Source organism: Vicugna pacos, unplaced genomic scaffold, assembly GCF_048564905.1.
Source record: "Vicugna pacos unplaced genomic scaffold, VicPac4 scaffold_16, whole genome shotgun sequence".
NCBI lineage: Eukaryota > Metazoa > Chordata > Mammalia > Artiodactyla > Camelidae > Vicugna > Vicugna pacos.
In genome coordinates, this window is record NW_027328737.1 from 4,002,565 (window position 1) to 4,074,653 (window position 72,089).

Sequence of the window (72,089 nt, forward strand, 5' to 3'; positions counted from 1 at the left end):
TGTACAGCAGTGGTTTTTCCTACAACAGAATCATCAAGCTTTTAAATTTGTCAGCACATCTCTGACTGTGGCTATGTTGTTGCTTACATTAGACGGCTGGGGTTCAGATGGACTGTTTCAGCAGCTATTTTCCACCTCTCTTATCAGACAGTGGGTCTTACAATGATCATCTTAACAAGGTTCTATACTGATAAGTCAAAAGCTACAGTTTACTTTTAAAATTAGATCCTAAAGAAGAATATTGTTGTTTTCTCCATCTATAGTTTTCTACCTTGGAAAAGCTAGACTATTGGCAAAAGTAGAAATGTTGTCTGGTCTTTGAAATCTATCCTCTGAGCTTTGCCCACAGAATTCTTACCTCTAAATACTACAAATCTGTCTGCCACTGTGTGTGTGTGTGAAGATGGATTGTTAAGCAGTAACTAAGTTTGTCTTAGATAGGTCATCAGTAAATTATTATTCTGCAGCTTGCAGAATTTCTGTGAAGTAATAGTTTCATTGAGCCACCAGATTTTCTTCTGATCAGTGAGAGGTAGATGATAATTCACTCAATATACTAATTGTTACCTGTTTATTGAATCCCGAGCTAATGCTAGGGCCAAGCCACTGAACCCTTGAATGGGACTGAGGCAAATATATTCTCCAGTCCCCAGAGCCCAGCACAGGACTGTGTCTCCTTTTTAATTTATGCTTATGTCTAATTTCTTTGTTCTTCTAATTCTCATAGTTGACACAACTTATTTTGGCTTTGATCACCCCTTGAATAATTTATAGAGACTGAACCACTGACTTATACCCGTTCACCTAGAATTTGTAATAACCTTTCTTTCCTTGGACTACCTGGAATAAAGTGAGCATAGTCATCATTTTGAAAGCAGTCCTCAGTCCTAATAATGCAGAACCTTTACACTTCTTTGCCCAGAACTTGAGCAAGAATCTTTGTTGTGGATGGCAGGGATTATCCTCACATCCCCTAATGCAACCATGAGAAAACACCACATTGTTATCCAAAATCAAGGCTTTGTCAGTATTGCATTCCAATTGCAAAACAGTTAAGAATTGTAGGAGTTCTGAGATTTTACCATGCTGAGATTTTTAGCAACCTAGCATGTTCATTTCTTACAGGTGCTGTCGGGAGATGAGACCATCGGTCAGAGGCAGTGAACTATATCACTCACAGCAAGAGCAGCCAGTTTTAAATTTGTATCCATTCCCTAATCTCAGATGAATACACTGAGTGAAATTTTGATACCTGCAGAAGCAGTGGGCTGTTAACATGAAGAAAGTTTAAGGCATGGTAAAACACAAATTTTATTAGTATCTTTATGTATTATTTATTAGAATCACTTATTTATTAGTATCTGTACCTACGATAAGTATATCATGACTCAGGTTTACTTGCTGCAGAAACAATTATATGAAATAACATGAGAATAATTGAATATTGACTTTCCATTTTTCTTTACACTTCAATTGAGATATAATTGGTGAGGAATATTGTGTAAGTTTAGGTGCACATGATAGTGATTTGATTTACAAGTATCATGAAATAAATATCATAGGAACTTTAGGGAGAATTCATTATCTCATTTAGATACAATATTAAAGAGATACAATTTGCCTTTTGTTGTGATGAGAAAACTAAGGGTCTACTCCCTTAACAACATTCATATATAACATAAAGCATTATTAATTTTAGTTTTCATGTTCTTATGGGGCATCCCGAAGACACATTTATTTTACGGCTGGAGATTTGTAGCTTTTGAGTTCATTAATGAAATCCTCCTTTCCCAACCCCTGCCTCTGTTAACTACAAGTCTAATTTTTTTTCTATAAGTATGCTTGTCTTTGAAGTGTACTTTTATCTATAAACTGTGTTAGTTCCTCTTACATAACGTACTGTTTGCTATTTTTAGTACATTTCAAACTGATCACCAGAATATATCTAGTTATGATATGTTGCTATTTAAAGATATTTCACAGTTATTTACTATTCCCCATACAGCACATTTCTTGCCCCTGACTCATTTAATTTGCAACTGGAAAAGTTTCTCTTAATTTTCGTCAAATGTTTCTTTTTCCTCACACCTTTTCCCTCCTTCTTGTGAACAACCTGTTTCTTTGTATATCTATATCTCCTTTTCTGTTGTGGTATGTTCATTTCTTTTAAATTCCAAATATGAATAAAATCATACAGCTTTTGTCATTCTCTTTCTGACTTATATCACTTAGCATATTACCCTCTTGGTCTATACCCAATTATTGCAAATGAAGAACTTATTCTTTTTATTGCTGTTTAATAACTCATTTTATTTTTATCTGTGTGTGTGTACATATATATAATGCTGCAGTGAATATATGTTTGAATTTATCCTTTCTCACTTGTGTTTTTATTTTCTTGGAATAAGTATCCAGATATGGAAATGTTGGATTATTTATCATTTTTAATTTTTAGATAAAACTGCATAATGTTTTCCACAGTGGCAGCACAAATTTACATTCACTCCAGCAGTGCATCAGGTTTGTTTTTCTTACATCCTCACCAACAGTTATATTAGATATCTTTTTGGTAATATTCATTCTGACAGGACTGACAGAAACTCTTATTGTGTTTTGGACTTGCATTTTTCTGATGGTTAGTGATGTTGACTAATTTCATATGCCTGATGATTACTTTTCCCCGCTGTATATTCATTTTTTGTAATGGGCTAAATGTCCATAACTGTCTGATTTCATTTTCAGGCTTTCTTTGTGTTCCATTATTTTCTTTGTTCTCTGCCACTACCATATTATTTTTATTACTGTAGCTTTGTATTATAGTTTTAAATCAGGGAAAGTGATACATCCTCTTTGTTCTTTGTCAGATATATTTGTGTTTATTGTTTGTTTTGTTTTCTTTTCTTTTTTTTGTGATTTCAACACTTTTGTGTATACATGTAAATTTTTTTATTATTTAGTGTAAATTCTGAAAATGCCCTTGGTATTTTGATATGCACTGAATATAATTAATGTATTTTCTTGGCTAGTACTGTCATTTAAACAATATTATTTTCCTCATCAATGAACACAGTATATCCTTTCATCTGTTTGCATTATCTTCAATTTCTGTTATAAATATTTTATAGTTTTCTGTGTACAGTTCTTTTACCTCCTTGTTTGGATATATTTGAAGATATTTGTTTTGCAATGTAACTGTAAATGAGACAGTTCCTTCACTTTCTCTATCTGTTAGCTTGTTGTTAGTGTGCAGAAATGCAAGATTTGTGTATGTTAATATTACATTCTGAAATTTTAACATATGCACTGATAAGTCCTAGCAGTTTTGAGGTGCCATCTATAGGATTTCTGTTTAAAGTATGTCATCTGCAAACAGATACTTTTACTCCTATTCTTAATTAGCTGTATTATATTTCCATTAATTTTGGATAGCTATGGCTAGAATTTCCAATACTATACTGAATATCAGTGGTAAGAGTTAGCATTCTCGCCTTCTTCCTGCTCTTACAGGAGATGCTTTCAGCTCTTAATCAGTGAGTGTCATGTTAGTTGAGTTCTTGTCATATATGACCTTAACTGTGTTGAGGTATGTTTCCTCATGCTCAATTTGAGGAGAAATATAATCTTTAATAGTTAATGATTTTTCAAAACATTTTATGACTCTTTTGATGTGACTATATTATTTTTATTCTTTAATTTGTTAGTGTGGTGTATCATATTGATTAATTTGTAGGTAATGAATTACTTTTATATCCCTGGATTAAAATGGACTTAATCATAATATATAATACTGTTAATGTATTTTTTGCTTTGCTAACATTTCAGTGATGATTTTCACATCAATGCTTATCAGTAGTATTTAACCTGCAATTTTTTGTGGTATTTGTTCCACTTTTACTAGTAGTGTGATAAAGAAAGGTGGGGTAGGAAGCCTTCCATCCTCTTGAAATTTTTGGAAATCTCTGAGAATTATAGGTAATAGCTCTTCTCTAAATATTTGGCAGAATTCACATGTGAAGCTGTCTAGGCCTGGAACTGTGTTTCTTGGGAAATTTTGTTTAATGACTTATTCAAATTCATTAGTGGTTATCTGTTCATATTTTCTATTTCTCATTCCATCATGGAGATTATGTCTTTCTCAGACATTGTATATTTCTTCTAGGGTTTCCATTTTATTTACATGTAATTTGTTGCATCTTCTTATGATGCTTTGTATTTCTTTGATATAAACTGTAACTTCTCATTTATTTCTGAGCTTATTAATCTGTACTCTTTTTTCTCATGAGTCTGGTTAAATTTTATCAACTTTATTTATCTTTCAAAAACCATTATTTAGTTTGATTGAATGTTTCTATTTTTAATCATTATTTTATTTATTTATGTTCTGAACTTTCAGCTGTCTTTCTTTCTACTAACAATTTTTTTCTTATTTTGCTATAACTGTTGTTTGTAAGATTATGTTATGAGAGAGAGATGTTTCTTATTTGTATAAGTGGGATTATTTTTTATAAGCATCCCTATTAATACTGCTTTTGCTATACCCCATAGACTTTGTATTTGTTGTCATTTTCTCTATCTATATTTCCTTTGATTTTTATAGCAATCCATTGTTTGTTTAATATTGTATGATTTATCCTCTGCATTTTACTATTTTTCTTATGGATTTACATTTAATAAATTTCTATTCTCACAGAATCCATATGTTTCTTCCCAAACAGGGAAAAAGTAATAAAATTTATACAAAAATAGGAAAGAACCAAATTTTCTAAAATTATCTTTGAAAAATAAAAACTGTGGATATTATCCTCCCTGAATTTATAAAGTACTAGAAAGTGACAGTAATCAAAGCATCATAATTTATCACTAAATGAGACACATAGATCAATGGAACAAAATAAAGAGTCCGAAAATAAACCCACAAACATATGGTCAATTAGTCTACAATGAAGGAGGCAAAAATATACAATGGAAATAAGGCAGTCTCTTCAACAATAGTTCTGGGAAAACTGGACAGTACATGTAAAAGTAAGACGTATGATCACTTCCTTCCATAGAATACAAAATAAGATAAAAATTGATTAATTTCCTAAATGTAAAACCTGAAAATGTACAATTTCTGACCAAAAACATGAGGAGAACTTTCTTTGAGATAAATTGTAGCAATATTTATTGGTGATCTGTCTCCTAACTAAAAAAAAAGGAAAATTATCAACAATAGTTTTAAGTTTATGTAGAAAAATTTAGATGTACTACATGATACAGGGATTCCACTTCTTGTATAAGTGTGAAGTGCAAAACCTTTTGCATAGCAAAGGAAACATTCAGCAATACTTATGACAACACACAGAATAGAAGGAAGAGTTTCAGACAATGAAACCAACAAGTTATTAATATCCATAATGTATATATAGCATATTAGAATCAATATTTAAAAAACAAAGACCCCCAACATAAAAACAGTTGAATGATCTTCATTGAAACTTTTCAAAAACAGACATGTGGATGATTTTCATGCACATAAAAAGAAACATAACTTTGCTATTAATTAGGAAATCATAAATCAAAACCAGAATGAAATATAATCTCACAGCAATCAAAATGGCTATTAACAAAAAGTCTGCAAATGACCAACATTGATAAGAATGTCGATCAAAGGGAACCCAGGTACACTGTTGGTGAAAATATAAATTGGTGAATCCACTATTATAAAAGTTTGGACAGTGCTCAGAAAACTAGAAATAGAAGCATTATATGCTGCAGGAATTCCAGTTTTATCTATAAACCTCAAAAAAAATGAAAACATTAACTTTAAAGGATACATTACCCCCAATATACTTAACATCATCATTTATAGTACCCAAGGATATATGAACATCTCAACTGCCATCAACAGATGATTTGCTAAAGTAGATGTGAGATATAGATAAAATAATAAATACTTCATCATTGTCAAATTAAAAAATAAACTTCTGCCATTTGGAACAATGTGACTGGACCAAGAGAGCATTGCACATAGGAAAATAAGTCATACAGAGGAAAACACTCTATGTTGTCACTTAAATGGGGAAAATAAAGATATAAGAGAAATAATCATAAAAAAATGAAAAGAATCACATAGATATGTGTACTGTTCCAAGCAGTGGTTTCCTGTGGGGAAAGAGAAGAAGGATGGAGAAGACAGAAATGTGTAAGCTACTAGTAGTAAATTAGAGAATCAACAGGGCTATATTTACAGCACAGAGAAATATTTAAATAATTTAATTGATATTAAAGAGATTATAGGGATATATAATAGTAAAATGTGCATGTAGGTGGGAAAAACATTGAAGAAGAGAACCCAGGAAAATCAAAATATTTTGTAGTACTATGATATTAGGGGAGGTGATTTGTTCACTTTCTTTACTGTTCTTATATTGTACTTTGTAGAATTTAAGCTTTTAATTGAAAAAGTATATACGTTAAAAGTGACATAAGTTTAAACTATTTTTGTCTCTCCCCTTAAATCTACAGTCAGTAGAGCGTTCACATCTCAACAAAAATAACAACACAAAACAATACTCCAGAATACATGTGAACAGGTGAAGTTTGGTGGGCTAAAACACACAAAGGTGGCTGGAGTGAGGGAAGAGCAGATTTGGTATCTGCAACCGTGGCCCCCTGACTAGGATAACTGAGTCCACAAGTTCAGAGAACCCAGTAGAATCAGGGTCTCAGTAGTTCACACAGCTTCCGCCCCCAACTGCACTAGTACTCATGGTCACATGTTACTGGGAGGGAGCCACAATGGAGACAGAAATTCCATCTTTCAGACACTCAGACATTCATGACACTGTCCCTACTCCCCATTCATAGTGGTGGAGACAAGATACCTTGCAACACTGGACATAGCAAAGGCACTTGCCTGATTCCAAATACCCACCTGTCTTTACACCTTTCTTCAATGTGTAAACTGAGTCTCAAGGGATATCAAATAAAAGGAAGGGTTTGCCATCCCAGTGAGAACAGTGGCATTAACTACCAGAGAAGTCTAAGAAGTGACAATGAAAGCACATATTTTATGCAGACAGTAGCGACTGGAAAGTGCCATTTTGAAATATTATCAGAGGTAACTCAGGTAAATAAAACCAAAAATTGTGCAGTATTGCAAACTACCAGAACACAAAAGCAAGGACTCCAACTCCCAATCTGTTATTTAGTGTCATCAGAGCAATAAATTTTCAAGATCATGACCAATTACAGTAAAATTATAGGGCACGCACACACACAGATACACAGACACAGACACTGACACAAACACAGTCACACACGCACATGCACCTGTGCACACACACACACACACACACAATGTCAACCTTGCAGCAAACAAACTTAAAGTCATAGTATATTGCCATATAACTAATAGAGAATCCGAATAGGTGTCGTACAGAAAGTCAATACAAAAAAAAATACTAAGAAAGTAGTTTAGTGAGCTCAAGAATAAATGAAATGATGATAAGGAATATATTACCAAAGAGACTGAAACTATAAAATAACCAATTATTGTTTGAGGACCAGTAGAACTTAATAAATGAGTTGAAAAATGCAACAGAAAGCAGTGGAAGTAGACTGTCTTTGTGGAATAGAGATTAGCAAACTCACCAATACAAAACTATAAATGATAGGAGAGGGCTGAGATACAAGATATTAAAAAGTGAGGAAATTCAACAATAGCCATCAGACTTCCCCAGAAAGTGCACATTAGAATGGAATCCTGGAGGGAGAAGAAAGTTAGAAGGCAGCTGATGGTTTATTTAAAGAAGTAATGGTTGATAAATTCCTGAACCTGTGTAAGGAACTGATACACAATTCCGTGAGCCAACAAAACACCAGTAACTTTAAGAGAAAGGGACCTCCTTCAAGATATGTCATATGAAAATTGGAAAGTCAATGACAGAGAAAAAATTTTAAACACAGCCAAATATAGTTTGATAATCTACAAAGGAACCCCATTAGGCTATCAGCAGATTTCTGAGAAGGAAACATTGGCAAATGTTAAATAAAATTACATTTTTTATTACTGAAATAAGAAATAACTAACCCAATAATACTTACACCATTATCACTTAGATATAAAGTGAAAATAATGACTTTACCAGACAAACAAAATCTGAATGTGATGAAAAAAACAAAACCAAGACACCAAATAAAAGGTGTAGAAAAGAAATCTTCTAAGAAATATAAAATGGCAAATATATGCAAAACATTGAACAAAATGCTAAGGAGAAACCACGAGAAATTTGCAACTGTTTCTTTGGGTATGTTTTTAAATGCTACTGTACTATATGGATAAAAAGAGAGAAAAATAGGAAAACAGGGGCAATAAATATAGATACTTCAAACTGGTAACTTGTTTACAACAGTAAAAGAAATAATTTGAGTCAGTAATCATAAAAAGAATAGAGTAAAAATGAAACAATATTAAAGGAAGCTTTTATCAGCTGAAAAAGGACTTAATTATACATGAGATGTTTTATTTTAATTGAAGTACAGTAGATGTACTATATTGTGTTGTTTCAGATGTACAGCATAGTTATTCTAACCACTTGGTAGATCATATTGCATTATGTATTATTACAATTATTGTAACTTACAAGTATTTTAAGCTATTGTGTTTAATTTCATGATCTATACAGATTATCAATGTTTCTTCTCTGTTTATTTATACTACTTTCTATCTGTCAATTTTCTACCATTAAATTCTCTTTCCCTTCACTTTGTTAAACATAAATTTTTTCCCATATCTTTGAGTCTGCTTAAGTCTTGTCTGTCTAATCTCTTTACCTATCCATCATTTCTCTATCTATCAATCTATCTATCAATCTATCTATCTATCTATCTATCTATCTATCTATCTATCTATATATCTATCTATTTATTTATATATTTATCTGTTTATCTATTTATCTATCATGTATTATCCATCTATTTATCTGTCATCTTTCAATAGATAGCTATAGATAGATATACACAGATATTTGTTATACTTTAGATTCCACATATAAATTATATTATATAGTTTGGTCTTAGTCTAAGTTACTTCACTAAGCACAATATTTAGTAGGTCCTTTCATGATGCTGAAATAGCATTGTATTATACTTTTTCATGGCTGAGTATTATTCCATTGTATATTTATAGAAACATCATATATTCTTAAGTCCATAGTCTACTGTGGACATTTGGTTTGCTTCCATATATTGCATAGTATAAATAGTGCTTTTGTGAACATTGGTTCTTCTCAATTTAGGTTTATTTCTCCTGATTTTTTCTTGGAGAGTTATTACTGAGTCGTATGGTAGTAAACTTTTTAGTTTTTAAACAAATCTAAATACTGTTTTCCATACAAATTCCAACAATTTACATTCCTACAAAGAGTAAATAAGATATTTGTTATCTCCACATCGTCTCCAACACTTTCTATTTGTAGAATTTTTGATAATATCCATTTGACCAGTTTTCAGTGATACCTCATTTTGATTTTGATTTGCAATTATATAATAATTAGTAATGTTGAGCAATCTTATCAGTTGCCTGTTACTCATCTGTAAGTTTTCTTTGGAAAAATATTAACTCAGGTACTCTGCTCTAGTTTTTGATTGGTTTTTCTTTTTCACCTTGAGTTGTGTAACCTAAGTCCATGTTACATCTATTAACCTACATCTATTAACCCCTGGTCGCTTGCATTGTTTGCAAATATGTTCTCCAATTACACAGGCAGTGTTTTCATTTCATTTATAGTGTCATTAGCTGTGCAGAAATTTTCAAGTTTGTTTAGGTCCCACTTGCTTTTTTCCTTTTATTTCTTTTGCATTAGGAGACTGATATAAGAAAATATTCCTATGATATACATCCAAAAGGGTATCACCTATATTCCATTCTAGCAGTTTTATAGTATCAGGCCTTTCATTTAGGTCCTTAATAAACTTGGACTTTATTTTTGTATCTGATGTCAGGGAATGCTCTCATTTCACTCTTTTACATGTAGATGTCCAGCTTTTAGTACACCATCCATTGATGAGACTGTCTTTTCTCCATTGTGTACTCTTGCCTCTTTTATCATAGATTCATTTCTCATAGGTGTGTGGAGTTATATCTAGGCTATATTTTTGTTTGATTATATCTCTGTGCCAATGCCATGCTGTTTGTATTACTTTAGCTTTGTAGTATAGTAAGGTTTCTGAGAGGGTTATACCTCCAGATTTGTTGTTTTTTCTCAAGGTCATTTTAACAATTTCTAATGGTTTCATGTAAAACTTAGAGTTATTTATTTTCTGATTCTGTGGAAAATACTACAGCTTCATAACAGGAATTTCACTAAATCATTAGGTTTCTTTGTGTAGTACGGCCATGTTTGCAATATGAACTCTTTCAATCCAAGACCACATCTTTCCATTTGTTTGAATCATCTTTAATTTCTTTGTCAATGTTTTATTATTTTCAGTGTTTAGATCTTTCACATATGTGGTTACATTTATTCCAAGATATTCGGGGATATGGGGTTTTAATTATTATTGCTTTCAACGTCCATTTTATGGTATCTCATGATTAATGTGTAGAAATGCAAGAGACTTCTTTACATTTATCTTGTAACCTGCTCACTTGATGAAATTATTTGTTGTTCATAATAGTTAGTGTGGAGCCCTTAGGACTCTCTATGTAGATTGTTATGCCATTAGTTCTAGTGACAATTTTGCCTCTTTCTTTCCATTTTGCATTTCTTTTACTTCTTTTTCTTTTCCTTTTCCTTTCTTCTATTATTGTTGAACAGATGTGGTGAGAGAAGGAATCTTTGTTTTGGTCCTGAAATTACCCATAAGGCTTTCAGCCTATTCCCTGACTATTATAAATGGTTATAAATGGCCTTTAGTATGTTGAGAGATGTTTCCATTGTACTCACTTTCACGAGAGTTCTGATGATGTACGTATGTTAAAACTTGTCAAATGTTTTTTCTTTGTGTATTGACATGGTATTGTGTATTTTGTCCTTCCTTTATTAGAGATATGTCACGCTGATCGACTTGTGTATGTTGAACCATCCTTGTGACTCTGGAAGGAGTCCAACTTGTCATTGTGCATAATCTTTTCTATGTATTGCTGGACTCATTTGTTGCTGTTTTTTGAGGATTTTTGAATGTATATTCATCAAGGATATTAGATTTTCTTTTTTTTTTTGTTAGTGTCTTTGACTGGTCTTGTTATCAGGTTAATTGTGGCCTCATAGAAAAACTTTGGGAATTTTCCTTCCCCCTTCATTTTTTAAAATAGCTGGGGGGAAAGAAGTTTTACTGAAAGCATCTCGGCATGTTTTTCAAGGGGTGTTTTTAAATTGTAGATTTAATTTAACTTAAACTGATTACTCTTTTCAAGTTGTCAGTTTTCTTTTTATTCAGTGTTGTCAGGCTGTACATTTCTAGAAATTTGTCCATTTCTTTTCGGTCGTCCAGTTGGTTGTCATGTAACAGCTCATAGTGCTTTCATACTCATTTTTTGTATTTCTGTAATATCAGATATTATTTCTATTGTTTCATTTCTTATTTTGTTAGTGTGCAGTCTCTGTATTTCTTGATAAGGCTGGCTAAATGTTTAACTGTTTGTTAATATTTTTAAGAAAACTTAAAGCTGTTGATTTTATGATTTGTAATTTAATTTTCAACTATTTTTTTATTTATTTTCAACATAATCATTAAAGATTTCTCTTTCTACTGCCTTTGTGTTTTGTTTGTTCTTATTTCTTCCTATTGTGTGCAGTATGCTTCGTACTTTCTATGAGGTTTTTCTTGTTCCTTGTGGAAATCCTAATATGTTCTCAACATCCCTCTTAGACTTGTTTTTGATGCATCCCATACATTTTATGAAGCTGTGTTTTCATTGTAATTTGTCTCCAGGTATGATTATATAAACTCTTTGATTTCACTGCCTCTTTGATTTCATCATTGACCTTTCTTTATTTTTTTAAAGGATGTGGTTTGGCTTTATGTTTGTGCTTTTCCTATTCTTTCTAGTGTTGATGCACAGTATCATACTTTTGTGTATGGAAAACTACTTGCTGTAATCTATGTTTGCTGAAAGTCCCTGAGGCTCATTTCATGACATAATATGTGGTTAATTCCTTAGATAGCATCCTGTGCACACTTGAAAAGTTTATGTGTTCTGCTTTTCTGATGCAGTGTCCAATAGCTCACTTAGGTTCAAATGATCTAATATGCTATTAAGACCTCTGTTTCCTTACAAATGTTCTTTCTGAATGATCTGGCCATCAGAATAGTGAGGAGTTAAACTCATTTACTATTATTGTTTTTTAATGAATTAAATTTTTCTTGTCTACTAAAATTTCTTTTTATATCTAGGATCTACAGTGTTTGGTCCATATATAATTTCATGAGTGTAATACCCTATTTTTTAATTGATCTCTTTTTCTTTATATTATCTCATACTTTTTTCATTTTGGTCCTTGTTTTAAAACGTATTTTGTATGAGTTAAGCATTGCAATCTGCACTTTCTTGTCATTTCCATGGAATAACTCTTCCATTTTTTCCAGACTATGTTTATCTTCCACCATAAAGTGAGACTTTCTTTGGGGGAGGCAAAGATGGAGGAATAGAAAGATGCTCATAGCTCACCCTTTCCACAAATGCACTCATATCCACAGACCCACTCAGCTAACCAAAGAACCTGCAGAAATCTGACAGATCATTGTCCTCTTCAGTAGATAAAGATGTGAAAAATCGGTAGGGAAAAGGAAGAAAGAAAGAATAAAAGCAAATCAGAGTGGGACAGGTCCCATGGGGAGGGAGCAGCAAAGAAGGATTGGTGCTCATTCACTGTGTCTCCCCTCTCCAACTGAGAGTTCAGCAGGACGGAGGGGGAGCCTCCAAGGCTTGGCCCTGTACATAGTATAAGTTGAATGACAGAACTAAGTTTAACAGGCACAGAGAGTCCCTGTGGCACCCAGCTGAAGATGCAGCCCAGAAGCTGGGGGCAGGGCCATGCTGCCCGAGTTGGGTGGCAGATGGGAATGGCTGCACTGTGGTGGCCTGGGGGAATGGAGTGGGCTTGAGCCATTGCTATGGGTGCACAGGGCAGAACAACCTGGGTCCTCCGTAAAACAACAGGGCAGATGTGCCCAATTGTGGGAAGGGTGCAATCACCATCTATGAAAATCCACAAAAGTTTCTAGGTGAAGAGAGCTTGGGCTCAGACACAGCCACCATAGACTCTGGTGCTTTGCACCCAGGTGGCAGTGGGGGCAAAACCTGCATCTACACCTAGGAACTTAGCAGCATCAAGAGCCAGACTGAGACTTGTCGACAGCATGAGGCAAGTATGATACTACAGTCTCGTTCCTCAGAGAAATTGTCTGCCAAGACAAACAAGGAGCTGGATCTTGGCCCAGACCAGAGACAGGCATATTCCTCAGTCTTCACTGAGCCCACATCCAGTGTGCAAACCTGAGGCAGAGAATACAGAGGCACAGAGCAGAAGAGTGATTGGCAACCTGAGAGGGCGGGTGGCCCCTCAAATTTTGAGCTGGAATGCAGCCCCTGACCATGGTGCTGGGAAAGGACATGATGCCCAATCCTTCCTAGTCAGTCTGCAACATCTGACTGCAGCATCGGGCAGGGCAGTGACAAGCCAGCCCAAAGTAAATAGAGCTGCATCTGAACCAGTGTTTAGTGTAGAAGCGATCTGCTTGCCAAAATGCTCTGGGAGCAGCACAGATGAGGGCTCCAATGGAGGGCCTCTGGAAACAGCAAGCTGAACTTCCAAAACAGGATGAATACAGAAAGATTTCACATTAAAAGTACACAGTCCTCAGGAGTACCCAGACCACCCCCTTGTTTTAATCTGTTTTTACCAATTCCACTTTCTATTATCCTCTTAATTTTTACTTCTTATTCAATTATATATACCACCATTTTAATCCTTTTGAAATTTTTTGAAATATTTTTATTATTATTATTTTGCAAACTCTGCTTCAAATTGCTTTAATATTATTCATTATACAATGTCTTCAAAGCTTTATTTTTCCCGTCTTTAAAATTCCTTATCTCTCTCTCTCTTTTTTCTGTTTTCTAAGTTGTATTATTACATTGTCATTAGGTAGACATATTCCTTTAGGACCACTGTATATAACTGATACTTCATAAAAATCAGTGCCAGAGAGGTAGTAGAAAGATGAAGAAGCAGAGAAACCATTCCCAAATAAAAGAACAAGAGAAATCCCCTGAAAGAATGATCAGTGAAATAGACATCGATACCTACTAGATGAAGATTTCAAAAATGGAGTGATCTAAGTACTGAAGGAAATAAAAGAGTTAGTGTTTAGACATATAAAATATGTCAAAAATGAAATGGAAGCTATAAAGAAGAGCCGAGTAGAATAGGTAAACCTGTTGACTGAGATGAGGAATGATTTAAAGGCGTAGCAAAGCTGACTAGATAATGCAGAGGAACGAATTAGTGACTGAGAAGACAGGACAATAGAAAGCACCCAATCAGTAGAGCTACAAGAGAAACAATGGGAAAGTAATGAAAAAAGCATGAGGGACCTATGGGAAAATAGAAAGCATGCCAAATTTGGCATGATAAATGTCCCAGAAGGGGAAGAAAGATCAAAGGGGATTACAAAGGTTTTTGTAGAAATCATCACTGAGAACTTTCCAAACTTAAAGAAGGAATCAGATATCCAATACTGGAAGCTCAGAGTGTCCCAAACAGGAAGAACCCAAATACACCCAAATCAAGACATATAATTAAGATGGCCAGAGTCACGGATAAAAAATGATCCTAAAGACAGCAAGAGAAGAGCAAAGAGTGAGTTATAAGGGAATCCCCATTAGGCTCCCAGGTGATTTCACTACAAAATTACTACAGACCAGAAGGGAGTGGCAAGATATATTCAAAGTCCTGAATGAAAAAAAGTTATATCCTAGGATACTTTAATCAGCAAGGCTATCCTTTTTGGTAGAAGGAGACATAAAGAATTTCTAAGACTTGAAAAAGCTTCAAAAGTTCAGCAAACCTAGACCAAATCTAAAAGAATTATTGAAAGGTCTTCTCTAAAAAGAAAAGTAGCAGGATGCAACAGAAATGTGAAACTCACAGCTGGAAAGGTGATAACTCATGAATTACAAATAAAATAAACACAGAATTTTAAAACAAGACATACAAATCATTGAGAGTGGGAAAGGGAGACAGGAAAATAAAACATTTATTTTTTGGTCTTTTAAAATTTTTTATTCTCGGTAGGATGGGTTTGAGATCATGTTACTATCCGTTTAATAAAAACAGTTATATTAATGGTCTAATGGAATTATAAAAAAGGGTAATTAGAAGACAAAAACTTATCAGGGTGTCACTAAAACTAAAAAAAAAATTCATGATAATACAAAGCAAATTTACCAAACCATAAAAGGATGATGAAAGGAACAAAGAGTAAATACCAAATCAACTGCAAAGGAAAGTTCAAATTGTCAATAAACACAAGCCTATCATCAATTATTGTAAATGATATTGGACTAAATGCTCCAGTCGAAAGTCATAGAGTGGCAGGATGGATGATAAAGCAAGAATCTTCAAAATGCTGCATACAAGAGACCCACATTAGAGAGAAGGACACAAATAGACTGATAGTGAAAGGATGGAAAAAGGGAATTTCATATAATTGGAAAAACCAAAAAAGCAGGTGTTACAGTACTGACTTCAGACAAAATAGTTTTTAAAACAAAGGCCATAAAGAAAGAAAAAGAAGGACATTTTATAATGATTAAAGGAGTGATACAATATGAAGATAGCACACTCGTTAATACATATGCACCAAATATAGGAGCACCTAAGTACATAAAATAATTACTAACAGATATAAAGGGGGATTCATATTTGGAGATTTCAACACTGCATTAACATAACTAGACAGATCATTGAGACAGAAAATAAATTAGGCAACAGAGAATTTATATAATACAATAGAAATATAACTCTTGGTGAATATTTTCAGAGCATTGTACCCCCCACAAAATAGGATAAACATTCTTTTCAAGCACACGTGGAACATTTTCCAGGATTCATGATGTACTTGCGCATAAAAGAAACCTCTGCAATTTTAAGAAGTTAGAAATTACCTCAAGTATCTTTACTGACCACAATGCCATGAAGCTAGAAATCAACAACAGAGAAACAAAGGGGAAAAAATGAAAACATAGGGATTAAATAATATGTTATTAATAAACAAATGGGTCAATGAAGAAATCAAAGCTGAAATGAAAATGTATCTTGAGACAAAGAAAATGAAAGCAAAACCACACAGTATTTATGGGACACAACAAAAGCAGTGCTGAGAGGGGAGTTTATAGTGATTCAGGCCTTCCTCAAAAAAGAAGAACAACCGCAAATAAACAATTTAACCTACCAGCAGAATGAACTAGAAATAGAAGAAAAAAAATACCCAAAAGACAGTGGAAGGAAGGAAATCATAAATATAGGGTAGGAAATAAATAACACAGAGATCGAAAAGAACACAGGAAAAAATCAATCAATTCAAAAGCTGGTTTTTCCAAGAAGTAAGTAAAATCGACAAACCTGTGGCCAAAGTCAAAAAGAAGAAAAGAGAGAGAGTACAAATTACCAAATAAGAAATGAGAATGCAGAAATTACCACAAAATTTAGAAAAACAGAATATCATATGAGAATAGTATGAAAATATATTAAACCAAACGGTGTTACCTACAATAGCTGGACAAGTTTCTGTAATCATACTGTCCACCAAGACTGAATCAAGACGTAACTGACCCCTTGAAAAAGCAGAGCACCAGAAATGAAATCAAAATAGCAATATAAAACTTCCCTACAAATAGCAGTCCATGACCGGATGGATTCACTGAGGAATTCTACCAAACATAACAGAAGAACTCATACTAGTCCTTCTCAAACTCTTCCAGATGTTTGAAAAGAAAGGAATATTCCCAAAGTCATTCTATGAAACCACAATCACCCTGATACCACAACCAGGCAAAGACACTACCAAAAAAGAGTATTATAAACCAATATCATTGATGAACACAGACACCAAAATCCTCACCAAAATAGTAGCAAATATAATCCAACAACACAGAAAAAAGATTATACATCATGACCAATTGGGGATCATGCCAGGGACACAGGGGTGGTTCAACATATGCAAATCAATCAATGTAATAAAGCACATCAACCAGAGAAAGAACCAAAACCACATGATCATCTCAATAGATGCAGGAAAGCATTTGATAAAATTCAACACCCACGTATGGTAAAAATTCTCACCAAAGTGGGCATAGAGGGAATATATCTTAACATAATGAAAGCTATTGATAACAAACCTACGGCCAGCATAATACTCAATGGTGAGAAAGTGAAATTCTTCCCACTAAAATCTAGGACAGTAAAAGGGTGTACACTATCACGACTCCTACTCAAGAAAGTCTTGGAAGTCCTAGCCACAGCAATCAAACAAGAGAGAGAAGTAAAGTGGATGCAAATTGGAAAGGAAGAGGTAAAAGTCTCACTATATGCAGAGAATATGTTACAATATATAGAAAACCCTACAAGATCCAGACAAAATTTACTGCAGCTGATCAAAGGATTCAGCAAGGTAGCAGGATACAAGATTATGCTTCAAATATCAGTGGCATTTCTTTACGCTAACAATTCAGATAATACTATAGAGCTATAGTCAACATGACAACAGTGTATTGGTAGAAAAACAAACATATATGTCAATGGAACAGAAAAGAAATCCCAGAAATGAACCCACGAAAGTTTGGTAAATTTATCTTAGACAAAGGATGCAAGAAATTACAATGGAATAGAGATAGTGTCTTCAGCAACTCGTGTTGGGAAAACTGGACAGCAGCATGTAATTCAATGAAGCTAGAACACTCCCAAAGAAGCTAGAACACCATAGAAAAAAATAAGCTCAAAACAGATAAAACACTTAAACATAAGACAAGATACAATAAACCTCCAAGAGGAAAATATAGACAAAATGTTATCTGACATACGTCTCGAAAATTTTCTCGTAGAAGAAATAAAAGCAAGAATAAACAAATGAGAACTAATGAAACTTACAAGCTCCTGCACAGTAAAGACACCGGAAGTAAAACAACAAGACAACTTACGGAATGGGGAAAAAATTTGCATATGAAACCGTCAAAGGCTTGATCTCCCGAGTATATAAGCAGATCATCCAACTGAATAAGAAAAAATAAACAACCCAATCCAAAATTGGGCAGAAGACCTAAACAAGCAATTCTCCAAGGAAGACATACAAATGATCAAAAGGAACATCAGAAAATGCTCAATATCACTGATGATCAGAGAAATGCAAATCAAAACTGCAATGAGTTATCACCTCACACCAGTCAGAATGGCCATCATTCAAAAATCCACAAATGACAAATGCTGGAGAGCCTGTGGAATAAAGGGAACCGTCCTTCACTGCTGGGGGCAATGCAGGTTGGTGAAGCCACTGTGGAAAACAGGATGGAGATTCCTCAAAAGCTTTGGAATAGACTTACCATATGACCCAAGAATCCCGCTCATGGGCATAAATCCAGAAGGAACCCTACTTCAGGAAGACACCTGCACCCCAATGTTCATAGCCAGCACTATTTATAATAGCCAAGACATGGAAACAGCCTAAATATCCATCGACAGTTGACTGGATAAAGAAGAGGTGGTATATTTATACAATGGAATAGTAGTCATTCTTATAAACTGACAACATAATGCCATTTTCAGCAACATGGATGGTCCAGGAGAAAATCAGTCTAAGTGAAGTAAGCCAGAAAGAGAAAGAAATATACCATATGAGATGGCTCATGTGTGGAATCAAAAAACAAAACAAAACCAAGCAAAAAACGCATAAATACAAAACAGAAATATACTCGCAGGCAGAGAATACAAAGTGTTGGTTGCCAAGGGGTGGGGTGTGGGAAGAGATAGGCTGGGAGGTCAAAATTGTAAAATACATATACAGGATTGTACTCTATAGCACAGAGAAATATATAAAAGGTCTTAACGGCAGCTCACAGGGGAAAAAATGGGAGAAAAAATGTATATATATTCATTGTACCTAAAAAATTGTGCTCTAAAATGGACTATGAAACAACTTTGTAAAATGATTAAAAATCAATTTAAAAAAGTTAAAAAAAGAAAAAAACATGATCCTAAATATTACAGGTGTTAATATAAATTAGAGAGCAAAAACAACTATTCAAAAAGTAGTAAAACCAACGATTTTGTTTTTTGTTTTCTTTTTAAGATAAGCAAAATCAAAAAACCTCTATCCAGGTGCATCATGAAGAAAAGAGAGATGCTCCAAAGAAATAAATTCAGAAATAAAAGTGAAGAAATAACAATTGTTCCCTCAGATATACAGAAAAGGGAATATTTTGTCACCAATTACATGCCAATAAACTGGACAACTTAGAAGAAATAGACAAATGTCTAGAAATAGACCGAGATAAGGAGAAACAAATAATTTGAACAAACTGTTTACTAGAAGAAAGATAGAATTTGCATGTAAAAAAATCATTAAACATTGGTGCAGATTTAAACAGCTCCCGTGGAGAACTGCACAAAAATACAAAGCAGGACTTATACTCTTCAAACTATTCAAAAATAGTGAAGATGTAGGGAACTCCCATATTAATTCTATGAAGCTTTCATTACCCTGATAGCAAAGCCAACAAACAAAGTACAAGCAAAGAGAATTTCAAGCCAATAACTTTGATTGAAATAGATGCAAAATTCAAAAAATTATTATTAATAAACTAAATCCAGCAATACCTAAAATGAATCCTAGTGTAAAATATAAGAAGTACACTCTGACATTGGACTTAATTTGATTCTCAATATGTCTCCTCTGCCAAGGGAAGCAGATGGAAAACAAACAAAATATGATTGTATCACTCTAAACAGATTTACACTGCAGAAGAAATGATCAATAAAATGAAAAGTCAATGAACACAATGGGAGAATATATTTGCAAGTGATATTTTCCAAACAAGAGTTAATATGCAACTATATGGGAAATTCATACACCACAAAAACAAAAAAAGACCAAACAATCCAGTTAAAAAAAGTGTCCATAGGAACTGGATAGATAGATCTGAATCAATTTTCTGTCAAAAACATACAGTTGGCAAAATGACACATGAAAATATGTTCAGAGCTATAAATTATTGGGAAAGTCATAAACCAAAAATGAGACAAGACCTCACACTTGTCAGAAGGCTCTCATCAAAAAGAAAAGAAATAGATGTTGGTGAGATTGTGTACTAAAAGGAACACCATGGACAGTGTTGATAGGAATGCAAAGTATTGATTGCATTGCATATATACATCAAATTTTCTTCATTCATTTTTCTGTCAAAGGATGTTGGGTTTGTAGGCCCCTGTCTGGAGGCTCTAGAGAATAAGCCCATGGGCTGAACTGATAAACAAACTGTGAGGAATGTCACATATACAGGCTGGATAAGAAATGGCCTACTCAATATATCCAGTATGGAAGGCTGGATAGCCTATGATGGGTAAGATCGTCAGAGAAGGACAACCTAAGACAGGCAAAGCCGGCTTGATAAGAGATGACCTACTTAATGAAGTTCCGTGATGAACTTTAAAACAATCCTTGATCATTTAACATCCTGTTCTTACTGCAGGAGCGTGGGGACAAAAATAGTTTAACATTATTAACATTGTTATAACTTAGATGATATGTCAGGCATTGTGTATGTCCTATATAAGACCTTTTTTATGAATCAATAAACAGAGAACTGCTTCGCTTCTCTCCACACAGTGTTTGTGTGTGTATGAAATCTTGCCACTGAAGGGTTAATTTAATATGTTGGGAGTATCTTAAAAGGATGTTGCATTATATACAATGCTCTTTCTGCACCTATTGAGATGATTATGAGTTTCATTTCTCATTCTATTATTGTGACATGTCACCTTTATTGATTTGAATATTTTAAAGTATTCTTAAACCCAGTGGTATATCCCTTTACACATATATGTGTATGATATGTTAAATGTGTTGTTGAATTCATTTTGCTTGTGTTGAGAATTTTGGCACAAATATTCATCAGGGATAATGTTCTATATTTTGCATCTAATCTCCTTTTTAGCTTGGTTGTGCAATAAAGCTGGCATCAAAAAACATCTTTGGAATCTTTCACCCCCTTCAAATTCTTGAAAGTTTTGGGGAAGAATTGGTGAAAAATTGTCTTCAAATATATGACAGATTTCACCAGTAAAGTCATCTTGTAATTGTTTTCTGGTTTGGGAGGTTTGGATTACTGATTTACTCTTACACACTTTTGCTGTATTTAACTTTCTAATTTCTTCTTGATTCAGTATTGGAAGACATATGTTTCTGGGAATCTGTCTTTTGATCTAGGTCATTCAAATCGTTAGCTAGAGGTAATCTTTTATGATGCTATGCACCTCTACAACATCAGTGGTAATATCTGCTCTTTTATTTCTAATTTTATTTGAGTCATTATTTTCTTAACCAACCTAAACTTTTGTCTACTTTATGTTGAAAAGAAACAGACTTAGGTATAATTATTTTTTATCTTTTCAATTGTTTCTCTTGTTATTTGCCTTGCTCTCATTCATTCAATTTTCTTCTTTATTCTTACTATTTACTCCTAGAATCTTGATGTGTAAATATAAGAAGTGTGAATCTTTGTATTTCTTTTATTATTAAACATTATTTATTTATTTATCTATTTATTTATTTATTTACATATTTATTCATTTATATATCATTGAAGTATGCCATTTACAATGTGTCAATCTGTGGTGTATAGCACAGTGTTCCCATACATGCATATATTTCTGTGCCTATTAAACATTATTTCACGATATTTAACTTACCGCCCTGTATCATAGAAAAGAAATTTGGAAACATCTATTTTTATATATAATGGATAACATTTATAAATCTACATCTCCCAAATATATCGTCTACCAGTCCCTTTCTGCAGTAATCATAAGATTATTAAGTAGATCTGCTACTGTGTTTCAGTTTTGTAGATGAAACCACAGTGTTCAAAATTTTTTTTTAAGGTTCTACATACGTCATGTCATGTGTTATTTTTCTTTCTCTTTCTGGCTTACTTCAATTATGATGACACTTTTTGGGGACATCCATTTTGCTGCAAATGTTATTGTTTTATCATTTTTTATTGCAGAATATTATTCCATTGTGTAAATACAGCATAATTTCTGAATACTGTCATCTGTTGTTGGACAGTTAGGTTGCTTCCATTTCATGGCTGTTGTATATAGCACTGCTAAGAAATTTGGGGTGCAGTTGTCTTTTTGAAATATGGTTCCCATTGATGTATACCCAGAAGTGGGATTGCTGGATCATATGTTAAGTCTATTTTTATACTTTAGAGGAATCCCCATCCTGTTTTCCACAGTGACTGCACCAACTTCATTCCTACCAACAGTTTAGGAGGGTTCCCATTCTCCACAGCTTCCCCAGCATTTATTGTTTGTGGACTTTTGAATGATGGCCATTGTGACTATTGTGAAGTGATACTGCATTATAGTTTGAATTGCCCTTCTCTGATAATGATAGTGAGCAGTTATTTTCTTTTCATATATCTGTGTGGCATTTGTTTGTCTCTATTGGAGAATTGCTTGTTTAGGGCTTCTGCCCATTTTCAGATTGGGTTTCTTGTTTGTTTTATTATTATTAGATTGTATGAAGTCTTTATATTTTGGAAATTTAGCCTTTGTCAGTTGCATTATTTCTAAATATTTTCTTTAATCCTGTAGGTTGTCATTTTGCTTTGTTTATGGTTCCATTTTCTGTGTAAAAGCTTAGAAGTTTAATTAGGTCCCATTTATTAATTTTGTTCTTACACCCATTAACTGGATAGGCTGTTCTAGGAGATCATTGCTGAGATTTATCTCAGAGTGTTTTGCCTATATTTTCTTCTAGAGATATAGTGTGTCTTGCCTTACATTTCAGTCTTCAAGCCATTTTGAGCATATTCTTGTGTATGGATTGAAGGATTGTTCTAACTCCATTGCTCTGATGCTGCTATCCAGTTTTCCCAACACCAGTTGGTGAAGAGATGGCCTTTTCTCTGTCATATTCTTGGCTACTCTGTCAAATATTAATTGAACATAGGCCTTTAGATTTATTCCCAGGCTCTCTATTCTCTTCCATTGACCCATATGCCTGTTTCTGTACCAATATCATGTCGTTTTAATTATTGTAGCTCTGCAATAGTGTATGGAGACCAGTCGGGTTATTGCTCCAGCCTCTTTCTTTGTCTTTAATATTGTTATGGAAATTATGGATCATTTTGGATTCTATATAAATCTTCTGATCATTTGTTTCAGTCCTCAAAATAAATGTTTTGCATAATTTGATAGGAAACCAGTTTAAGTTTGTGGATTACCTTGGACATTATGGCCATTTTAACAGTATTATTGCTTCCATTACGAGACCATTGGGTATCTCTTCAATTCTTAAAATCTTTCTTGATTTCCTCAATCAATATTTCCTTGTTCTCCATGTATAAGACATTTGCCACCTTGGTCAGAGTTATTCTTAAGCATTTTATAGTTTTGGGTGCAGTTGTTAAAGTGATTGTTTCCATACTTTGTTTTCCTGATGATTCAATGGTAGTGTAAAGGAATGTAATTTTTTTTGTAGATTAATCTGACTACCTAGCCCAGTTCCTTTTTTAGCCTAAGTAATTTTTTGTGAAGCTTTTACAGTTTTCTATACACAGTGTCATGTCTGCATAACATGACAATTTTACCTCTTCTTTCCCAGTCTGAATAGTTTTGTTTATTTTCCTTGCCTGATCGTTGTGGCTAGGAATTCCAAGACTATATTGAATTGAAATTGTGAGAATGGGCATCCTTGTCTTGTCTCAGGTTTTTGTGGGAAGGGTTTCATTTTATCACCATTGAGTATTTTGCTGGCTATATACTTGTCATAAATAGCTTTCATTATGTTGAGATATGGCCCCTCTATGCCCACTGTGATAAGAACTTTTATGGCAAAAAGATGTTAAATTTTATCAAATGTTTTTTCTGCATCTGCTGAGATGATCATATCGTTTTTGTCTTCTCTTTTGTTGATATGGTGTATCACAATTGATTGATTGATTTGCATATGTTCAACCATCATTGTGTTCCTGGGATGAACCTAACTTGACCATGGTGCATGATGTTTTTTTTACATGATGTTTGATTCTGTTTGTTAATTATTTCTTAAGGACATTCACATCTATGTTTATCAATGATATTGGCCTATAGTTTTCTTTTTGGGGTAGTGTCTTTGTCTGGGTTGGTATCAGGTTGATGTTGGCCTTATGGTGTGAGTTTGGGAGTACTCTCCCCATATCAATCTTTTGGAAGAGTTTGAGGAGGACTGGTATGGATTTTTCTTTGTATGTTTGGTCAAATTCCCCAGTGAAGCTATTTGAGTCTGAATTTTGTTTGCAGATATTTTTTATTGTATTGATAATTGTATTCCATTTCTGGTGATCTGTCTGTTCAAATGGGTAATTTCTTCTTGATGCAATATTGGTGGGCTGAATGTTTCCAAAAACTTCTCAATTACTTCCTGGTTATCCAGTTTGTTTCCGTACAGTTGCTCTTGATATTTCCTTATGATATTTTGTAAATTTGTTGTGCTCTTTGTATTTTCTCCATTTTCATTTCTTATATTATTTGGGTTCTCTTTCTTTTCTTGTTGGTGATCCTGCCCAGAGATTTGTCAATTTTGTTTATAGTTTCAAAAAAAATTTGATTGTTTTTTTTCTATTTTTTAAACCCTATTTCAATTCTTTCCTCCTTGAGCTTTACTTTTTCCCCCTTTCTGCTGACTTTTGGTTTTGTTTGCTCTACTCTTCATGATTAGTTTACATAGAACGTCAGATTATTTATTTGAAACTGTACTTCTCCTTTGAGGAGGGCATTGTCACTATGAACTTCCCTCTTAAACCTGCTTTAACTGTATTCCATAGACTTTTTGAAGTGTTTTGTCATATTTCTTAAGATATTTTTTAATTTCTTCTTTTAATTCATCAACTCCCTCCTTTGTTATAGTACCATGTTTTTAAATCTGGATGCTGTCATTTTTTCTCCCTGTTTTTCTATGATTTATTTCTAGTTTCATGGTATTATACTCAGAAAAGATGCTTGAAATAATATTTATCTTTTTAAATTTTTTGAGGCTTCTTCTGTGCCTGAGTTAATAATCTTTCCTTGAAAATATTCCATGTGTATTGGAAAAGAATGTATATTCTGTTTTTGGAAGAAGTACTCTTTTGGAAGTATCAACCATCTCCAATTATTTTATCATGTCTTTTAGTATCTTTGTTCCCATATTAATTATCTGTGTGAAAGACTAGTCCAGCGATGGTAACGGGGTGTTATAGGATCCTATTGTGATTTTGTTCCCAGCGATTTCTCTCTTTTTATCTATTAGTATTTGCTTTATGTATTTAGGTGCTCCTATATTGAGTGCATATATATTAATGAGTATAAAACCCTCATTTTCTATTGCTCCTTTAATCATTATATCATGTCCTTGTTTGTCTTTCTCTATGACCTTTCTTGTAAAGTCTATTTTTGTGAAGTCAGAACTGCTAGTCCTGCTTTCTGGTCATGTGTATTTGCATGCAATATATTCTTCCATCTTCTCACTTCCAATTGTGTTTTCCGCTTACTAAATTGGGTCTCTTGTATGCTTCACTATGTAGGGTCTTGTTATATTATCCCATCTGACTATATATCTTTTGAATGAAGCATTAATTCCATTATCATTTGTGATAATTATTGATAGACTGGTGTTTATTTCCATTTGGAACTTCATTTTCCAGTTGATGTGGTATTTCCTTTTTGTTCATTTCTTTTTCTTTTTGTGGCTTGATAGTTTTCTTTTATTATCTTGGTTTCTTTATGGCTTTGTGACTTTATTTAAGATTTTGAGTTATGTTTACCTTGTTTTGTATTTCTATTGAACCATACTATATCTGTTTATTTTAACTGATAAGAATACAAACTCTTATCCATCCTATAGAGAAGAGAAACAAGAAGAAAATACTCTGTATTGTCCTGTTTCATTCTGTGACCCTTAAAATTTCTGATGTTCTCTTTTAGAACATCTTATATATTCTGTTGTAAGTCATTGTAGATATTGCCTTAATAATTATGCCTTTCTCTTTTCTATAGCATCCTGCTTCTTTTGTATTTAGAGTAGATCTTTCATTATTTCATTTTCTCTTGCCAAATTCTTTAAGTATTTGCTTGTGTGGAAGTTATATACCTCTCCTTCTATTCTCAAAGATAGCCTTGCTTGATAAAGTATCTTTTATTACAGCTTTCTTTCATTCAGGAATTTCAATATGTCTTGCCACTGCCTTCTGCCGGCTGTATTTGTGTAGGAAACAAGTTTACATATATTATGCATATAATTATATATATATGAAAAGAACACCTCGAAATGAATTTAACAAATAAGGTGAAAGCGTATACGTTAAAAAACAGAAAACATTAGTAAAGGAAATTAAAACTGATCCAAAGAAATGAAAAGATCTCTTAGGTTAATTATGTGAAACTATGTGGTTGAAACAACCATTCTACCCAAGGGAATCTACATTTAGTTTGATTCATGCCAAAATAGCCATGAGATATTTCCATTGTATAGAACAAATAATATCAAAATTTATATGTAACCACAAAGATCATGAGTTGCCAAAATAATCTTGAAAAAGTGTATTCAATGTAATGGTGTAAAATTCTCTGACGTTAAATACTCCTACAAAGCTTTAGTAAATAAAACAACATGATACTGGCTCAGAAACAGACACCAATTAATAGAAGAGTGCAGAGCAACCAGATATAATCCCTGACACCTGTGATCAATTAATCCATGAAAAAGAAAGCTAGAGTATAAAATGAAGAAAACATAATCTCCTCAATAATTAGTGCTGTGGAGATTGAACATTGAAAAGATAGATTAGAATATTTCCTCACATTGTATACAATCCATGAGCACAGAATATCTTACTATTTAATTTATTTACTTATATTTCTTACACCTGAAATTTATAGATCTATGTTTAGATCTTTTATTTCACTTAACAGATGTATTCCTATTTTATTCTTTTTGCTATAGATTTACACACAAGTGTTTTCCTAATTTCTCTTTCTGATAATGTGTCGTTACTATTTAAAAATGCAACGGATATTTGAATATTGATTTTGTATTCTGCAAGTATACTAAATCTGTTCATTATTTCTTACAGTCACTGGATGAGTCTATGGAGTTTTCTATCAATGTATAATTATGTCATCTGTAAATACTTTACTGATTTTTTACAAGTTGGATACATTTTATATTTTTTCTTGACTAGATGTTCTGGCTAGAACTTCTAGTAGTGTAACTTAGGACATGTGAAAATCAGCTTCTTTTTCTTATTACTGTACCAGAGGAAAACATTCCTGTATGTTAACATTGAACTTGATGTTAGTCATGGGTTTTTCATATATGGCTTTTATTTTGTTTAGTTAACTTCTATATAGAGCGAATTTGTAAAGAATATTTTTATAAATAGTTAAGATCAGTTCTGTCAATAAATTTCCTACATTTCTTGAGATTGTAATTTTTCAATTCTTTGTTTTTTATGGGATGTTACCACATATAATAATCTGCGTATGTTAAATAATATTTATGTATAAAGACTAAATCCAACTTAACTATAGTTTATAATACATATAATATGCCATGAATTCAGGTTGCTAATATTTATTTACAATGGAATTTACAGATACTGAAGGAAAAATTTACATTGTAGCTTGATTTTACATTTATTTACTTAAAATTATATCTCTCATTTTGAATTTGGCTTATCCTTAATGGAATTTATTTTGAAATAAATAATATAAATTTTGGTATAACTGGATTTACTACAGTTTACTGATACAGAACATAGCTATCATTTACAATGAGTGAACAAAACACTTGCCTTAAAATGCTGTATTATATAAACAATGCCAACTGTTTGAAGACTGAGAAACATATTACTTCCTAAATTGCATTACCTGGTATTTTCCACCCCAAACCACATATACTGTTCTTTCTTTGTTTTTTGGTTGTTTGTTTGTTTGCCCCTTAATGGAGGCAATGCTTATTGAACCCAGGATCTTGTACATAAGTGTATTTATCAACAGCATTTTGGAACACATAACAGAAGCCACAAGAGTATGGATTATACAGAAGTCATGAAAATTTATTCCTTCTAGGGACTGAAAAACCTCTGACTGAAAGAATGGCAAAAATGAACTTTTGTAAATATACAATGAGATTGTCTATTTTGTACTTTTTATACTAGAATATTAAATTAAATTTGTTTTACTTATAGCACTGAATTACAATTTAAAACAAAAATTCCCCTGTTTGGGATTTCTTAAATTTGATTGATTATTTAAATATAATTTTATTTTATAAATATTTACAATTTACTTATTAACATTCCAAATAAACTGATATTTATTTTTCTCATGTTTTGAATTTACAGCTACTTATTTTAAAGAACACAGATAAATAACTACTTCCATTTCTGAATCAAATTATGTTTAACTTTAATTACAAATGATCATGAAATTGTTATACTTTTTCTGTAGAGGTTTTACACAAATTTCACTTTAACTTCCAAATCTTTAAAATTAATTATTTTTGCATTATTTATTCTCTGTTCACCAATCTAGTATAAATTTGTGTACAAAAGTATGGAGATTGGTTTTATTTCATAGACCCCAAAATTAAATTATTTAAAAAGATTTTGTGGGGATAATATTTGCAGATCACACTATAAAAATAAGCAACATTTATGTTTCATTTTAACTGGATGAATGAGAAGTAAACACAGGCTGAATGTTACACTTGGGTTGCTAGGAGACCAGTCGTATTGTGATGCCACAGCTACTCAGGTTGAGAACCATTGTGATTGCCTAGCAGTTTATCTGGCAGGCCTGCCAAAGCAGCATTTGAAGCTGCAGAGCTCAAAAACATGCAGATTAGAAAAGTAGCAGTAAAAAAAGTTATTTGAGATGACACATGTTTCTTCAGAAATTCAAGATGTGTCTCATTAAGATGGACCAACTGTTTCAGGTAACTCTGGTAGATCTCTATTGTGTTATCAAACATTCTCTGGGGACTTGGACTTAAGGTCTATGATTGAAGAAAATGCTTTTCAGGCTTTGTCTGAAGAATCTTATATAAAAAGACCATGTTACACACATTGTGTCTCAGAACCAGATGAAGATAATGATTTTCGTTCTCTGACATTTCCAAGAAAACTCTGGAAAATGGCTAGGAGTGACCAATATCAATCCATCTGGTGGGATGATAATGGATCTTCCATAGTGATTGATGAAGATGTCTTTAAGAAGGTAGTTTTGGAAAGAAAGGCCCCTTTCAGAATATTTGAAACTGGAAGTATGAAAAGTTTAGTTAGACAGCTTAACCTTTATGGGTTTAGTAAAGTGTGGCAGAATTTTCAAAGATCTGCTTGTCTAACTGACTTTCTGGCACAAGGAAAAGAAGTCTCTGTTTTAAGCAAGGTATTCAGAAATTTTAGTAACCACTTGGTAACTTATATATGAAAATTTATGTTGTACATCAATCTATGGTAATATATATCTAAAGCTAGATTTTGAAAACTGTATAAAGTTACCAAGTCTTAAATTCTTTATTTTTTCTAAAAATGAGGACAGTGTCATATGTATTCAAGATTCAGAGAAACTTTGCTTGCAACTGTGAATCTTATCAGAAAACTATATAAAGGTATTAAAGCTGCTAGTGAAAAGTGGCATTCACAGTTACTACAAATGCTAACTTCTTTAATTTGATGACTATACTACTTATATGTGTATTTTACAAATAAGGAAATTTAAAAAATAGCAATGTTCATATTTTCATGATATTATCTGTGCATTGTAAAAGTGAAATCTGATGTTTTATACGTTAGGCTTATTGTAGTCTTGTATTTTGGTTTAAAATATTACTAAAATTTTTCCCTTTGATTGTAGCTGCAGATCTACCATAATTCAAATTTTAAACGAGTCTTTCCCCAGCTTTTAATCAGAATAAAAAGAAGAGTTGGGATTAAAAATGCCTCTCTGGTATCTTCATTGTCTTAAGATTTCAATAAGAAGCACTTTATTGCAGGGGGTAATGTGGATACTTATAATTCTGGTTTTGTGGCTGACACTAGTGGAGAAAGTGCATTTTTACCTTTTGCAAAATTAAAAATGCCTCTAATTAGAAAGCCCTCTACTAGCCACATAATTGGTGATAAAACTACCCCGATCAGCGGTGATTTTTCTGCTCCATCAGACCACCAGAACAAATTGCAGTGGATCAGCATGCTATTTTAAATCAGTTGAACATTGTCCACGGGCACACTCAAAGCAGATACACTGAAGCAAATGACCTTATTATGAAGTTCATTAAAACCAAAAATTCTGCTTCTCAGAACAGCATCTTCTCTCCAATGCAGAGTAATTATTTTGGACTGATGGTGGAGCCTTCTGATTTTCCAAATGGATATCACAACATATCTGCCAAGAAGGTCGTTTTTCTAAACTTCAACCAGGGAGCAACGCACGGTTTCCAGTGACAGTGACAGCTGATACATCAGCTACCTCTCTTTCAAGGCCAACTCATCAGCCAACTTCACTATATGAACGTCATCCTAATTACAAGGGATCTACCAGAGGACTACCAGTTTATGCAGGATTACAAAGATTAAAATTGATGTTGGCAAATGTCAACAAATATCTGCAATTTTCTTATTTGAACAAGAAACATAGATGTGTACCTGTATTAACCTTATTTTTTTTAAATTAGGTTAAGATTAAATGGGAGACTAAATTAACATTTAAGTTAAAAAGAGATACTTGATTGATATGATCATTTGATGGAAAAATATGGGAGTAAATTTAAATAATTTCTTGTAAGGAGGAAGAGAAAATGGAAGAATTTGGAAAAAGACTAAAACATGGAGAGAGGGAAAAGCACTAAGTAGTTTCTTGTTCACCCTGGAAAGTATTAAAAGGGTTGTTAGGATAGGCTGGAACAGGAGATAAATGCAGGATCCCCGGCCCAGGGATCATGGTCACTATTATGTCATCCCTGGAATCATAAAGGTCACATGATGTAGTCTCAGATGGCACATTCAGCATGTGGTAGAACTTAAGAAGTATTTTTATCTATGGTCTTCTTTGTGCTGTTTTCAAAGCATTAAAATTGGTGCTTTCATTTTCTGCCCTCAAGAGTCTACATTATATTTTCTTGTCAATAATTTATGTTGCTTTTATGTTCCAGCCAAAGACAAGCTTACGTCCTCAGGGTGGCATTTAATGCCTTTCTAAATCTAAGCACACAAACTCATCTTGGTTTAGTTATTTCTTTATAAATCTGGCCTCTCACTACCTTGGTATATCTTTATGTTTCACTGTATCTGGAAATATATCCAGGCAAATGATTGTCAACTATGTTAGCTGCAACCTCAACAGTTTTACTCCAGCTCATCCTTGGACTTTGGGCGTCCTCCTTTTATCTACTTAGACTTTTCCAATCTCAGCACAGAAACCACCTCCTCCAGATGTTTTCAGTCTATCCCCCTTTCCTTGTTTAACTTGGATACCAGCACAGTAAGCACAACACATGTCACTGGATGCATTTTTGTATTAAGTGAATGAAAAACACATGTTGACTTTAAGCAATATCTACTTTCCTGAAACAAGAAAACTCTCATGGTTTTCAAACTATTTCATTATGGTCTTTACTCTTCACCGCAAACTAGATCTTTCATAGCCCAAGGACAAGTCAATCAAGACAGTATGTGGAGTTAGGTACAGGAAGCAAAGTAATATTTACTTCTTAATTCATGCCTGCAGAGGCATAAAGCAATCCATTTTCATTTGCTGGATTTTTTCCTGTCTCTTCATCACCCACCCACCACAAAACAGCTCAATCTCTTCCCCATGCCAATAACTATACTGACTTATGATTAATTTACTTCTTAGAATCAGAGCTTTGTCCAGAAGAGACAGTGCCTTTGCAAACATTTAATGTAGGTTTATACACACCAAATAAGTTGTGCCCCTTCTAACCTTCACAAAGTAAGTATCAAAGTGGTACTATCCCCTTGGTTGTGGTTCTCGTATTCAGTAACCAAATTGCAATTTAAAATATGTGGACTAGAAGGAGGTGAGGGTGGTGGAATTAAAAATTTTCCAACTGCAAGAATACCAAATTTCTGCAGATATTAGGAAATATAAAATATTCATGGAAGACGTTGACTATTTCCCATTAATTTTAAATAAAAGGTTAAGCATATTCAGAGTGTGAAATGCCCTGAAATGCTGGAAAAATTGTAGGCAAGTTCCGGGATCCTAAGGCTTCTAACAACAATGATGCAGCTAGTGTCATCTGATAAGACTGAAATGGTAACATTGTGTCCGAAAATGTGTCTCCATTTGTGAAGAAAGCCTTTGATAATCTGGAGAATGGGCAAATTGGCCAGGGTAATCTCTAACAACATCCTGTAAATATGACCTTCACCAAGAGAATAAAAGAGCCCACTTGCAGCAGGAGAATTGTGTCTGGACAGCAGTGGTGTTTCCTACAACAGAAACATCACGGTTTTAAATTTGTCAGCTCAACTCTGATGGTGGCTATGTTGTTGCTTACATTAGCAGTCTGGGGTTCAGATGGGCTGGTTCAGCAGCTTGTTTCCAGCTCTCTTATCAGACAGTGGTTCTTACCGTGATCATCTTAACAAGGTTCTATACTGATAAGTCAAAGGCTACAGTTTACTTTCAAAATTAGAAATTCTAAGGAAGAATATTATTTGTTTGTCCATCTGTAGTTTTCTACCTGGGAAAAGCTAGAATATTGGCCAATGTCAAAAGTTGGCTCGTGCTTTGAAAATTATACTCTGAGCTCTGCCCAGTGAATTCTTCCCACTAAATACTACAAATCTCTCTACCACTGTGTGTATGTGTGAAGATGGATTGTTAAGCAGTAACTAAGTTTGTCTTAGTTGAGTCATCAGTGAGTTAATCTTCTGCACCTGTCAGATTGTCTGTGAATTATGAGTTTCATTGAACCACCAGATCTTCTTCAGATTAGGGAGAGGTAGATTATATTTTTCCCTGTATACTAATTGTTACCTGTTCATTGAATCCAGAGCTGATGCTAGGGCCAAGCCACTGAATCCTTGAATTGGACTGAGGCATATACATTCTGCAGTCCCCAGAGCCCAGCACTGGACTGTGTCTCCTTTTTAATTTAAACTTATGTCTAAGTTTTTTTCTCTTTTAATTCTCATTGTTGACACAACTTACTTTGGCTTTGAACACCCGTTGACTAATTTATAGGGACTGAATCACTGACTTATTCCCTTTCACCTTGAAATTGCAATAAACTCTTTTCCTTGTACTACCTGGAATACAGTGAGCATAGTCATCATTTTGAGAGCAGTCCTCAGTCCTAGTAATGCAGAAATTTGCAATTCTTTGCCCAGCACTTGAGCAAGAATGTTTGTTGTGGATCTGAGTGGTTATCCTCACATACCCTAATGCAACCATGAGAAAACACCACATTATTATCCAAAATCAAGTCTTTGTCAGTATTGCATTCCCATTGCAAAACAGTTAAGAATTGTAGGAGTCCTTAGATTTAACCATGCTGAGATTTTTAGCAACCTAGCATGATCATTTCTTACAGATTCTGTTGGGGAGATGAGACCATTGGTCACAGACATTGAACTTTATCACTCACAGCAGGAGCAGCCAGTTTTAAATTTGTATCCATTCCCTAATCTCAGATGAATACACAGAGTGAAATTTTGATACCTAAAGAAGCAGTGGGCTGTTAACATGAAGAAAGCTTAAAGCATGGTAAAATCCTAATTTTATTAGTATCTTTACGTATAATTTATTTGAATCACTTATTTATTAGTATCTTTACCTAGGATAAGTATATCATGGCTCAAGTTTACTTGCTGCAAAACGAATCATGAAAAATGACATGGGAAATCTTGACCTTTGACTTTCCATTTTTACTTCCGCTTTTATTGACATATAATTGGCATAAAACATTTTGTAAGTTTAGGTGCACAGGATAGTGATTTGATTTATAAGTATTAAGAAATAAATATCTTAGCAAGTTTAGGGAGAATTCATTATCTTATTTAGATACAATTTTAAAGAAATACAACTTGTCTTTTGGTTGTGATGAGAAACCTTATTGTCTACCCCCTTAACAACATTCCTATAGAACATAAAGCAGTATTAATTGTAATTTTCATGTTATTACGGGGCATCCCTAGAACAGGTTTATTTTACGGCTGGAGTTTTTTAGCTTTTGAGTGCATTAATCAATTTCTCCTTTCCCAACTACTGCCTTTGTTAACTACAAATCAAATTGTTTTTTCTATAAGTGTGTTTGTTTGTTTTTGAAGTGCACTTTAATCTATAACTCTGTGTGAGTTTCTCTTACATAACATAATGTTTGCTATTTTTAATACATTTCAAACTGATCAAAAGATAAATTTAGTTTTGATAGTTGCTATTTAAAGATATTTCATAGTTATTGACTATTCCCCACACAGTAAATTTCTTGTCCCTGATATTTTAATTTGCAACTGGAAAAATTTCTCTCTTAATTTTCCTCAACTATTTGTTTTTCTTCACCACATTTCCCTCCTTCATTTGAGCAACCTGTTGCTTTCTATATATATAAATTCTTTTCTGTTTTGTTATGTTCATTTCTTTAAATTCCAAATATGATTCAAACTTTTCTGCATTTGTCATCCTGTGTCTGACTTCTTTCACCTAACTTATTACACTCTTGTTCTACCCATTTGTTGCAAATGACAAGAACTTATCCTTTTTATAGCTGAGTAATAACCCATTGTATTTTTATGGGTGTATGTGCATATATATATATATATATATATATATATATATATATATATATATAAGTTTAGTGTGCGTATATATATAAATATAAATAAATCTGTAGTTAATAGATGGATAGATATATATACTATAAACACACATCTTTTTTATCCATCATCTATTGAAAAGCAATTAATTTTCTTTTATAGCCTGGCTATTTTAAATAATGCCACAGTGAATATACGGTTGAATTTATCTTTTCTGATTTGTGTTCTTATTTTCTTGGAATAAGTATCTAGTTATGGAAATGTTGGTTCATATTTTATTTTTAATTTTTAGATAAAACTCCATACTCTTTTCCACAGAAGCAGCACAAATTTACATTCACTCAAGCAGTGCAGCAGGGTGCTTTTTCTTACATCCTCACCAATATTTATATTTGTTACATTTTTGATCATAGTCATTCTGACAGGAGTGGAATAATATCTCATTGAGTTATGGTCTTGCTTTTTTCTCATAGTTAGTCATGTTGACCATTTTCATGTGCCTGTTGATTACCTTTCCCCCACTGTATATTCATTTTTTTGTAATGGGCTAAATGACCATAACTGTCTGATTTCACTTTTAGGCATTCTGTTGTGTTCCATTATTCTGTTTGTTTTGTGCCTCTACCATATTCATTACTGTATCTTTGTATTATAATTTAAAATCAGGGACAGTGTTACATCCTCTTTGTTCTTTGTCAAAGTTGTTTGTGTTTTAAGTTTGTTCGTTATCTTTTCTTTTGTTTTTCTTTGTGACTTCAACTCTTTTGTGTTTACATGTAAATGTAATAATTATTTTTTATGTGTCTGAAAATGCCATTTTTATTTTGAAAAGCACTGAATTTAATTTGTGTATTTTCTTGGCTAGTACTGTCATTTAAACAATATTTTTCTCCTAATCAATGAACACAGTATATCCTTTCATCTGTTTTCATTATCTTCAATTTCTGGTATAAATATTTTATAGTTTTCTGAGTACAGGTTTTTTACCTCCTTGGTTGTATATATTTCTTGAGTATTTTGGTAATGCAACTGTAAATGAGACAGTTCCCTCACTTTCTGTATCTGTTAGCTTGTTGTTAGTGTGTAGAAATGCAAGATTTCTGTATGTTAATTTTACATTCTGAAATTTTACCAAATGCATTGAAAAACACTCATAACATTGTGGTGTCTTTTTAGGATTTCTGTTTAAGTATTTCATCTGCAAGCAGATTCTTGTACTCCTTTTCAGAAATACCTATATTTTATTTACTTTTATTTTGGATAGCTATGGCTAGAATTTCCAATAATATACTGAATAACAGTGGCAAGTGTGAACATTCTTAACTTCTTCCTGCTCTAACAACAGATGCTTTCAGCTTTTAATTAGTAAGTGTCTTGTTAGCTGAGTTCTTGCATATGCGACCTTAAATGTGTTGAGGTATGTTTCCTCATACCCATTTTGAGGAGAAATATAATCATAAATAGATACTGAATTTGTCAAAATATTTTATGAGACTTTTGAGGTTACCATATAATTTTTATTTTTCAATTTGTTAGTTTGGTGTATCATATTGATTAATTTCTGGGTGATGAATCACTTTTGCATCCCTGGGATAAAAGGGACTTAATCATACTGTATAATCCTTTTAATGTTTTGTTTGCTTTGCTAATATTTATTGATGATTTTTGCATGTATGCTTATCAGTAGTATTTAAACTGTAATTTTATGAGATATTTGTTCCTGTTTTAGTAATAGTGTTATACAGAAAGGTGGGGTAGGAAGCCTTCTTTCCTTTGCAAATTTTTGGAATTATCGGAGAAGTATAGGTGATAGCTCTTCTCTAAATGTTTGGCAGAAATCACCTGTGAAACTGTCAAGGCCTGGAATTTTGTTTCTTGGGAGATTGTTTTTAATAACTTATTCAATTTCATTAGTGATAATCAGTTAATATTTTCTATTTCTCATTCCATTCTGGAGATCAGGTCTTTCTAGGAAATTGTCCGTTTCTTCTAGGGATTCCATTTTAATTGGCATATAATTTGTTGTATCATCTTATGATGCTTTCTGTTACTTTGACATAAGCTGTAACTTCTCATTTATTTTGCAGCATTTTAACCTGCACTCTCTTTTTTGCTCATGAGTCTCATTAAATTTTATCAGTTTTATTTATCTTTCAAAGGCCATTATGTAGTTTCTTTAGATATTTCTACTTTTAATCTTTATTTTATGTATTTATGTTCTGACCTTTCAGCTGTCTTTCTTTCTACTAACAAGTTTGTTTATTATTTTGCTACATCCTTTGTTTGTAAGATTATAAGAGAGAGATATTTCTTATTTGTATAAGTGGCATTGTTTTGCTATAAGCATCCCTATTAATACTGCTTTTGCTATATCACATGAACTTTGTTTTTGTTGTTATATTTCTTTTTGTATTTTTTCTTTGATTTATGCAGCAATCCATTGGTTGTTTAATGTTGCATGATTTATCCTCCATACTTTACAATTTTTCTCATGTTTTTCTTTTTAGTAAATTTCTGTTCTCACAGAATCCATATGTTTCTTCACAAAACAAGGAGAAAAATAATAAAATTCTGAAAGGCACAAATTTTCAAAAATTATCCTTGAAAAGTTAACAATGCTGTTTGTATTATCCTCCCTGACTTTAGAACATACTACAAAGCTACAGTAATCAAAACATCAAAATATGTCACTAATAGAGTCACATAATCAATGGAACAAAATAAAGAGTCCAAAAATAAACACACACACATATGGTCAATTAGTCTATAATGAAGGTGGCAAGGGTATACAATGGAAAAAAGGCAGTCTCTTCAACAAGTAGTTTTGGGAAAACTGGAAATTACATGTAAAAGATAGATGTAAGAGCACTTCCTTCCATAGAATAAAAAATAAAATAGAAATGGATTAATTTCCTAAATATAAAACCTGAAACTATACAATCTCTGAAGAACAGGAGCAGAAGTGACTTTGTGATAAATCTTTGCAATATGTATTTTTGATTTGTCTACTAAGTAACAAAAAAAGGAAAACTAACAATAACTGTTTTTAATTATACTGAAGAAAAAATAGATGTAATATATGATACAGTGATTCCACTTCTTGTATAATTGTGAAATGCAAAACCATTTGCAGAGCAAAGGAAATCTTCAGCAGGACATATGACAACACATAGAATAGAAGGAATAGTTTCAGACTATGAAACCAACAAGGTGTTAATATCCAGAATATATATATCGCATATTAAACTCATTATTTATAAAACAAAGACCACAACTTAAAAACAGTTGTAGGATCTTCATGGAAACTTTTTAAAACATACATGTGGATGATTTTCATGCACATAAAAAGAAATATAACGTTGCTATTCATTAGGAAACCATAAATCAATACCAGAATAAAATATAATCTCACAGCAACCAAAATGGCTATTAAAAAAAGTCTTCAAATGACAAACATTAATATGAATATCAATAAAAGGGAACCCAGGTACACTGTTGGTGGAAATATAAATTGATGCCTCCACTATTATAAAAGTGTGGACAGTGCTAAGAAAACTAGAAATAGAAACATCATATGTAGCCACAATTCCAGTTTTTGTTATAAATCTGAAAAAAGTGAAAACATTAAATTTAAAGGATATATTACCCCCAAAGTTCTTAACATCTTTATTTATAAAAGCCAAGGATAGAAGCACAAATCAACTGCCTATCAACAGATGATTTGCTGAAATAATAGTGAGATATAGATAACATAATAAATACTTAGTCATTGTCATATCAAAAAATAAAATTCTGCCATTTGGAACAATGTGACTGGAGCCAGATAGTCTTGCACATAGCAAAATAATTCATACAGAGAAAAACACTCTATGTTACCACTTTCATGAGGAAACTAAAGATATAAGAGAAATAATCATAAAAAAACAGAAACAGACTCTCATATATATGTGTAGTGTACCAAGTAGTGGTTTCCACTGGGGACAGGGAAGAAGGATGTGGAAGACAGAAGTATGCAAGGTACTAGTTATAAACTAGAGAACCAACAGGGCTATATTTACAGCACAGAGTAATATTTTAATAATTTAAATGATTTTAAAGAATTTAGAGGCATATATTATACTAAAATGTTCATGCATTTGGGAAAAATATTGAAGAAAAGAACCCAGGAAAAACAAAATATTTTGTAGTACTCTGATATTAAGGGAGGTGATTAGTTCACTTTCTTTACTGATCTTATAATGTCCTTATTAGAATTTAAGCTTTTAAATGTAAAAGTTTAAACTTTGAATAAAGTGACATATGTTTAAACTATTTCTGTCTCTCCCTTTAAATCTACAGTCAGTGAAACGGTCACATCTCAGCAAAAATAACTACAACACAAAACAATACTCCAGAACACATGTGTACAGCTGAAGTTTGGTGGGCTAAAACACAAAATGATGGCTGATCTGAGGGAAGAGACCAGTTGGTGCCTTCAACCAAGGCCCACTTACTAGGGTATCTGAGCCCAGAGTTTCAGAGTACCCAGTAGAAACAGGGTCTCAATGGTTCACACAGCTTCAGCCTCCAACTGCACCAGTACTCATGGTCACAGGTAACTAGGAGGGAGTCACAATGCAGATAGAATTTCCATCCTTTTGACACTCAGACATTCATGACTCTTTCCCTACTTCCCATTCACAGTGGTGGAGAAAATGTACCTTGCAACATTGGACATGGCAAAGGCACTTGCCTGATTCCAACTATCCACCTGTCTTTATACCTTTCCTCAATGTGTGCACTCAGTCTTAAGGGATATCAGATAAAAAGAAGGGTTCACCGGCCCAGTGACAACAGTGGCATTAACTACCAGATTTGTCTAAGAATTGACAATGTAAGCAATCTTTTATCCAGACAGTAGCGACTTGAAAGTGTCATTTTGAAATATTATCAGAGGTATCTCAGATAAGTAAAACCAAACAAGGACTCCAAATCACAATCTGTTTTTTAGGGTCATCAAAGCAATAATTTACCAGGATCATGACCAATCACAGCAACAATATAGGGCACGCACACACACAGATACACAAACACAGAAACTGACACAGACACAGACACACACGCACAGGCAAACACACACACACACACACACACAATATCAACCCTGCAGCAAATTAAGGTCATGGAATATTGCCGTATAACTAATAGAGAATCCAAAGAGTTGTCATACAGAATCTCAATACAAAATACAAAACTCAGAAAGCAGTTCAGTGAGCCCAGGAATAAAATAAATGATGATAAGGAATACATTACCTAAGAGACTGAAACTATGAAACAACCAAACATTATTGGAGGACCAGATGAACTTAATAAATGATATGAAGTATGCAACAGAAAGCATTGGAAGAAGACTGTCTTGTGGAAGAGAGATTAGCAAATTCACCAATACAAAACAAGAAATGATAGGAGAGGGCTGAGATATAAGATATTAAAAAGTGAGGAAATTCTAAAATAGCCATCAGACTTCTTCAAGAAGTTCACATTAGAGTAAATCCTGAACCTGGGTAAGGAACTGATATACAATTCCGTGAGCCAACAAAACACCAATAACTTTAAGTCAATGAGACCTTCTTCAAGATATGTCATATGAAAATTGGCAAGTTAATGACAGAGTAAAATTTTAAAAGCAGCCAAGAAAAGTTATGTTAATCTACATAGAAACCCCCATTAGGCTATCAGCAGATTGGTGAGCAGAAAACATACACCGAGGGTAATTAAAAAGACATTTTCAAACTACTGAAATAAGAAATCTCCCACCCAAGTATACTCTAACTTGCACAGTTATCACTTATTTGTAAAGTGAAAATAAAGACTTTATCAGACAAAGAAACCTGAATGAGATGTAAAAAACAAAACCGAGACACCTTACAAGAGGTTCAGGAAAGAGCTATTCTAAGAAAAATAAAATGCAAATATATGCAAAATATTGAACAAAATACTAAGCAGAGACCATGAGAAAGTTGCAACTGTTTTTTTGGGAATGTTTTTAAATGCTTCTATTTTATATGATATAAAGAGAGAAAAATAGTAATTCACTTGCAATAAATATAGGTACATCAATCTGGTAACATGTTCACAACACAAATAGAAATAATTTGAGTCAGTATCATAAAAGGTAAAGAGTAAAATTGAAACAATATTAAAAGGAGATGCTATCAGCAGAAAAAAGACTAAATTATACATGAGATGTTTTATTTTTAATTGAAGTACAGTAGATGTACTATATTGTGTAGTTTCAGATGTACAGCATAGTGACTCCAACCACTTTTTAGATTAGATTGCATTATAAATTATTACAATAATTGTAACATACACTTATTTTAAGTTATTGCTTGTAATTCCCTGATCTATACAGATTATCCTTGATGCTTATCTCCTTTTTGTATACTACATTTTATCTGTCAGTTTCCTACCATTAAATTGCCTTTCCCTTCCCCTTTGGTAAGCATAAATTATTTCCCATATCTTTCAGTCTCCTTCAGTCTTGTCTAACTAATCTCTCTATCCCTCTACCGTGTCTCTATCTATCTATCTATCTATCTATCTATCTATCTATCTATCTATCTAACTGTGTATCTATCTGTCTATCTATCATGTGTCTATTTATCTATCCTTTTATGTATCTACTTATCTGTCATCTATCAACAGATAGCTATATATAGATGTACACATATATTTGGTATTCTTTAGATTCCACATATAGATCATATTATATACTTTTGTCTTTGTCTAAGTTACTTCACTAAGCACAATATTTACTAGGTCCATTCATGATGCTGAAATAGCCATGTGTTATACTATTTCATGGCTAATAATATTCCATTGCATATTTCTAGAACCATCATTTCTTCTTAACTCCATAGTCTACAGTGCACACTTGGATGGATTCCCTGTCTTGCATATTATAAACAGTGCAGTTGTGAAGATAGGTTTTACTCAATTTAGGGTTTCTTCTCCAGATATTTCCTAGGAGAGGCGTTGCTTTTTCATATGGTAGTTCTGTTTTAGGTGTTAAAAAAATCTGAATATTGTTTTCCAAAGAGTTCTACCAATTTACATTCCTACCAAGAGTATACAAGTGATTTGTTTCTTCGAAATCGTCTCCAAGTTTCTATTTTTCGACTTTTTGATAATAGCCATTTGACCAGTGTGAAGTGATACCTCATTGTGGTTTTGACCTGCTATTAACTAATAATTAGTAATGTTGAGCAATTTTATCACTAGCATGTTACTCATCTGTAGGTTTTCTTTGGAAAAATATTAACTCAGGTACTCTGCTCTTTTTTTGATTGGGTTTTTGTTTTTCACATTAAGTTGTGTAACCTAAATCCATGTTACATCTATTAACTTGTATCTATTATCCCCTGGTCACTTGCATTATTTGCAAATATGTTCTCCAATTACACAGGCAGTGTTCTCACTTCATTCAAATTGTCCTTAGCTGTGCAGAAGTTTTCAAGTTTATTTAGGTCTCACTTGCTTATATTTGCTTTTATTTCTTTTGCCTTAGGAGACTGATACAAGAAAATATTCCTATGATATATATCCAATAGTGTATCACCTATATCCCCTTCTAGAAGTTATACAGTATCAGGTCTTACATTTAGGTCCTTAATACACTTGGAGTTTATTTTTGTATATGATGTCAGGGAATGCTCTCATTTCACTGTTTTACATGTAGATGTCCAGCTTTTCAAACACCATCCATTGACAAGACTGTCTTTCCTCCATTGTGTAGTCTTGCCTCATTTATCATTGATTCAGTGCTCATAGGTGTGTGGAATTATTTCTAGGCTCTCTATCTGATTTTATTGATTATATCTCTGTGCCAATGCCATGCTGATTTTATTACTGTAGCTTTGTACTATAGTAAGGACTCTGGGAGGTTTATTCCTCCAGATTTGTTGTCTTTACTCAAGATCACTTTGACAATTTTTAATGGTTTCATGTAAAACTTAGAGTTATTTATTTTCTGGTTCTGTGGGGAATACTACAGCTTCGTAACAGGAATTGCACTAAATCTGTAGGTTTCTTTGTGCATTTCGGCCATGTTAACAATATTAACTCCTTCAATCCAAGAGCACAAGACATCTTTCCATTTCTTTGAATCATTTTTAAATCCTTTGTCAATGTTTTTTTAATTTTCAGTGTTTAGATCTTTCATATATGTGGTTACATTTATTCCAAGGTATTCGGGGGAATGGGATTTTAAATATCATTGCTTTCAACGTCCATTTTAGGGTATCTCATGATTAACGTGTAGAAATGCAAGAGACAACCTTACATTAATCTTGCACCCTGCTCCCTTGTTGAAATAATTTATTGTTGATATTAGTCTGTGTGGAGAACTTAGGACTCTATGTAGATTGTTATGTCATCAGTACTGGTGCCAATTTTGCTCTTTCTTTCCATTTTGCATTTCTTTTTCTTCTTTTTCTTTCCTTTTCCTTTCTTCGTTTACTATGGAATAGCAGTACTGAGAGTAGAACTCCTTGTCTTATTCCCGAATTTACCCAGAAGGCTTTCAGCTTTTCCCCTAAGTATTATAAATTGTTATAAGTGGCCTATAATATGTTGAGAGATGTTCACATTATACTCTCTTTCATGAGAGTTCTGATTATGAATGTATGTTGAATTTTGTCTAATGCTTTTTCTGTGTGTATTGACATGGTCCTGTGAATTTTGTACTTCCTTTATAAAATATGTGTCATGCTGTTTTACTTGTGTATGTTGAAACATCCCTGTGACTCTGGACGGAATCCAACTGATCATCGTGTATAATCCTTTCTATGTATTGCTGGATTAATTTGTTGATGTTCTGTTGAGAATTTTTTAATGTATATTCATCAAGGATATTGGCTTTACATTTTCATTTCTTTTTTTGGTAGTGTCTTTGACTGGTTTTGTTATCATGTTATTTGTGGCCTCATAGAATTTCTTTGGGAATTTTCCTTCTTAATACAATTTTTGAAATAGTTGAGAGGAAAGAGGTTTTAGTGAAGGCATCCAGGCATTTTGTTCAAAGGATGATTTTAAAACTATAGATTTTATTTAAATTATGCTGATTGCTGTTTTCAAGTTCTCAGTTTTCTTTTTATTCAGTGTTGACAGGCTGTAGAGTTTAAAGAAATTTGTCCATTTCTTTAAGGTCGTCCAGTTAGTTGTCACGGAACTGCTCAGAGTGATTTCATAACCTTTGTTTGCATTTCTGTACTATCAGAAATTATTTCTAATATTTCATTTCTTATTTTGTTTGGGTCGACTCTGTATTTCTTTATAAACCTGGTTAAATGCTTATCAATTTGTTAATATTTTTATGAAAAATAACTGTTGATTTTATGAATTTTTATTTAATTTTTAATTTTTATTTTATTTATTTTCAACCTAATCATTAAAGATTACTCACTCTACTGCCTTTGTGTTTTGTTTATTATTATATCTATTTATTTTGGGTGGTTAACATTATCTTTTGTGTGAGGTTTTACTTTTTCCTTGTAGAAGGCCTGAATTGTTCAAAACTTCCCTCTTATATTTGCTTTTGCTGCATCCCATACATGTGATGAGGCTCTGTTTTCAATGTAATTTGTCTCCAGGTATGATTTTATTACCTCTTTGATTTCATCATTGAACTTGTTTTATTTTATTTTTTTAAAGGATGAGGTTTAATCTCATATTTGTGCTTATCTTGTTCTTCTTTCTAGAGTTGATGTGTATTTCCAAAATTTTATTTATGGAAAAATATTTGCTGTAATCTGTATTTGCTTAAAGCTCCTGAGGCTCATTTTATGACATAATATGCAGTTAATTCCTTAGATAACATCATGTGCACACTTGAGAAGTTTATGTGTTCTCCTTTTCTGATGCAGTGTCCAATAAATGAGTTAGGTTCAAGTGATCTAATATGCCATTAAGACCTCTGTTTCCTTACAGATATACTTTCGAGATGAATTGGCCATCAGAATAGTGAGGTGTTCAACACATCTACTATTATTGTTTTATAATGAATTAATTCCTTCATGTCTAATATTTCTTTTTATTCTTAGGATCTATGGTGTTGGGTCCATATATAATTTAATGAGTGTAATACTATATTTTTATATTGATCTCTTTTTTATATATAATCTCATATTTAACTTTCACTGTGGCCCTTATTTTAAAATGTATTTTGTATGAGTTGATCACTGCAAACTGCACTTTCTTGTCATTTCCATGAAACATCTTTTCCATCTATTTATTGGTTGTGTTTAACTTCCACCATAAAGTGAGACTTTTTGTGGGGGATGTGAAAAAAGTGGAGCAGAAGGATGCTCGTAGCTCACCCTTTCCCACAAATGCATCAAGACTCACATCCACAGACCTACTCAATTAACCAGAGAACCTTCAGTACTCTGATAGAACATTGTCCTCTTCAAAAGATAATGATACAAAAAATCTGGTAAAAGAAAATGAATTAAGAAGAAAAGGCAAAACAGATTGGGACAGGTCCCAAAAGATAAAGATGCAAAAAATCTGGTAGAAGACAATGAAGAAAGAAAGAAGAAAAGGCAAAACAGATTGGGACAGGTCCCACAGTGAGGGAGCAGCAAAGAAGGACTGGTGCTCATTCACTGAGTTTCCCCTCTCCAACTGAGAGGTCGGCAGGATGGAGGAGGAGCCTCCAAGAATTGAACCTCTATAGATTATAAGTTGACTGACAGTACTAAGTTAAACAGGCACAGAGGATCCCTATGACACCAAGCCCAAGAGGCAACCTGGCAGCTGGGGTCAGTGCCATGCTTCCCAACATGGGTGGAAGATGATGATGGCTGCACTGATGCAGCCTGGGGGAATGGAGGGGGCTGTGTGCCATTGCTGTGGTTGTACAGGGCAAAACAACCTGGGCCCTCCATTAAACAACAGGACAGACTAGCCCTGTGAGGGGAAAGGTGCATTCCGAATCTCTGAAAATCCACAAATTATCTAGGACAAGAGACCTGGGGCTCAGACACAGCCACCAAAGCCTCTGGTGCTTTGCACCCTGGCAGCAGTGAGAGCAAAACCTCCATTCACTCCTAAGGATTTAGCAGCCTTAAGCACCAGATGGAGACTTGTCTACAGCCTGAGACATATGAGATATTTCTGTCCTATTTCCTCAGAGAACTTGCTCTGCCAAGGCAAACAAGGAGCTGGGTTTTGACCCAGACCAGTGACAGGGCACATAGCAGAGAAGAGACCGTCACCCTGAGGGGGCTGATGGCCTGCCAAATTTTGGGCTGTAACGCAGCCCCTGACCATGTGGCTGGGAGGGGGTTGATGCACACTACTGCCTGTTCAGTCTGAAATATGTGACTAAGGTATCAGTCAGGGCAGTGACAAGACAGCCCACAGTAAAGAGAGCTGCTCCGGAACCAGTTTTGGGAGTAGGAGTAATCTGTTTGCCGACAGGACCTGGGAGTTGCACAGATGTGGACTCCAATGGAGGGGTTCTGGAAAAAGCAAGCTGAGCTTCCAAACCAGGATGAATACAGAGAGAGTTCACATTAACAGTACACAGTATCCAGGACACTCTGACCACCCCCTTGTTTTAATCTGTTTTTACCTGTTTCATTTCCTATTACTATAATAATATTTATTTCTTAGGCAATTATATATACCCCCTTTTAAATCCCATTGAAATTTATAAAAATATTTTTATTATTATTATTTTTCAAAACTCTGCTTCAGCTTGCTCTTCTATTATGTATTATACAAAGTTTTCAAACATTTATTACCACTTCTTTAAAATTCTTTGTCTCCCTCTTTCTTTTTTCTCTTTTTTAGTTGTATTACTACATAGGCATTAGGTAGATAAACTACTTTAGGACCACAGTAGATAACATATACTCCATAAACCACAGTGTCAGAGAGGTAGGAGCAAGATAAAGAAGCAGAAAAACCATTCCCAATTAAAAGAACAAGAGAAATCCCCTGAAAGAGTGATCAGTGAAATAGACATCAATAGCATACTAGATTAAGATTGCAAAAGAGGAGTGATCAAATTACTGGAGTAAATAAAAGATAGTGTTTAGGGATGTAAAATATGTTAAAAATGAAATGGAAGCTATAAAGAAGAGTCGAGTACAATAGGTAAATCCATTGACTGAGATGAGGAATGATCTAAAGGGGTCGCAAAGCTGACTAGATAATGCAGAGGAATGAATTAGTGACCTAGAAGACGGGACAATAGAAAGCACCCAATCAGAAGAGCTACAAGAGGAACATCAAGAATCAAATTAAAAAAGCACAAGATACATATGGGTTAATAGAAAGCATGCCAAACTTGGCGTGGTAGAAGTCCCAGAAGGGGAGGGATGATCAAAGTGGATTGCAAAGGTGTTTGAAAAATCATGACTGAGAACTTCCCAAACTTAAAGAAGGGATCAGATATCCAAGTACTGGAAGCTCAGTGGGTCCCAAACAGGAAGAACTCAAATAAACCCACAGCAAGACATATAATTAGATGGCCAGAGTCAAGGATAAAGAAATATTCTAAAGGCAGCAAGTGAATCTCAAACAGAGAGTTACAAGGGAATCCCCATAAGGCTCACAGCTGATTTCACAACACAAATACTACAGAACAGAAGGGAGTGGCAAGATATATTCAAACTCCTGAATGAAAAAATGATATACCTTTGGATACTTTAACCAGCAAGGCTATCCTCTATGGTAGAAGGAGACATAAAAAATTTCAGAGACAAGAAAAAGCTACAAGAGTTTAGCAACACTAGACCCATGCTAAAAGAAATATTGAAAAGTCTACTCTAAAAAGAAAAGCAGCAGGATGCTACAGAAATGTGAAACTCATAGCTGGAAAGGTGATAACTCATAAACTACAAATAAAATAAACAGAAAATTTTTAAACAAGACATAGAAATCATTGACAGTGGGAGAGGGAGGTAGGAAAATAGAGAATTTCTTTGGGGGGGGTCTTTCCTATTAAAATATTTTTTTCTCGGTAGGATGTATTTGAGATCATGTTACTATCAGTTTAATAAAATCAGTTATACTAATGGTCTAATAGATATATAAAAGTGCAAAAACAAGACAAAAACATATTCAGGGAGTCACCAAAATTAAATAATTTTCATGATAATATAAAGAAAAATGACCAAATCAAAAAAGGAAGATCAAATGAACAAAGAGGAAATACCAAATCAACTTCAAAGATAAGGCAAAAATGGCAATAAACACAAACATATCATCGATTATTTTAAATGTTAATTGACTAAATGCTCCAGTCAATGTCATTGAGTGGCAGGCTGGATAGTAAAGCAAGAAGCTTCAATATGCTGCATACAAGAGACCCACCTCAGCGAGAAGGAAACATATAGATTGAAAGTGAAAGGATGGAAAAGGGTATTCCATACAAATGGAAAAGCCAAAAAAGCAGTTGTTGCAGTACTGACTTCAGACAATAGACTCTAAAACAAAGGCCATAAAGAAAGATAAAGAAGGATATTTTATAATGATTGATGGAGTGATACAGATGAGGATAGCACACCCTTTAATACATAGGCAACAAATAGAGGAATACCTAAGTACATGAAATAATTATTGACAGATATAAAGGGGGATAGTGATGGGAATCTAATCATTGTTGGAGATTTCAAAACTGCATAACATCACTGGACAGTTCATCGAGATAGAAAATAAATTAAACAACAGAGAAGTTAAATGATACAATAGAAATATTACACTTGGTGGATATTTTCAGAGCATTGCACCCCCCACAAAATAGTACATACAATCTTTTCAAGTGCACGTGGAACATTTTCCAGGATTCATGATATACTTGGGCACAAAAGAAACCTCAGCAACTTTAAGAAGATAAAAATTACCTCAAGCATCTTTACTGACCACAATGCCATGAAGCTAGAAACCAACAACAGAGAAACAAAGGAGAACAAGAGGAAAACATGGGGATTAAACAATATGTTATTAAAAAAACTATGGGTCAAAAAAGAAATCAAGGCTGAAATGAAAATATACCTTGAGACAAAAGAAAATGAAAGCAAAACCACACAAAATTTATGGGACACAGCAAAAGCAGTGTTGAGAGGGGAGGTTATAGCAATACAGGCCTTCCTCAGAAAAGAAAAACAACCACAAATAAACAATTTAACCCATCAGGAGAATGAACTAGAAAAAGAAGAAAAAAATACCCAAAGGCAGCAGAAGGAAGGAAATCATAAATATTGGGGAGGAAATAAATAAAACAGAGTTTAAAAAGACCATAGGAAAAATTCAACCAAACCAAAGGTTGGCTTTTCGAAAAAGTAAGTAAAATCGACAAACCTCAGGCCAAACTCAAAAACAAGAAAAGAGAGAGAGCATAAATTGCCAAAATATGAAAGGAGAAGGTAGAATTTACAACTAATAAACTAGAAATACAGAATATCATATGAGAATATTATGAAAACTATATTGAAACAAACTGGGTAACCTAGAGGAGATGGACAAGTTTCTGGAAACATACTGTCCATCAAGACTGAATCAAGAAGTAACTGACCCCTTCAACAAACTGAGCACTAGAAATGAAATCAAAATAGCAATATAAAACCTCCCTACAAATAACAGTCCAGGACCGGACGGCTTCACTATGGAATTCTACCAAACATGCATAGAATAACTCATACCAGTCCTTCTCAAACTCTTCCAGAAAATTGAAAAAGAAGGTATACTCCCAAAGTCATTCTATGAAGCCACAATCACCCTGATACCACAATCAGGCAAAGACAATACCAAACAAAACAATTATAAGCCAATATCACTGATGAACACAGACGCCAATATCCTCACCAAAATACTAGCAAAAAGAACCCAAAAACACAGAAAAAAGATTATACAACATGACCAAGTGGGGATCATGCCAGAGACACAGGGGTGGTCCAACATATGCAAATTAATCAATGTAATACAGCACATCAACAAGAGAAAGGACCAAAACCACATGATCATCTCAATAGATGCAGGAAAAGCATTTGATAAAATTCAACACACACTTATGATAAAAAATCTCACCAAATTGGGCATAGAGGCAACATATCTCAGCATCATAAGAACTATAGATTACAAACCTACAGCCAGCATTGTACTGAATGGTGAGAAAGCCAAAATCTTCACACTAAAATCTGGGACAGTAAAAGGATGCACACTATCACCATTCCGACTCAACATAGACTGGGAAGACCTAACCACAGTAATCAAACAAGAGAAAGAGGTAAAAGGAATGCAAATTTGAAAGTAAGTGGTAAAAGTCTCACTATATGCAGAAAATATGTTACTATATATAGAAAACCGTACAATATCCAGACAAAAACTACTACAGCTGATCGAAGAATTCAGCAATGCATCAGTTTACAAGATTAAGTTTCAAAAATCAGTGGCATTTCTTAACGCTAACGATTCAGATAATACTATAGAACTACAGTCAACATGACAGCACTGTATTGCTAGGAAATTATACATATAGGCCAATGGAACTGAACTGAGAGCCCAGAAATAATCCCACCAACTTTTGGTCAATTAATCTTTGACAAAGGAGGCAAGAAAATACAATGGAAGAGAGACTGTCCCTTCAGCAACTGCTGTTGGGAAAACTGGACAGCAGAATGTAAATTAATGAAGCTAGAACACTCCCAATGAAGGTAGAACACCATACACAAAATAAACTCAGAATGGAACAAAGACTTATACATAATACAAGATACAATAAACTTCCTAATGGAAAATATAGGCAAAAGAGTATCTGACATACATCTCATAAATTTTCTTGTAGAAAAAATAAAAGCAAGGATAAACAAATGAGACCTAATGAAGCCTACAAGCTTCTGCACAGCAAAGAAACTGGAAGTAAAAGAAAAAAAAACACTTACAGAATGGGAAAAAATCTGAATATGAAACCGACAAAGGCTTGATCTCCAGAGTATATAAGCAGCTCATCCAACTGAATAAGAAAAAATAAACAACCCAATCCAAAATTGGGCAGAAGACCTAAACAAGCAATTCTCCAAGGAAGACATACAAATGATCAAAAGGAACATCAGAAAATGCTCAATATCACTGATTGTCAGAGAAATGCAAATCAAAACTACAATGAGGTATCACCTCACACCAGTCAGAATGGCCATCATTCATAAATCCACAATGACAAATGCTGGAGAGGCTGTGGAGAAAAGGGAATCCTTCTTCACTGCTGGTGGCAATGCAGATTGGTGCAGCCAGTGTGGAAAACAGGATGAAGATTACTCAAAAACTTAGGTATAGACTTACCTTATGACCCAGGAAACCCACTCCTGGCCATAAATCATGAAGGAACCCTAGTTCAGGATGACACCTGCACCCCAATATTTATAGCCAGCACTATTTACAATAGCCAAGACATGGAAACAGCCTAAATATCCATCGACATTTGACTAGATAAAGAAGAGGTGATATATTTATACAATGGGATACTGGTCAGCCATATAAAGCGAAAACATAACGCCATTTTCAGCAACATGGATGGTCCGGGAGAAAATCAGTCTAAGTGAAGTAAGCCAGAAAGAGAAAAAAAATACCATATTAGATGGCTCATCAGTGGAATCAAAAAACAAAACAAAACAAAACAAAAAAAGCACAAATACAGAACAGAAATAGACTCTTAGACATAGAATACTAGCTTTTGTTAGCCAAGGGGGCGGGGTGTGGGAAGGATAGACTGGGAGGTCTAAATTGTAGAATAGATAAACAGGAATGTACTTTATAGCACAGGGAAATATATAAAAGTTCTTACGGAAGCCCACAGTGGAAAAAATGGGACAAAAAATGTATATTTGTTCATTGCAACTACAAAACTGTGCTCTACACTGTGATTGGAGACAGTTTTGTAAAATGACAGTAAATCAATAAAGAAAATTTAAAAAAATTTAAAAACATGATCCTAAATATTACAGGTGTAAATATACATTAGAGAGAAAAAGAAAACTATGAAAAAAGTGCAGTAAAACCGAAGATTATTTTTGTTTTTTTTTTAAGATAAGCAAAATTAAAAAACCTCTAGGTAGGTGAATCATGAATAATAGAGAGATGCCCCAAAGAAATTAAGTAAGATATAAAAGAAGAGAAATAACAATTGTTAGCTCAGATATACAAAAAAGGGATCTTTTGTCAACACTTACATTAGAAAAATCTTGTCAAATTTGAAGAAATAGACAAATGTCTAGAAAGAGACAAAAATAAGGAGAAACAAATAATTTCAACAAACTGCTTTCTAGTTGAAAGAATCTGCATTTAAAAAAATCATTAAATAGAAGTGCAGATTTTTTTTTACATTTTTTATTGATTCATAATCATTTTACAGTGTTGTGTCAAATTCCAGTGTTCAGCACAATTTTTCAGACATTCATGGACATATGCACACTAATTGTCACTTTTTTCTCTGTGATTTATCATAACATTTTGTGTATATTTCCCTGTGCTATACAGTGTAATCTTGTTTATCTATTCTACAATTTTGAAATCCCAGTCTATCCCTTCCCACCCTCTACCCCCCCGGTAACCACAAGTCTGTATTCTCTGTCCATGAGTCTATTTCTGTCCTGTATTTATGCTTTGTTTTTGTTTGTTTGTTTGTTTTTGTTTTTTAGATTCCACATATGAGTGATCTAATATGGTATTTTTCTTTCTCTTTCTGGCTTACTTCACTTAGAATAACATTCTCTAGGAGCATCCATGTTGCTGCAAATGGCATTATGTTGTCGGTTTTTATGGCTGAGTAGTATTCCATTGTATAAATATACCACATCTTCTTTATCCAGTCATCTGTTGATGGACATTTAGGCTGTTTCCGTGTCTTGGCTACTGTAAACAATGCTGCTATGAACATTGGGGTGCAGGTGTCATCCTGAAGTAGATTTCCTTCTGGGTACAAGCTCAGGAGTGGGATTCCTGGGTCATATGGTAAGTCTATTCCTACTCTTTTGAGGAATCTCCACACTGTTTTCCATAATGGCTGCACCAAACTGCATTCCCACCAGCAGTGTAGGAGGGTTCCCCTTTCTCCACAGCCTCTCCAGCATTTGTCATTTTTGGATATTTGAATGAAGGCCATTCTGACTGGTGTGAGGTGATACCTCATTGTAGTTTTGATTTGCATTTCTCTGATAATTAGTGATATTGAACATTTTTTCATGTGCTTTTTGATCATTTGTAAGTGTAGATTTAAACAAATCGTGTGGAGAACAAAAATACAAAGCAGAACTTATACTCTTCAAACTATTCAAAAATAGTGAAGATGTGGCAAACTCCCAAGTTAATCCTATGAAGAATTCATCACCCTGATAGCAAAGCCAACAAACATACTACAGACAAAGGGAACTTCAAGCCAATAAATTTGACAGATTTAGATGCAAAAATTCTACAAAATATTATTAGCAAACTAAATCCAGTAATACCAAAAATGAATCATCCACCATGATCACTTGGATTCATGGCAGGGTCACAAGAGATGTTCAACATGCACAAATCAATCAGTTTGATACACCACATTAACAAAAGGAAAAGAGAAAATGACGTGGTCATCTCAATAAATCCATAAAAATTATTTCAGAAAATTCAACATTTATTCATTAAAACAGCAACAACAGCAACAACAACAACAACAACAGCAACAACAACAGAAAACTCTTTCCAAAGTACGATTCAGGAAACATATCTCAACATAACTAAAGTCATTACTTACAAACCCCAGACAATGTAATATACAAAAGTGAATAACTGAAAGCCAAATTAAGGAATAAGACAAGGATGCCCGATCTCACCATTTCTCTTAAACACAGTATGGGAAGTCCTAGTAACAGCAATTGGACAAGAAATAAAGTTACTCAAGTTGGATTGAATGAAGTAAAACTGTTATTATTTTGGATGACATGGTAATCTATATAGAGATCCCTAAAGATTCTCCACACCAGAACAACTAAAACTAATAAAGACATTTAGCAAAGTAGCATGATTCATGATTAATATAAAAAACTGTCACATTTCTTTACACTAACAATAAAATATTCCATTATTTTAAAAAATCCATATGAAATCAGATCAAAACATGAAAAACCTCAGGAAAATCCAACATAATAAAATCTATAGGACACTTATAAAGAAATTTGAAGATGATGCAAAGAAATGGAAAGAAATCTCAAGGTCTTCGTTTAGAGGAATTAATATTGTTAAAATATACATACTACAAAATATGTCTACAGATATAAATTGATTCAGATAGAACTACATGATATTTTCCACAGAACTAAAAACAGTCCTATGATTTGAATGGATCTTCAAAAGGACCAGAACTGCTAAAGAAACAATGAGGAAAAAGAATAAAGTTGGAGGCATAACCCATAACCCTTCCAGATCTCAGATTATATTACAAAAATTCAGCAATCAAAACAGCACAATACTGGAAAAGAAACAAACATCTGTATCACTGGAACAGAACATAGAAGTAGGAATAAAACATCACACCTATGTTCAACTAAACTATGACAAAGGAAACAAAAATATACAATGCCTTAAAGACAGACTCCAGCAAGTGATGTTGAGAAAGCTAGACAGCTACATGTAAATCAATGAAATTAGAACACTCCCTCACACTGTACAAGAATAAATTCAAAATGTTTTAAATATCTGAATCTAATACATGACACAATAAAACTTCTGGAATCTAACATAGGCTAAACAATACAAAAATTTTAGCAAAATTTTCTTATGTCACACTCCCAAGCAGAAAACAATAAAGTTAAAATAAACAAGTAGGTCCTAATTAAACTTAAAAGCTTCTAAACAGCAAAATATACAAAATGAAAAGATGGAGTTCAAATGGGAGAATACATTAGGAAACAATGTTATCAATAAGAGGCTAATTTCTAAAATACACAGAATGTTCATGCAACACCATTTCAAAAATCTACAAACAACTCAGCCAGAAAATGAGCAGAAGACAATTCTCTAAAAGGGACACACAGATGACAAACAGGAATATAAAAACTTGCTCACATTGCAAATCATTATACAAAGGCAAGACAAAAATAAAATAATGTTTTACCTCACACTAGTGAAAAGGGCTGTCATCCAAATGTCTACAAGTAATAAAGACTGGGGAAGTTGTGGAGAAACAGGGACTCTCCAATGCTGTTGGTGGGAAATAAAATTTGTGAAACAACTTTGGAAACATTATGGAAGTTCATTTAAATAATAAAAATAGACCTATCATATGACACAGCAATCCCACTCATGGGCATGTGAAACATAAAACCTGAAATTAAAGAATCCTAGGGTAAAATATAAGAAGTACACTCTGATATTGGACTTAATTTGATTCTACATATGCCTCCTCTGTCAAGGAAAGCAGAAGTAAAACTAACAAAATATGATTGTGTCACACTTAACAGATTTACAATGCAGAAGAAATGATCAATAAAATGAACAGTCAACCAACACAATGGTAGGACATATTTTTAAATGATAATTTTCAATCAAGTGTTAATATCCAAAATATATGGCAAACTCTTACCCCAAAACAACATAAAAAAGAGCAAACAATCCAATTTAAAAAAATGTCCATAGGAACTGAATAGATAGATCTGAGTCAATTTTCTGTAGAAAACATAGAGTAGGCTTTATGACACATAAAAATGTGTTCAGAGTTATAAATTTTTAGGAAAGTCATAAACCTACAATGAGACAAGACCTCACACTTGTCAGAAGGCTCTCATCAAAAAGAAAACAAATAGATGTTGGTGAGATTGTGGAGAAAAAGGAAAAGCGTGGACACAGTTGATAGGAATGCAAAGTATTGATTCCATTGCATATATACATCAAATTTTCTTCATCCAGTTTTCTGTCAAGGGATGTTGGGTTTGTAGGCCCCTGTCTGAAGGTTCTAGAGAATAAGCCCATGGGCTGAACTGATAAACAATCTGTGAGTAATGTCACATATCCAGGCTGGATAAGAAATGGCCTACTCAATGTATCCAGTATGGATGGCTGGATAGCCTATGCTGGGTAAGATCGTCAGAGGAGAACATCCTAAGACAGGCAAAGCCGGCTGGATAAGAGATGGCCTACTTAATGAAGTTCCGTGATGAACTTTAAAACAATTCTTGATCATTTAACATCCTGCGCTTACTGCAGGAGCATGGGAACATAAATAGCTTAAGATTATTAACATTGTTATAACCTAGATTATATGTGAGGCATTGTGCATGTCCTATATAAACCCTTCTTCTAAGAATCAAAAAACAGAGAACTGCTTCACTTCTATCCACACAGTGTTTGTATGTAAATTGTATCGTGCCACTGATAGGGTTAATTTAATTTGTTGGGAGTATTTTAAAAGGATGTTGTATTATATACAATGCTCTTTCCGCACTTATTGAGATGATTGTGTGAGTTTTATTTCTCATTCCATTAGTGTGGCATGTCACCTTTATCGATTTGAATATTTTGAAGTATACTTAAACCCAGGGATATATACCTTTACTCATGTATGTTTATGATACATTAAATGTTTTGTTGAATTCATTTTGCTTGTGTTTTGTTGAGAATTTTGGCACATATGTTCATCAGGGATAATATTCTATTTTTTGCGTATAATGTCCTTTCTAGCTTTGTTAAGCAAATAAATCTGGCATCATAAAACAAGTTTGGAATCTTTCACCCCCTTCAAACTCTTGGAAGATTTGGGGAAGAATTGGTGAAAAATTGTCTTCAAATGTATGACAGAATTCACCTGTAAAGTCGTTTTGTAAATTTTTTCTGGTTTTGGAAGTTTGGATTATTGACTCACTCAAACACACTTTTGCTCTATTATCTTTCTAATTTCTTCTTGATTCAGTATTGGAAGACATATGTTTATGGGAATTTGTCTTTAGTTCTAGGTCATTTAAATCGTTGGCTAGTGGTAATTTCTTATGATGTTTTGCATCTCTACAACATCAGTGGTAATATCTTATCTTTTATTTCTAATTTTATTTGAGTCTATATTTTCTTAGCCAACCTAAACATATGTCCAGTTTATGTTTAAAAGAAACAGACTTAGGTATATTTTTTCTACCTTTCCAATTGCATCTCTTGTTATTTACCATACTCTCATTCATTCAATTTTCTTCTTTATTCTTTCTGATTTCTCCTAGATCCATGAGGTGTAAATTTAAGTAGTGTGAATCTTTTTATTTCATTTATTATTAAATATTTTTTATTTAGTTATTATTTATTTATTTATTTACATGTTTATTCATTTATTTATCATTTAAGTACTGCCATTTACAATGTGTCAATCTGTGGTGTATAGCACAGTGTCCCACTACATGCATATATTTATGTGCCTATTAAACATTACTTCACAATATTTGACTTACTGCACTGTGTTATACAAGAGAAATTTTGAAAAAATTTACTTTTATATATAGTGGAAAACATTTTGAATCTACAGCTCCCAAATATATCCTCTCACATCCCCTTTCCACTGCAATCATAAAATTGTTTAGTAGATCTGTGAGTGTGTTTCAGTTTTGTAGATGAAATCATAGTGTCCTAATCCAAATTTATTTTTAAGGTTCCGCATATATCATGTCATATATTTTTTTTCTTTCTTTTTCTGGCTTACTTCAATTAGAATGACACTTTATGGGGACATCCATTTTGCTGCAAATGTCATTGTTTTATCATTTTTTAATGCAGAATATTATTCCATTGTGTAAATACAGCATAATTTTGAATACTGTCATCTGTTGTTGGACAATTAGGTTGCTTCCATGTCGTGGCTGTTGTATATAGCACTGCAAAGAACATTGGGTTATAGATGTCTTTTTGAATTAGGGTTCCCTTTGATTTATACCCAGAAGTGGGATTGCTGGATCGTATGTTAAGTCTATTTTTATACTTTTGAGGAAACCCCACCCTGGTTTCCACAATGACTGCACCAAACTACATTCTTTCCAACAGTGTAAGAGGGTCATCTTTCTCCACAGATACCCCAGGATTTAATGTTTGTGGAATTTTAAATGATGACCATTGTGACTGTTGTGAGGTGATACTTATTATAGTTTTAATTTACCCTTCTCTGATAATGATAGTGAGCAATTTTTTTTATATATCTATGTGGCATTTGTATGTCTCTATTGGATAATTGCTTGTTTAGGGCTTCTGCCCATTTTCAAATTGGGTTTCTTGGTTTTTTTTTAAGTATTATTAATAGTTTGTATGAAATCTTTATATTTTGGAAATTAAGCCTTTGTCAGTTGCACATTTCTACATATTTTCTTTAATCCTACAGGTTGTCATTTAGCTTTGTTTATGGTTCCCTTTGCTGTGCAAAAGCTTATAAGTTTTATTAGGTCCCATTTATTAAATTTGCTCTTACATCCCTTCCCTGGGTAGGCTGTTCTAGGAGATCATTGCTGAGATTTATCTCAGAGTGTTTTGCCAATATTTTCTTCTAGGGGATTTACTGTGTTTTGCCTTACATTTAAGTCTTCAAGCCATTTTGAGTTTATTCTTGTGTATGGAGTGAAGGAGTGTTCTAACTCCATTGCTCTGCATGCTGCTATCCAGATTCCCAACATCATTTGGTGGAGGGATGGTCTTTTCTGTGTCATATTCCTGGCTACTCTGTCAATAATTAATAGAACATAGGCCTGTAGATTTATTCCTAGGCCCTCTATTCTGTTCTTTTGGTCCATAAGCCTCTTTCTGTATGAATATCTTGTCATTTTGTTCATTGTAGCTCTGCAATAGTGTATGGAGAACTGATGATTTATTCCTCCAACCTCTTTGTTTTTCATTAATATTGCTTTGGAAATTATGGATCTTTTATGACTCTATGTAAATCTCAGAGTCATTTCTTTCAGTCCCAAAAAGAGAATTTTGGCATAATTTGATAGGAAATCACATTAAGTCTGGGGATTGCCTTGGGCAATATGACCATTTTAACCATTTTGTTTCTTCCATTACGAGACCATTGGGTATCTTTTCAATTCTTCAAATCTTTTTTGATTTCCTCAATCAATATTTTCTAGTTCTCCATGTATATTTCATTCACCTCCTTTTTGTACATTACTCTGGGTACCTTGCCCAGTTCCTTTTTTAGCCTTAGTAATTTTTTGTGAAGCTTTTACAGTTTTCAATATATAGTGTCATGTCTGCATATCATGACAATTTTACATCTTCTTTTCCAGTCTGAATCCTTTTATTTCTTTTCCTTGCCTGATCATTGCGGCTAGGAATTCCAAGACTATATTGAATTGAAATTGTGAGAATGGGCAACCTTTTCTTGTCTCAGGTTTTTGTTGGAAGTGTTTCAGTTTTTCACCATTGAGTATTTTGCTGGCTATATGTTTGTCATAAATAGCTTTCATTATGTTGAGATATGGTCCCTCTAGCACACTGTTACAAGAACTTTTATTGCAAATAGGTGTTAATTTTTCTCAAATGTTATTTCTGCATCTACTGAGATGATCATGTGGTTTTTTGTCCTCTCAGTTATTGATATGGTGTATTACAATTGATTGATTTATTTGCATAAGTTAAACCATCCTAGTTTTCCTGGGATGAAGTAACATTACCATGGTGTATAATCTTTTTTACATGCTGTTGGATTCTGTTTGTTAATGCTTTCTTAAGGACATTTACATCAATGTTTATCAATGTTATTGGTCTATAGTTTTCTCTTGGGGTAGTGTCTTTGTCCTGTTTTTTTATCAGGTTCATGTTGGCCTCACGGTGTGAGTTTGGGTGTACTCTCTCCATATCAATTTTTGGAAGAGTTTGAGGAGGACTGGTATGTATTTTTCTCTGTATGTTTGGTCAAATTCCCCAGTGAAGGTATTTGGGTCTGAATTTTGTTTACAGAGAATTTTTATTTTATTGATAATTCTATTCAATTTCTGGTGACCTGACAGTTCAAATGGTTAATTTCTTCTTGATGCAATATTGGTGGGCTGAATGTTTTCAAAAACTTCTCCATTTATTCCTGGTTATCCATTTTGTTTCCATACTGTTGTTCATGTTGTTCACTTATGATATTATGCAAATTGTTTTACTCTTTGTAGTTTCTGCATTTTCATTTCTTATGTTATTTGTGTTCTCTCTCTTTTCTTGTTGGTGAGCCTGTCCAGAATTTTGTGAATTATGCTTACTATTTCAAAAAAGGCTTTAATAGATTTTTTCTATTTTTTAATGTATATTTCAATTCTTTCTTCATTGTTCTTTCTTATTTCTCTCTTTCTGCTGAGTTTTGGTTTTGTTTGCTCTTCTTTTCATGATTAGTGTACATAGAACATTTGATTATTTATTTGAAATTGCTCTTCTAATTTGAGGACGGTTGTCACTATAAACTTACCTCTTAAGCCTGCTTTAAATGTATTCCATTCACTTTGTGTAGTATTTTGACATATTTCTCAAGATGTTTTTTAATTTCTTCGTTTACTTCTTCACCTCCACTACTTGTTATAGTACCATGGTGTTTAATTTACATGCTGTCATTTTTTCACACTGTTTTTCTGTGAAGGATTTCTAGTTTCATGGTATTATACTCAGAAATTATGCTTCAAATTTGTTTTATTTTCTTAAATTTGTTGAGGATTCTTCTGTGCATGAGTTCATAATCTTTTCTAGAAAATATTCCATGTGAACTTGAAAAGAATGTATATTCTGTTTTGGGGAGGAGTACTGTGTTGAAAATATAAACCAACTCCAATTATTTTAACGTATCTTTTTGTATCTTTTTTCCCTAATTTATTTTCTGTCTGAAACACCAGTCTAGTGATGGTAAAGGGGAGATATAGTCTCCGAATGTGATTGTGTTCCCATCCATTTCTCCCTTTTCATCTATTAGTATTTGCTATATGTATTTAGGTGCTCCTATATTGAGTGCATATATTTTAATGAGTTTAATACCCTCATCTTTTATTGCTCCTTTAATCATTATTTCATGTCCTTGTTTATCTTTCTCTATGACATTTTTTGTAAAGTCTATTTTGTGTGAAGTCTGTACTGCTAGTCCTGCTTTCTTGTCATGTCCATTTGCATTCAATATACTTTTTCATCTTCTGACTTTCAATTAATTTTTGTTCCTCTTACAAAAGTGGGACTCTTGTATGTTTCATAATGTAGAGTCTCATTATATTATCACATCTGACAATATATATCTTTTGATTGAAGCACTAAGTGCATTAACATTTGTGATAATTATTGATAGACTGGTGTTCATTTCCATTTTGAACTTCATTTTCCAGTTGATTTGGTATTTCCTTTTTGTTCATTTCATTTTCTTTTTGTGGCTTGATAAGTTTTCTTTTATTATCTTGGTTTCTTTTTGGCTTTGTGACTTCATTGTAAGTTCTGACTTATGGCCACCCTGTTTTGTATGTATATTGAACCTTTACTTTATCTTTTTATTTTAACTGATAGGAATACAAATTCTAACCCCTTCTATAGAGAACAGAAACAATAAGGAAATACTCTGTATTGTCCTGTTTCACTCTCTGACCTTAAAATTTTTGATGTCCTGTTCTGCAACATCATATTTATTCTATTGTAAGACATTGTAGCTATTGCCTTTCTAATTATGCCTTTCTCCTTTCTATAGAATCCTGCTTCATTTTTTTTTTAGAGTCGATCCTTCAATATTTCTTTTTCTGTTGCTAAATTCTTTTAGTACTTGCTTTAGTGGAATTTATTTATCTCTCCTTCTATTCTAAAGGATAGCCTTGCTTGATAAATTATCTTAGATTACAGCTTTCTTTCATTCAGGACTTTAAATATGTCTTACCACTGTCTTCTGCCTGTTGTATTTGTGTAGTTAACGTGTTTACAAATATAATATATATAATTACATATATATGTATAGAATACATAGAAATGAAGTTAACAAATGAGAAAACCTATACGTTAAAAAATAGAAAACATTGATGAAGGAAATTAAAACTGACCCAAAGAAATGAAAATTCCTCTTATGTTAACGATGTGATACAATGTGGTTGAAACAAACATACTACCCAAAGCAATCTACATTTTGTGTTATTCATGTCAAAGTACCCATGAGATTTTTCAGTTAATAGAACAGTTAATTTCAAAATTTATATGTAACCACATAGACCATAAGTTGCCAATATAATCATGAAAAAGAGTATTAAATCTAATAGTGTATAGTTCTCTGAAGTTAAACATTCCAATAAAGCTTTAGTAATTTAAACAACATGAAACTGGCTCAAAAACAGACACCAATCAATAGAAGAGGATAGAGCAACCAGATATAATCCCTCACACCTATGATCAATTAACCCATGAAAAAGGAAGCAAGAGTATAAAATGAAGAATAGACATTCTCCTGAATAAGTAGTGCAGGGGAGATTGATCATGTAAAAGATAGATTAGAATAGATCCTCACAATGTATACAATCCATAAGCAGAGAATATCTTTCTATTTATTTGGTTTATTTTATTTCTTGCACCTGTAATTTATAGATCTATGTTTAGATCTTTTATTTCACTTATCAAATGTATTCCTTGTTTATTCTTTTTGGTATAAATATACACACAATTGTTTTCCTAATTTCTCTTGCTGATAATTTGTTGTTACTATATAAAAATGCAACGGATATTTGTATATTGATTTTGTATTCTACAAGTTTACTAAGTTTGTTCATTATATCTAACAGTCACTGGAGGAGACTATGGAGTTTTCTATCTACGCTTAATTATGTCATCTCTAAAAATTTTACTGCTTTTTTACAAGTTGGATGCCTTTTATATTTTTTCTTGACTAGTTGTTCTGGCTAGGTCTTCAAATAGTGTAATTTAGCACTTGTGAGAATGAACTACCTTTTCTTATTACTGGACCAGAGGAAAACCTTCCTGTATGTTAAAATTGAACTTGATGATAGTCATGGGTTTCTCATATATGACTTTTATTATGTTTAGTTGAATTGTATTAAAAGTGAATTTGTTAAGAATATTTTTATAAAAAAGTAAAGATCAGATATGTGAAAAGTTTTCCTACATTTTTTGAGATTGACGTTTTTCAATTCTCTGCTTTTTAAGGGATTGTATCACATATATTGATTTGAATTTGATAAGTAATATTTATGAATCAGGACTAAATCCCTCTTAACTATAGTTTATAATACTTATAATATGTAATGAATTCAGGTTGCTAATATTTATTTAGAATGGAATGTTCACATACTGAAAGAAAAATTTACATTACAGATTGAGTTTACATTTATTTATTAAAAATGTTTATCCCTCATTTTTAACTTGGCTTATGTTTAAAGGAATTTATTTCTAAATAAAGAATATAACTTTTGGTAGAACTGGATTTTCTACAGTTTACTGATACAGAACATAGCTATTATTTACATTTAGTGAACAAAACACTTGCCTTGAAATGCCATATTTTACTAACAATGTCAAATGTTTCAGGACTGAGATACATATTCCTTCCAAAAATGCATTACCTGGTCTTTTCCACCCCAAATCACATATAGTGTTATTTATTTGTTTTTTGATTGCTTGTTTGCCCCTTAATGGAGGCACTGCTTATTGAACCCAGGATCTTGTGCATAAGTGTACTTATAAACATCATTTTGGAACACTTAATAGAAGCCACAATTGAATGGATTATAAAGATGGAAAGAAAATTTATTGCTTCTAGGGACTGAAAAACCTCTGATTGAAAGAATGGCAAAAATAAACATTTGTAAATATACAATAAGATTTTCTCTTTTGTAATTTTAGAGTAGAATATTAAATTAAATTTGTTTTACTTATAGAAATGAATTACAATTTAAAACAAAAATTCCGCCTTTTGGGATTTCTTAAATTTGATGCATTATTTTTATCTAATTTTATTTCATAATTATTTACCATTTATTTAAATACAAAACAAACAAACTGACATTTAATCTGCTCATGTTTTGAATATTGAACTACTTATTATATAGTACACAGATAAATACCTACTTCCATTTCCTAATCAAATTGTTTCAATTTAATTACAAATGATATTGGAATAGATATATATTTTCTGTACAAATTTTACACGAATTTCACTTTAAATTCCAAAACTTTAAAATTATTTTATATATTTTGTGCTATATTTATACTCTGTTCACAAATCTGGCATAAATTTCAATACAAAAGTATGGAGATTGGTTTTATTTCATACACCCCAAAACTAAATTATTTAAAAAAATTTGTTGGGATAATATTTGCAGATCACACTATAAAAAAAGCATCCTATATGTTTCATTATAACTGGATGAATGACAAGTAAACACTGGCTGAATGTTACACTTGAGTTGCTGGGATACCAGTCGTTTTGTGATGTCACAGCTTCTCAAGTTGAGAACCATTGTGAAGGCCTAGCAGTTTATCTGTTCAGGCCTGCCAAAGCAGCATTTGAAGCTGCAGTGCTCAAAATCATGCAGATTAGAAAAGTAGCTGTAGAAAGTTATTTGAGATGGCACATGTTTCTTCAGAAATTCAAGATGTGTCTCGTAAAGATGGACCAACTGGCTCAGGAAACTCCGGTAGATCTTTATTGTGTGATCAAACATTCTCTGGGGACTTGGACATGAGTTCTATGATTGAAGAAAATGCTTTTCAGACTTTGTCTGAAGAATCCTTGATTAAAAGACCATGTTACACACATTGTGTCTGTGAACCAGATGAAGATAATGATTTTCGTTCTCTGACATTTCCAAGAAAGCTCTGGAAAATGTCTGGGAGTGACCAATATAAATCCATCTGGTGGGGTGATAATGGATCTTCCGCAGTGATTGATGAAGTTGTCTTGAAGAAGGAAGTTTTGGAAAGAAAGGCCCCTTTCAGAATATTTGAAACTGGAAGTATGAAAAGTTTACTTAGACACATTAACTTTTATGGGTTTAGGAAAGTGAGGCAGAATTTTCAAAGGTGTGCTTGTCTTGCTGACTTTCCGGCAGAAGAAAAAGAAGTCCCTGTATTAAGAAAGATATTCAGAAATTTTAATTACCACTTGGTAACTTATATATAAAATATTATTTTGCACATCAATCAATGGTAATATAAATGTAAAGCTAGATTTGGAAAATTGTATAAAACTATTAAGGCTAAAATACTTTACTCTATAAAATGAGGACAGTGCCTTAATTATTCAAGATTATGAGAAACTTTGCTTACAACTATGACTCTTTCCAGAAATTCATATAAAGTTATTAAAGCTGCTTTTCAAAATTGGCATTCACCATTACTGCAAATGCTAACATTTAAATTTGATGACTATAATAATTAAATGTGTATTTTCCAAATAAGGAACTTCAAAATATTGTTAGCAATGTTCATATTTTGATGATATTATCCTTGCATAGTAAACGTGGAATAAGGTTTTATACGTTAGGCTTATTGTAGTCTTGTATTTTGGTATAAATATTACTAAAATGTTTCTCCCTTGGTTGTAGCTGCACTTTTATCATAATCCAAATTTTAAACGAGGCTGTCCCCAGGTTTTAGTGAGAATAAAAAGAAGAGTTGGGATTAAAAATGCCTCTCTGGTGTCTTCATTGGCTGAAGACTTCAAAGAGCAGCACTTTAAAGCAGGGTATAATGTGGATAATAATAATTCTGGATTTGTGGCTGACACTATTGAAGAAAGTGCATTTTTACCTTCTGCAAATTTAAACATGCCTCTAATGAGAAAGCCCTCTACTAGCCACATAATTGGTGATACAACTACCCCGATCAGAGGTGATTTTTCTCCTCCATCATCAATGTCAGACCAACAGAACAAATTGCAGTGGATCAACGAGCTATTTTCAATCAGTTGACCACTGTCCACGGGCACTCTCAAAGCAGTTACAATGAAATAAATGGCCGTGTTGTGAACTCCATTTGAACTAGAATTTCTACTTCTCAGTAGAGTAACTTATCTCCCAAAGCAATTATTATGGACTGATGTCAGAGCCTTCTACTTTTCCAAATACATATCAGAACATATCTGCAAATGAAGGTCATTTTCCTAAACTTCAACCAGGGTGCAACCCACTCTTTCCAGTGCCAGTGATAGCTGATACATCAGCTACTTTTCTTTCAAGGCCAACTCATCAGCCATCTTCAGTTTATGAACGTCATCCTAATAACAACTGATCTACCAGAGAACTACCAGATTATGCAGGAAACAAAGATTATAACTGATGTTGGCAAATGTGGACAACTATCTGCTATTTTCTTATTTGAACATTAAACATAGATGTGTACCTGTATTTTCCTTAGTATTTTTTAAAAGAATTAAGAGTTAAATGGGAGACTAACTTGCCATTTAAAGAAAAAAAGAGATATTTGTTTGATATGATCTTAGGTGGAACAATATGGGAGTAAATTTAAATATTTTCATGTAAGGAAGAAGAAAAAATGGAAGAATTTGGAAAAATAATAAAACATGGAGAGAGGGAAAAGTACTAAGTGGTTTCTGGTTCATCTTGGAAAGTATTAAATGTGTTAAGTTAGGATAGTTTGGAACAGGAGATACATGCAGGAACCGGCCCAGGGATCATGGTCTCTATTATGTCATCCCTGGAATCAAAAAGGTCACATGATGTAGTCTCAGATGGCACATTCAGCATGTGGTAGAATTTAAGAAGTAATTTATCTATGGTCTTCTTTGTGCTGTTCTAAAAGCATTCCAATTGGTGCTTTCATTTCCTGCCCTCAAGTGTCTACACTATATTTTCTAGTTAATAATTTATGTTGCTTTTATGTTCCAGCCAAAGAAAAAGTTACATCCTCAGTGTGAAACTTAATGCATTTCCAACTCTAATCACACAAAATTAACTCAACTTAGCTTAGTCATTTCTTTATAAATCTGGCATCTGACTACCTTGGCATATCTTTATGTTTCAGTGTATCTGGATATATATCCAGGCAAATGCTTCTCAACCATGTTAGCTCCAACCTCAACAGTTTTACTCCAGCTCATACTTGGACTTTGGGTGTCCTCATTTTACCTACTTAGACTATCCTCCTCTCAGCAGAGAAACCACCTCCTCCAGATGTTTTCTGTCTATCCCGCTTTCCTTGTCTATCTTGGATACCACCACAGTAAGCACAGCACATGCCACAGGATGCATTTTAGTATTTAGTGAACGAAAAATATATGTTGACTTTAAGCAAAATCTACTTTCCTGAAACAACAAAACTCTCGGTTTTCAAACTATTTCGTTATGGTCTTTACTCTACACCACAAACTAGCTCTTTTCACAGCGCAAGGACTAGTCACTCAAGACAGTAATTGGAGGTAGGTACAGAAGACTATGTATTATTTTCTTCCCAAGTCATACCTCCATAGGCCTAAATCAATCCTTTCTCATTTGCTGGATATTTTCCTGTCTCTTCATCACCCACCCATCCCAAAATATCTGATTCTCTTCCCCATACCAATAACTATACTGCATTCTAATTAATTTACTTCATAGAATCAGAGCTTTTTCCAGAAGAGACACTGCCATTGCAAACATTTAATGTAGGTTTATATACCCCACATAACTTGTGCCCCTTCTAACATTCAAACAGGAAATTTCTAAGATGTACTATTCCCTTGGATGGGGTGGTGGTATTCAGTAATCAAATTGCAATCTAAAATGTGTGTACTAGAAGAAGGTGAGGGTGATAGAATTAAAAATTTGTCCATGTGCAAGAATACCAAATTTCTGCAGATATTAAGAAATATAAAATATTCATGGAAGTCTTTGACTATTTCCCATTAATTTAAAATAAAAGGCAAAACATTTTCAGAATGTGAAATGCCCTGAATTGCTGGAAAATTGTAGGCTAGGTCAGGGACTCTAAGGCTTCTGCTTACAATGATGCAGCCAGTGTCAGCTGATAAGTCTGGAATGGCAGAATAGAGTACTGAAAATTTGTCACCTGTTGTGAAGAAAGCCTTTGATATTCTGGAGAATGGGCAAATGGGCCAGGGTGAACTCTAGCAACGTCTCACCAAAATGACCTATACCAAGAGAAGAAAAGAGACCACTTGCAGCTGGAGAACTATGTCTGGACAGCCGTGGTTCTTCCTACAACAGAAACATCAAGCTTTTATGTTTGTCAGCTGAAATCTGATGGTGGCTATGTTGTTGCTTACATTAGCAGTCTGGGGTTCAGATGGGCTGGTTCAGCAGCTAGTTTCCAGCTCCCTTATCAGACAGTGGGTCTTACCGTGATCATCTTAACAAGGTTCTATACTGGTAAGTCAAAAGCTACAGTTTACTATCAAAATTAGGTATCGTAAATAAGAATATTCTTTGTTTGTCCATCTGTAGATTTCAACCTGGGAAAAACTAGACTTTTGACCAAAGTACAATAGTTGTCTGGTGCTTTGAAATCTATTCTCTGAGCTCTGCCCACTGAATTCTTCCCACAAAATACTACAAGTCTCTCTACCACTGTGTGTGTGTGTGAAGATGGATTGTTAAGCAGTAACTAAGTTTGTCTTAGTTGAGTCATCAGTGAATTATTCCTCTGCATCTGTCAGAATCTCTCTGAATTAAGAGTTTCATTGAGCCACCAGATTTTCTTCTGATCAGGGAGAGGTAGATTATATTTCTCCCAGTATAATAATTGTTTCCTGCTCATTGAATCCCGAGCTGATGTTAGGGCCATGCCTCTGAACCCTTGAATGGGATTGAGGCATACACATTCTCCAGTCCCCAGAGCCCTGCACAGGACTGTATCACCTTTTTAATTTAAGCTTATGTCTAAGTTTTTATCTTTTAATTCTCATTGTTGACACAACATATTTTGGCTTGGAACACACGTTGACTATTTTGTAGAGTCTGAACCACTGAATTATTCCCATTCACCTAGAAATTGCAATAACTTTTCTTCACTTGGACTACCTGAAATAGAGTGAGCATAGTCATCATTTCGAAATCAGTCCTCAGTCCTAATAATGCAGAAGCTTTACACTACTTTGCCCAGCACTTGAGCAAGAATGTTTGTTGTGGATCTCAGGGATTATCCTCACATTCCATAATGCAGCCATGAGAAAACACAACATTTTTATCCAAAATCAAGTCTTTGTCAGTATTGCATTTCCATTGCAAAACAGTTAAGAATTGTAAGAGTTCTGAGATTTAAACATGCTTAGATTTTTATCAACCTAGCATGTTCATTTCTTACAGATGCTGTCGGGGAGATGAGACCATCGGTCAGAGACAGTGAACTTTATCACTCACAGCAAGAGCAGCCAGTTTTAAATTTGAATCCATTCCCTAATCTCAGATGAATACACAGATTGAAATTTTGATGCCTACAGAAGCAGTGGGCTGTTAACATGAAGAATGTTTAAAAATGGTAAAACTCTTATTTTATTACTATCTTTATGTATAACTTATTAGAATCACTTATTTATTAGTATCTTTACCTAGGATAAGTATATCTTGATGCAAGTTTACTTGCTGAAAATACAATCATGAGAAATGACATGAGAAAAATGACCTTTTAGTTTCCATTTCTCCTGCTTTTATTGAGATATAATTGGCATAAAACATTGTGTAAGTTTAGGTGCACAGGATAGTGATTTCATATACAACTATCATGTAATATATATCATAACAAATTTAGGGAGAATTCATTACCTCATTTAGATACAATTTTAAAGAAATACAATTTGTATTTGGTTGTGATGAGAAATCTTATTGTCTACTCTCTTAACAACATTCATATAGAACATAAAGCAGTATTATTTGTAATTTTCAAGTTAATATGGGGCATCCCTAGAACACGATTATTTTACTGCTGGAGGTTTGTAGCATTTGAGTGAATTAAACAAATCCTCCTTTTCCAACCCCTGACTTTGTTAATTACAAATCTGTTTTCATTTACTATAAGCATGTTTGTTTGTTTTTGAAGTGTACTTTAATCTATAACTCTGCGTTAGTTTCTCCTACACAACTTACTGTTCACTATTTTTAATACATTTCAAACTGTTCTCCAAAATATATCTAGTTATGATATGTTGCTATTTAAAGATATTTCATAGTTATTGACTATTCCCCATACAGTATATTTCTTGTCCGTGATTCATTTACTTTGCAACTGGAAATATTTCTCTCTTAATTTTCCTCAACTTTTTCTTTCCCTTACCCCATTTCCCTCCTTCTTGTGAACAACCTGTTTCTTTCTATATGTATAACTCCTTTTCTGTGTTGTTAAGCTCATTTGTTTAAAATTCCAAATGTGAATAAAATCATTCAGCATTTGTCATTCCCTTTCTGACTTATTTCAGTTAGCATATTACACTCTTGGTCTACCCATTTGTTGCAAATGACAAAAACTTAATCTATTTAGAGTTGAATAATAACCCATTGTATTTTTATGTGAGTGTGTATATATATATATATATATATATATATATATATATATATATACTGCATATATATATATAGTTTCTGTGTGTATGTATATATATATATATAAATATAGGTAAATCTGTAGTTAAATGGGTAGATATATATTTTATAAACACATATCTTCTTTATCCATCATCTTTTGAGCAATTAATTTGCTTGTATATCCTGTCTATTGTGAATAATGCTGCAGTGAATATATGGTTGAATTTATCTCTTCTAATTAGTGTCTTTATTTTCTTGGAATTAGTATCCAGATATGGAAATGTAGAATTATATTTCATTTTTATTTTTAGATAAATCTCCATGTTGTTTTCCACAGTGGCAGCACATATTTCCATTCACTCCAGCAGTGCATCAGGGTTGTTTTTCTTACATCCTCACCAAGAATTATGTTTGTTAACTTTTTGATAATAGTCATTCTGACAGGCGTGACATAAAATCTCATTGTGTTTTGGACTTGCATTTTTCTGATGGTCAGTGATGTTGATCGGTTTCATGTGCCTGTTGGTTACCTTTCCCCCACTGTATATTCATTTTTGTAATGGGCTAAATGACCATATGTGTCTGATTTCATTTTCAGCCATTCTTTGTGTTCCAATATTCTGCTTGTTCTGTGTCACTACTGTATTCTTTTTATTACTGTAGCTTTGTATTATAGTTTAAAATGAGGGAGAGTGATATATCCTCTTTGTTCTTTGTCAAAGTTGTTTGTGTTTTCAGTCTGTTTGTATTCTTTTCTTTCTTTTTTTTTTTAGTGATTTCAATTCTTTTGTGTTTACATGTAAATTTTTGAATGATTTATTGTAAGTGTCTGAAAATGCCCTTGGTATTTTGATAGGCACTGAATTTAATTTGTGCATTTTCTTGGCTTATGCTGTCATTTAAAAATTATATTTTTCCTCATCTATGAACACACTTTATCCTTTCATCTGTTTGCATTATCTTCAATTTCTGTTATAAATATTTTATACTTTTCTGAATACAGGTCTTTTACCTCCTTGGTTGGATATATTTTTTGATATTTTTTTGTAATGCAACTGTAAATGAGACAGTTCCCTCACTTTCTGTATCATTTAGCTTCTTGTTAGTGTGTAGAAATGCAAGATTTCTCTATGTTAATTTTACATTTGGAAATTTTACCAATTGTATTGATAAGCCCTAGTAGTATTGTGGCACCATTTTTAGGATTTCTGTTTAAATTATGTCATCTGCAAGCAGATACTTTTACTCCTTTTCTTAATTAGCTATATTTTACTTACTTTTATTTTGGATAACTATGGCTAGAATTTCCAATACTATAACTAATAAAAGTGGTAAGAGTGAGCATTCTTCTCTTCTTCCTGCTTTTATTGGAGATGCTTTAAGCTTTTAATCAGTGAGTGTCATGTTAGCTGAGTTCTTGTGATATAAGACCTTAACTGTGTTGAAGTATGTTTCCTCATGCTCACTTTGAGGAGGAATATATTCATAAATAGATACTCAAATTGTCAAAACATTTTTTGACTCTATTGAGGTGCCCATATAAATTTTATTCT

At 33.2% G+C, this 72,089-nt stretch overlaps 2 long non-coding RNA genes across 3 annotated transcripts in view; both read left to right on the forward strand.

Annotated features, from left to right (window-relative positions):
• LOC140692741 (uncharacterized) overlaps positions 1 to 1,232 on the forward strand; it is a 4,863-nt gene extending 3,631 nt beyond the window's left edge. For both annotated transcript variants that reach the window (XR_012068312.1, XR_012068311.1), the window contains one exon: positions 1,126 to 1,232. This is a non-coding gene — a long non-coding RNA (uncharacterized lncRNA). The remainder of the gene's footprint in view (positions 1 to 1,125) is intronic.
• Positions 1,233 to 29,050: 27,818 nt separating this feature from the next.
• LOC140692740 (uncharacterized) lies at positions 29,051 to 30,894 on the forward strand. Its single transcript, XR_012068310.1, has 2 exons — positions 29,051 to 29,226; positions 30,617 to 30,894. It is a non-coding gene; the product is annotated as an uncharacterized lncRNA (long non-coding RNA).
• The last annotated feature ends 41,195 nt before the right edge of the window (positions 30,895 to 72,089 follow it).